We start from the raw sequence: 70,616 nt of genomic DNA, 5'->3' as shown, positions 1-70,616 counted from the left end.
TGACTGATTGTGTGCACATACTGTTCCGTGCACTCTGTCTGGAGTTATATTTGTTGGACTGTAATTGCACTTAACTGTTAGGTAGCACTATGGAGCAACATTTTTATGAGTGGATCCCATTTTTGTTTGTATCGCACAAGAGGATGCACATGCACAGGACTGTGAGACTGCAGACATTGCGGTTCACATCCTGCTGTTGATTGCAACGTGCCAAAAACGTAACAATGAGACGACGGAAGCAGCAAAGCTTGCTAGTTAGTTAGTTATCTTTCCAAATGTTCAGTGAGGAAGGAGAGGCATTTGTTATACTATGCACACTTGTGATAGCGGCTGAGAATCACTGAATGTAAAAGGGTTTTATATATATATATATATATATATATATATATATATATAAAAGGACATCAGAACATTCAAGGAAATCACTCTTTATGACTCATGCAATCTTAAATTGAGAGTGATCGGTGACAGAAATACCTGACCTGATGTTCCCGCCTGTTCACAGCACAGTGTTAGACCAGCGTTTTCAAATATGTTCACCAGTTCCAAAATGCTCAGCTTTTCTGGACGTAAAATGATGTGTGGATGTAAAATGGAAAACAGCAGAACATCTTCTTTTAAAGGAATCATTTCGCTAACTGGGAAGCAAACATATCTGCATTCTTTCATGGAGTTAGATGAGAAAGTCGATACCGCTTTCACGTCTGTGTGTTTACAACGAGAGCCAGGAGGCAATTAGCTTAGCTTAGCATGAAGATGGGACACTGGGGGAAACAGCTAACCTGGCTCTCTCTAGTGCTCAAAAATCTGCCATTATTGGACCACCTCCTGGCTGGAAAGACTCCAGGTTCCAGCTGTACACTTAGCATGGCATGGCAGTGGTATTGATCTATCTGTATTAGGAAAAGCAAACATGACATTTACTGTTCTGGTCATCACAGTGAATGGCCAAGATTAGCTTTATTGTCTTGATGTCATGGATCAAGGGAGCAATCATTTTGCTGATCAAATATGATTAACAAAGGGCGAGATAATAGGGCAGCTGGTGAACTTTATCATGTGTTATCAACCTGTTTGTTATTAATAAGAAGTCTGATAACTGTGTACTGCAGCTAAAGGTTGAGAGTAAAAGGTACAGTTGATGAATCTTATATAAAACTCATCAGAGCGAACGCAGTGACAGGTCGTTAGCTCAGACCAGCTTTCAGTCCTTTTATTTGCTTTGTGGTCCGGCTCCGACCGGGTGACATCATTCCTGGTCAACCGTTGGCGACTTTGGTATGCAAATAGCCAGCTGTCAGACCTGGAGTCACGGAGCGCACTGATGACGTCATGGAGAGGCAAATTTTGAAGGCGTGTGTATTTAAGACTTCTGAGCGTGTCAACATTCCCTATTGCATTTTCCTACATTCCCTTGTCACCCTTACGCATATACACGCACATGCACTTTTAACCGCCCATGCAACATGCACGTACTGTGCACGCGCATGAACCGACACACACTCTCTCTCTCTGTCTCTCTCTTTTATCCTTCACCTCTCCTCGATGTGATATTCCACATGAACTCTTAAAAAAACCTCCACAGCAGGATGATAAGACATGATATGACAGCATGGATCGTGCTGGTTAGTGAAGCGGAGAGGACAAACGCAAGGCATGGTTGAATAGAAGAAGAAAAAAACTCTGGTCAGCAACTTTATCACATTGAGCAGGAACCGGCTAAGACGTCTCTGTGTATTTAAAACCTATATATACATCTATGTATGCTGTGAAGTCAGCCAATCCCAGCCTGCCTGGCAGCTGGGAAGGATGCTTACCCAGCAGGCTTTGGGGGTTCAATGATAGGCCAGAGCACAAGTGCAGGTCAAAAGAAGCTTGAGGGAAAAAGATATCTATGTTGATCATATACTGTAAGCACAGTCCTACATACATACATGCATATGCATGATATAGGGATTTCTAGCCTGTTATGTCCAATGCATTTCTTTGAACATTATGCACCCGAGCATGAGTTAAGCCCTGTGATATAGTTCAGCATTTTTTAGTCGAGAGGATTTAAGATGCATATTTAGGTAGAGCTGTTTTCATTGAATATGGGAAAAAGGACAAAGCTTTTGATTCAATGATCTGACTATTTTGTGGCCTTCATCTGGTATGACACAGTTTGCACTATTCCTCAATGATGGGCAAAAATACATCAAAAATATCCTTGATATCAAGGTACATGTCATATGTTCATATATGATCATTTATTATTCATTTACTGATGGACACATTTTTTCAGTTTGGGGATATTGTGCAGGCTGGCTCACAGTCACGCTGTCATGGCTCCCTGGGAACTTTAAACACAGCCGTCACTGATGTCCTGGATCAGGAATTTGCTTGCTGAGTGTGTTAACGACAGCTGAAGTGTGACCTCTCTTTCCGTTACACCGTCCCTTTGGAATCTGTTGACATCTTTTCCTGTGGATTATCACGAGTAACGGGAGCAACAGGACAGAGATGCTGTGGTTTCATTTCTCAAATGAACACCGTAAATGAAATTACATTTACCTTTAGCACATTGGGGTGGAGGCTGAAGGTCACTAGGGGTGAACAAATGCTTCTTTTCTTCTCAAATTGGGTGAAGCAAGCCTTTATTTCTGTGCCATCAGTCACTGGTTGCTTTGCTGTAGCTATTTTTGGAACAAAGTGAGGACCCTCGTGACTCTGGCAGTGTCACTGGAATAAAACTCGAGATGTTCTTGAGAAACTCATCCAGGATGATTCATGACATTGGCTCATTGTTTTGGTCAGAGGCACAGAGCTGCTGTCATGTGATTGTATTTATGTTTTTGTGTGTGTGTGTGTGTGTGTGTGTGTGTGTGTGTGTGTGTGTGTGTGTGTGTGTGTGTGTGTGTGTGTGTGTGTGTGTGTGTGTGTATGATGCAGGAGAGAGAATGAGTGTGTTTACAGGCTGAAAGCAGGATTAAGTTGCCATGTGTGGACGTACACGCTTTAAAGCGAGCACGCTTGCTTGAGCTCCGCCTCTTACGTTTTAATGAGTCATGACCAGCGAGTGTTGTTCATGCTGACTAAAATTCAATTATCTGCTCAGTGAACTGCTCAGCACTGCTTAATTATTCAAGGCCTGGAAAAGGCTGAGGACTGCCCCCCCCCCCCCCCCCCACTTCGTTTCCAGGACATGAAGTGGAAGATGGATGAAAGCCCCCACGTCACCGCTGAGTGCGTGTCACTGTGTCATTCACCGGCCGCTGGATGATAATAATATCTTCCAGGCTTTTCCCGTGTGTGCGCTTCCGTGTTCATGCTGTGCGTGAATAACATCTGACGTCATAGGAGTAGGAGGCGTACAAGTCACATGCTCGCTCACAGAAACACACACACACACAGTCATTCCCTTATTTTCCTCTCTAATGCCTAAAAATTGACTGTATGCTATTAAACTCTTGCTCTTCCCCGAGAATTGATTTAACCATATTTTGGATTCTGGAACTGGAAGCTCCTGGTAATAAAACAAGCACGACAAGATTTTTTTATTTTTTATTTTTTATTTCTGGAGAGGATGGTGGTCTTGTTTCTAGGCACAGATTCATATCCCACTGTGCCTGATTTCCAAATAGAATATGAGGCTGGCAGTATCCTGGATTTTATTTATTACCAACAAATCCCATGAAAAGGCAAAAATTAACAATATATTTACCCTATTAGCAAGTTTCATGTGTAGCCAAAGCTCAGTTATTCTCCAAAACTCGTGAATTCGAGTCAATCCCAAACTTGTCTATTTGAGCATACAAATGTGGATTAATCCACATCTGACAATAGTCCACAACAAACTGTAGCTAATTATTAAGCCTTTTTAAGAAATTTAAGATTCAGGCTTCAGCTGAGTGTCACAGACAAATGAAGGAATCCATAAATTACTGAGAGACAGACTGATGCATTGTTAGCTTTGATCTTTTCATGGAATTGCTTGACAGTAAAAAAAAAGATCTATTATAAAATACAAACACCATTGTGTGCAAGCATCTCACAGTCGTATAAAGAAACTGTGTCACTCACTGCATGTAGTTTGACAAGGAGAATACTGAAGAGCCTTGAACGACGGCGCTTGATGTCAGCCGCCCTCCCTCTTCATCTCTGACAGGCGCTGAGGTGACAGGTCATTGTCTGGGGTGACGATTCTGTTTGTGTGTGTGTGTGTGTGTGTGTGTGTTTATGTTTGTGTGTGCAGCTGCGCGTCACGTCCACCCCCTCCGCAACACCTTCTGTTCCCTGGCTGTCACCTCTTGTAAGTCAAACACTTCTTCCGTCACTGCACGCTCTCGCTTTCTTGTCGTCCTTATTTCCCTCGCTGTTTCACCCAGCCCAATTTATGGCCGTATCGGACCAATTTAGCATTTTATAATGATGCAGTTTGTCTCCTCATCTTCATCCGAAATATTTCAGTGTTGTGAGGAGATTTCTGTCAGGACTGATAAACAAATCTTCATACTTTCACATTTCAATTCCCTCACTTTTGTGCCTAGAAACAAATGTTCCAACCATCGCATTTTGTTTTTGCGGTCAGCTCGTGGCGTGTTTATGACTGTCATCAGGTGTGTGTGACCGATGACACACAGTTAACTAAAGATGATACATGGTTAATAATGGTTATTTAAGGCTTCAAACAAACTGGTTTGTCTGACGTGTCGTCTGACCGCGTCTTAGGCAAAAGTGTTTATACCTGTTCTGAATGGCCGCAATCAAAGGCAACGTGAAAACCTGTCATCATAGCCTCCATCAGACGGCTTCCTTGATCTTTCTCCAAGAACTCTATCTGTCTTTCCTGTGTCTTTTTAGTCTCCACAAAAAAATCTGTACGAATGGGGACAACACTACATCCTGGTTGTGCACACGAAGAGACGCAAAAGTGAGAGAATTCAAGAAAGAAACTTGTCTGTTCCACCTCCTCACTCCCTGTCAATCACTGCGCATATTGCGTTGAGTAGTTGTCATATTATTAGAAAAGTTATGGACACAGCCCCCTCAACTGCACCATCAAAAAGAGGGTTTAAGACGCTGTTAGATAATCCGACAAGCACTTTGTTTGAAGTGTACGGAAGTCGTCTGACTGACTGGTTGAATCAGTGCCGTTATCAGACGTTTCCTGTTAGTTTAATATGGTTCAAAACTGTATTTTGTGAATGCAACGGTAGAAAAAGTGCATGCTGATTGGTGGAATATCTATTAGGAGGTTTGCACTGTAGATGGTTTTTGCTAGACAAACACAGATGGGTGACACATGAAAGGGAAAAAATGAATAAATTAGTTGAGAAACATCAGAAATGCAGATGCTTCCACACAGGGCATGTGGGGTCACTAAATTGGTTTGTTGAGAAGAAAGAAATGATGTGAATCACTTGCTACAGCCTTCACAATCACCAAATATCAACCCAGTTGAACACTCAAAGGAGATTTGAGAGAATATCTTTTAGAAACTGGTGTGTATCCCTCTGAGAGAGTTCCGGAAACTCGACTATTGAAGCTGTTCTGGAGGCTCAAACACCGTACAAAGACAGGCCTTTCCATGAACTGGTCAACCAGTTACAAAACAGCGGAAGATGCTTTCTTCGACCTGCACCGTGTTGCTTCAACTGCTGGATGTTGAAACCTGTAGGAGAAAAGACAAAGCAGTCCAAGCTGATCAATCACAGACCCATCACAGGACTCTCTGTGGAGCTGCCACACACACAGCGGGTAGTGCCACAACTTGTGTGAAAAGCAGAATTCAGTCATAGAGGTCACTCAGGCCATTCGCTGGTAGCGTCCATACAGCACGTTTGCCCTCAGTCACACACACACACATAAATGTATGAACCCCCCTGAACCCCCTGCCATATAAACAGGCAGGCATGTGAGGAATGCCCACGTGCATTTACAGACATGTTTTGTGCCACCGGTGGCATTTGTTTGGTTAATCAGTCTGAGCAGGCAGCGGGGTCTTTTGTTATTGGCTGGGGCGCAGGGCGGGGCCTGCTGGCTGAAAGAACCTATGAGCATCAGCAACATCCTGCTTCTTTCAACAGGCAATACGGGATGCATTCCTGTAACATGGCAGCATTGTCATCCCATATAATACCAGAGAGAACAGGGAGAAGACGGAGGAGAGAGCCCTCATCCGTCACTGTCACAGCCTCTGTCCTCTCAGCAGACTTCCATATTCCATCTGAAATGGGAAATAAGATCAGAGTAAAGGGAAATGCAGTTTTCCGAGGACAGGAGAAAAGATGATAACAGCGAATAATATACAACACGTTCCCAAGTTTGCAGTGTTCACAATTAAAATACTGGTGGGTTGATGAACAAATGCCCAATCAGAAAATACACTATTAATATTTTCTCATAAACTAACCTAATTTGCACTCCAAATCATGTTTTGTGCATTTTCTCTCTCCCAACTCACCACATACGGATGCTATTGGCTAAATATTGTGAATTCCTTCACGTGTCTCTGGCTGAATGGCATTTCTATGTGATGTTTCTGACAAAACATAATACGACCCAGAATAAAAGCTCAATGTTCACTGTAATAACTTGCCTATTTCAAGCAAGTTTCAAGAGCGCAAGTTCATTTTCATTACTAAACTAAATAGAAACCAATGGCTGCCTGGAAAATAGAATGTAAAAGGTAATGGTATGCTTTGAAAATTCGGGGTTAAGGAGCTTAAATGTGTAAAAGCAGTGAAAATTGTCAGTATTTTACCAAGGTGAACTAACCTTTCATAGCCACTTTTCCACAAATCACATGACCGATCTCATTTTACAAATCCTCCTGTGACTAATCTGCCTCTCTTCATTTGCATCTCATCATTTGGGATTAACATAAATTTAATGGAAATCGATAAGGGATAATGACAGGTCAACGACAACTGGACTTACAGTTTAGCCAGTTTAGGCTTTCCTCTGCTGTCAGGGCATTTTACTGTCTGCGCACCATCAACGCTTTGATGTCACATGAGAGTCGAGATCAGATGTGAGTTGTTAAGGTCAAATGGCAGTCATGTGAGGGCCATCAGAGTGACTAAGTCCAGCTGTCTTTAGCGACTTATCTTTGAGGTAACAGGAGAAGGGATAATGACTTGTACCTCATGTCTCGTAATAGGGCCTCTTATGAGCAAAGTAACTCACTAAACAGAGGGGGAAGAAGTATTCAGAGTATTCAGAATAGTGAGACCATCGCTGTGCTTGTTTTGTCCAGACAATAGTCCAAACCTCAAAACTGTTAACAATAAATTAATACAATTAGAGTAATTAAAAGGAAAGGCTGAAAAATGTAATATTTCAGACCTGGAACCTTGAAAGGTTTGCAAAAAAAAAAAAATTAAATCATCAAAATAGTTGCCAATTGATTTTCAGTCAACTAATAAATTAATGGACTGATTATGTCAGTGGCATTTGTACATACATTATACGTAAGTAGAAATTGAATGGAAAGCATGAATGCAAATACTCTAGTAAGTAGTACTTGAGAAAATGTAGTTCCAACTGTAGTTATATAAGCAATAGCTTTCATTTGAAACGCAGCATATGCAAGGCACAGTGCTACTCACCCTGCAGTTTCTCACAAGCAGGATACATTTAATTTAATCCAGGGAGGCCAAATGTATCCCCCATGCTCAGCATTCAGGGGTCTGACTCTTACCATCCAACTCCGAGCTGCAGGGAATTACAGGTTTTATAAAGGAACGATTGTTCAGATCACAGTTTGCATCAGAGCTGATCGTAAAAAACACTCGGGGGATGGAGGGGGCAGAGACAAGAGGGAGGGGGGGAGGGTATGACAGCATGAACCTTGTATTTCCCTCCTGAGCAATAGTGCCAACACAACAAGGCTATTGTGTTGTTCGTCATGTGATGTGGCCAGGTGGGGAGGCCTGGAGAGAGAAACAGAGATGGGGAGGGAATATCCACTTAAAACGACACCTAAGAGTGTGACAACACACACATTGTTAAACCCACAGACAGGTGTAAGTGAGGACAGAGGAAGAGAAGACAGACTGTGCGGAGACAGACACAGCGTTCAGGACTCTCTCCTTCCTTCCTCCTCGCTCTCTCTGCCTGTGTCTCCCAGGTCGTGGTGGCGATGGGTGAGTGGAGAGTCACGTCCCTGCACCCTCCACCCATGTCAGCCCTCCTGCGCCCAGACAGAGTGGCCTGTGTGCGGTGAGGGAGCAAGGTGACGCCAGTGGGCTACACTGAGCCTGTTGTTAAAACCTGCATGGTAAGAGTAGGGGGTAGCGGGTAAGAAGAGAGGTCGGGGGGCAAGACATGTTCTGGGAGAAACGCACGGCAGCTGGGGGTTAAAAGAAAAAATAGGAAAAGGGGGGAGGAAATATTGAAAACATGGTCTGAGGGGAGGACACAAGTGAGAGAGAGATAGGGAAAGTAGGATTGAGCAGCGTGTGTGTGTGTACGTGGCAGAAATTACATCTGTTCCCAGTTACCCCACCACCACCACCACCACCACCTCCAACCCCCTTTTCCTCCCCAGCTTGTAAATGGTAGCATTCTGCCAGCCATGTGGGGCTGTGAGGGGCAGGGGTTTCGCTGCTTGGCGGGAGATGAGGCGAGATGCACTCGATTAACAGTCAAATCTTGTTCTCTCGCAACCTCTAGTTGTGTAACCACCTCCTTGACAGGGTGAAAGTTCGGAATCATTACAAACACTGCTCGCTGCATTCAAAGTGGAGACCAGCGGTGATTTGCAAAGGAAGTTTTAATGAATGTTCTGGGTTTCAGTGGAGTCAACTGAGGAGGAGACTGTATTAATGGCTGTGGGGTGGAGTGGGTACAGCTGTATTAGCATTATGACTGCCGCTATTATGAGCAGTTGTAGTGACGATTAGTTAAATGAAAATGATTACAACTTATTTTTATAGGTTTGGCTATTATTGTTACCAACCATATACACCCAATTACTGAAGTCGCTAGAACAACCTAGCAATAAACATGATTATCCGTTGGTTAGCTAACTGTTTTCCTGGAAAAGACAACACACTCAAGGTTTAATAATAACCTAAACGTTATGTTGTAAATGTCCATTGCAGTTTGGGAAACCGGGAAGCCACTGTGACCGACAAAGCCACGGTCACTGCATAAGGTGTTAGTTAACTTCATTAGTTAATATGCTAACAATTTGCTCACGAGAGTTAGAGGTAGCTCGGCTAGCTCATGCAACTGAGCTAACTCGCTAGCTCTAGTGAGAGTCTCCCATCACGGTTTACAAACCAATGTCCCAGTCCCAACTTGCTGCTACTGTTTTCCTATGCAACAAGGGATTGTTGCAAAGATTTTGGCAGTCCTCACACCTCCATAAAAGTGGTTTCGATAATCAAGTAAAACAGACTTCATTTTAGTCACATTATTGTTCAGCAGCAGTTACCTTAGTGAGGAGAACAATATCATATCCATCGTCATTGTACGGTGGCCAAAGCCCAAGTTGTAATAAATTGCAATTATCCAATAACAGCAGCCTCACTGTTAGAGTCATTATAATGCTTATAATTTTTCAGCCTTGGGAAGTACTATGAAAAGCTGGCAAACATGCATCCACATGGAACAAAATCTCTGTGTGCCTCTCTGTTTAAGTTTAAAGTTTGTAGTTTGAAACAGTCCTTTGTTACGTAATTCCTGCTCTGGTAGTAGTCCATCTGGGAGTACTCTATTGGCATGTACAAACGTGTGAGAGTGTGTCAGTGAGTGGGCGAGAGCAAGATGGAAAGAGTCAAGTGAGTGAGTGTGTATACGTGTGAGTGAGCGTTGTAGGCGTATCGGCCTCATCTGCTTTTAATGCAATCGATTAAATCAAATTCATTTCGGAATTTAATTTTGTCGTGTCTATTTTTTACACCTGACGATTGCAATGGAATGACAGTGCACCGAAGCCATCCTTGTTGCCGGCGTGCCAGCGTTCCTGTATATGCCAGTGTATTTGTGTGCATGTGTGTGTGTGTCTGTGTGCGGGGGCAGCAGCAGGCTGGTGAGTGGGCTGCTCACTGCCTTCCATTCTCTCTACAATCAGAGACACTTCCACGCCGTTTGCTACCAGAGCCATTCACAGCCATCACTAAAGACTCTCAGAAACAGGATGTAGGCCAAGCCGGAGCTGCTATTCCTTGGCCATGGGTAACCGACTCGGTTCCAGCATTATGTAAGCCTGCCAGATCAAGCTGTGTAGTCATTTGGTCACACACTTAATTTACATTTTCAGTGATGGAATGAAACACCGGAAGCCCTTTTTCTCCCCTTCTTCTCTTCTGTTCTTTAGTGTGTTATGTCACCACAATTTAACCTCTTACTCGTGGAAAGGAAGGAGGCCATAGAGCATTGGTTGGAAGGAAGAATATAATGGTGAGGAGCGTAATGATTAATGAGTACATGTGGAACAACGACGCCACATGTGGGAATTCGTATGCAAGCATTTGCACCAGGCACCTACGTGGTAAGGCCTGCTTGACTGGCCTGCAGTAAGAGTACACCGACAACCTTTAAAAAGGAGATTGTGGATCAGTTTCCTACAGCATGTGTGTTATTTGACACAAACGAGACTGATCTGACTCATGATCATCACCTGAGGGTATGTTCTACCAGAGGAGAACATAATGGGGAGGCACGCTGTTGTTTACATAACTACAGTGAGGAACAGTGTCTTTTACCGGGATGTCGTAAAGTAAAAGATTCAGGTCCTGAGGCGAAGAGGCTCATACAGGCACCAACTCAGAACAGTAAAACAAAGACCAGGGTGCCTGGAGGCAAACGCTCTGCTGGATGGTTTCTGTCTACAGCTGTGTCCAGCCTTTGAATTGCCCGTGTGTCCAGATGTTTCTGGCTATTAACTCAGTACATGTGTGGGCCACAGGGGGACCACTAGCTGGTCACCTCTTACACCAAGGTCGCCACCTAATGGCCAGAGGTGTGAAAACAAGAGGAGGGACGCCAGTCAGATAACCTCTGCCAGTGCTGCCAGTGGTACAAAGTGACTAGGTACATGTAACACAGTAATAAATAATAGCACTGACACTACCAAATTTCTGCATTCTTAGTACTTTTACTTGATATTTTAAGTACATTTTGCAGTTAATACTTTGCTGATAACACCTTTAATCTATCAGTCAACACACATTTGATTCGCAGTTTTCAAACTCCAAAGGCCCAGATTGCAAGTGCACTATAGAAACTACACAAAATGTTGAGGATGACAAAAATAATGCTAAACAGAGAACACATGTATGCATATATATATGTAAAACTAACAAGCAAAGTTATGTTAGATAATAGTATAATATATACCAACTAATTCGACTGACCGTTGTGGATGTGTTTGGAAGTACATATATGACAACCCAGGAGCATGAGTATTGTATTTCTAGAGTTTGTTCATGTGTTTTAGCTTAAAAAAAATACAGAGCTTGTTTAATTGGACACATTTTATGAGCATGTAGTATTGTGTGACTGTGAAACGCTATAGTGGGGATGTAGGAAGTGAGAGGCTTTAGCAGAGCAGGCTTCAGTGGGGAATGAGTGGCATGTCACAGACCCAGCAGCTCTACATGGCAGATATATGTCCAAAAGTGCTGAGCTGACAGAGAGGTGACAGGCAAGGCTTAGCTGACCCAGCAGTGCTGCTCTCTCTCCCCCTCACTCTGTCCGACTGCAGACTCATCAGCATAGCCTCCAATACAAAATGCGCTCTCTTTCCCAGAAACCTCACTGTCTGATCCACACTTTTCACAAAAAAAAAAAAGGCCTGATTGCCGTTAAATTTCCACCAAACCTGCTTATGAAAGGATTTCAAAATCTGCTGTCACGAGAGCTGCCATCACGAAGCAAGGGTTTTGTTTTTACCCTGAGGTTGTTGAACTGAACGTGAATCACCCCTTGCTCTGACCGAAAGTAGCCTTGTCAGTTGCGTAACTGTCATCAGTGGGGTGGTCAGCATGGCTAAGCTGCTGAGCCCTCCTGTGATCGTGGCTCTCTCTTTTCTAGGGTTCCCGTCCAGAAAAAACAAAGCCATATGAACTGATAACAGCCAGGAAATGAGTTCCATAGAGAATGACACAGAAGCCCAGGCCTGTTTCATATCCAGTCCATTATAATAAGGGGAAAATGGAATTGATGCCTGTTGTTGTCGTTGCTTTCATGTGGCCATGTGGCTTTGAAGGTTCATAAGAGACTCATGTCCTCTCTTATTACGTTGCAATGAAACACATCCACTAAACTACCCAATAAAACGCGGATCAGACCGAGTCACGTTTAGGAAGCTGAACCAAGTTGTGAGAATGTTTTGATGACCCAGCAGTAGTAGGCTGTATTTTGTCTGTGCATCCGACAGAACCGAGATGGAAAAAATACCACGGCTGCCATGCATGCATTTAAGACCAGACTGTGTTGCAAATTGAGGACATTTGAAACAACGGAAACAGATACCACAAGATAGACTCGGAGAGTGAAGCTATATGTAGTTCCTCGCAACCTACTCATCAGCCAAGAGCCAGTCTTCCACTTCAGCCTCCAGTCTGTCACAGTCTCCAGCAAGGACACAGGGTTGCAGTCTCACACACATCCGGCCTCCTCAAATGTTTTAACACTTTATATAATCAACTAGTATTTGTCTACAGTTGCTTCCATTTCTCATTATCACTGTGGTTATGTTGCATCTGCTCTCTGCTCAAACGCCACCTGTTACTCAGATTTTCGGCACACCGTGCAGATGTGCGGTTAATGTTTCGTTCGGTTTTGTTGATTTAGGCACTGACACTGAGTGCTGTATCCACTTCACATTTAGAGAATATTTATCCTCACATGTTAAAAATACATTACAAACTAACTTTTGTTGGTGGAGAACAAAAACAGAGCAAAAAGGAGTGTGAATATTGGAAACATGGCTCCAAATGAATGATATTGTTTGTGTGTCTTCTAAATGTGTAAAAGGGTTTGTTAGTATGTTGGCCATAAGAATTTTAGAAGGGGAATATCTTGATATTTTTTCTAAAGTGCCAAAAATTACATCTTTAAATATGAATCTAAAGCTTTTATCAAATGACTTTGCTATTAAGCCTTTTTTCTTTGTTTCTTTGTTCAAAATGATAATGGGCAGATGCTGAGATAATAGTGTCTATGGTCAATGGAGACGATGGCAAATTTCCTTCTTCTCCCACCCTTGAGTTCCCACTGTGTGATTATTGAACATCACTGCAAACCTGAGCTCCAGCTCCAGCTGAGCTTTGTCAGCTCATCAGTCAAATACTGAATGTGCGTCAGGCGAATTAAAGTCTGCTTCAGAGCAGTGCTTGACTGTGGATTTAGCTGAATTACTGCACCAAAGGAACACACAGAATCAAACCTGTGACCTTCCAGTCTCACTAAACACTAATCCTCCCTGCCGCCCAGACTGTGTTGTCTGTCTGAGCCTGTGTGTGACCTCCTCTATCACCTACACACCACCACCTTGTTCCCTCTCCTCCACGTCTGTTTACACCCTCCAGTGTCAACACCGCCTGAGAGCCATGGCAACACACACCGCTATGCGGCAAAGCGAACAGGGGCCTCTGCCTCCACCAGGGTTTTACAACTGCTTTTAGAGAAAAGGCTCGGAAAATAGTTTGAAGTTTTGTCCAACGGTGAGAGAGGAATATGCCTTTGATGTGGGGAGTCAGCGAGGGTTTTATGTTACTGCAGGTGCTAAAGCAGGTTAACAATACAAAATACTGCCTATTCATCCCAGTGTAAAGTAGGTCATACTATCACCTACACAATGACTGATATGGCTTTTTTAGGTGAAAACTCCCGATTTGGACCATAAAATAGATATAGAACCATGAAAAAATTGTTGTTGTTTACATGGTTTTGGGGTCTTGACACCAGGGTTTATCTAACCAGGTGATGAACACTTACATGGACCTGTCAGGGTTACTCTGCAAGGCCCCTAAGGTGAGCTTTCTTGCGAGGATCTGGAGATATCCAAAGATAAATGATCTGGGCCTTGGCATCCAACTTTCAAATTTTATTGCCTGCAATCACAGAATATGTTGGCCATCAACATCTGGTTGGTTAGTTATGATGTGCAAGGGTGGAGATGGTCTTGCAGCTGAAAGACCACAGGTTTCATCCACACAGCAAATGTGAGTCCTTACAGCTGGAAGTATAGTCCATATTAATTCATATTTGGCGTGTTCACACAGGAAATATGGTGAATTTATAGCAAACCAAAAAGAGTCGAAGCTGGTCAGTCATGACTGCAGCTGCTGCTACTCCCCATCAGTGGCATGTGACTGGTTGCACGCTCTGCATTTGTTTTTGAATTTCATATAAATGTGTTTTTATGTACCTCATGCACAAAGCTTTTATTCATTTCCTTGTGACTCACAAGATCCATTCCATCACCTTGTAGGGACACTATTTAACAAAAAGACTCGCAAAAACATTAGAAACCCATATTAAGGTCCATGTGAATATGACTTAATTTAAGCTACAGAAAGTGAGAAACAGCCATGGATACATCCTCTGGGAACCATGAAACGTTTTGTGTCAATCCATGAAGCAGATGTTGAAACATCATTCAGAGGAAGTGAAAATGTCGACCTGCTGGTGGCATTTGATGAGAAGGGGATCGCGAAAGTCAGTAGGTTTCTTCCGCTGGGCACCACGAATGTCCAGTAGTGGTGGACTGACCGACCAACCAGCAGACGCCGGTGTCCCGCCTCGGGCGTCATCTTTGACTGCATCATCGTTTTCAGAACGAAACAACAAAATGAAAATCTATCCAAATCAGGTCATGATCAACCTCAACAAGAACTCACTTGCTGCTTGAAAGGCCGAACAGAAAAAACGTATAAAGGTTATCCGCTGCCTACCAGCGGGTGTCACACCCAAATCTTTCAAAAACAGATGTTTAAGTGGGTCACTGTCTCTTTCGCTATTGTATTTTTCTTTTGTTTTGCGGCACAGACTTTTTCTCACAGCACCTAATCTGGGTGACAAAGAAATTGGCTTTCTCCAGGAGACAATCAGGTTTCTTAAATCCACCACAAATACACAATCCGTGTTTCTCATTTACGCAACGTTCAAGCAACTGGGTTACTTAAGAAAGCCAACTGTGACCTGGTTACTTACTGTAAGTGCATGTAAATTCACAGAGTCAGTCTAACAGACAATAAACCCTCTACCTGTGAGTTGAACTGGTTTAGAGCATCACTTAAGAGCCTGTAATGTAAGTGTGTCGTGTAAATGGTAGGGAAGAGATTTTCTCAAGTGCTCTTACTCCCTTGACTTCCCATCTTTGCATGTAAAAAAAACTTGAGAAAGGAAGGCTGCTGCATCTCTTTAGAGGGAGATCAAAGTCGCCCTCTCTGTCTCCTCTCATTCCTGATGGGAGAAAGAGACCAGAGGCCAGACGATGCAGCCGCACTGTCAAGCTACACACACACACACACACACACACAAGCCAAATCTCATCACACTGTCATGCAGGCATGCACATACGCACAGATGCCTTCATGGGCAGACACACACACGCATAGACATGGGCGCTGGCTTTAAGATCAAACAAAGGTGGTTAACATCAACCCATCCTACCTGTCTGCAAAATCTCTGTCGAGCTGAGAGTGTGCCAGCGAGCGCCACGCCACTCCCTGTCTCCTACAACCCCCCCCCACCCCCCACCCTCCTCCTCCTCTTCCTCCTCCTGCTGCTGCTTTAATCTGTACATTGTTCCACGGGAGGCTGTGCAAAAGTGGATCTGAAGATGGAAGACCCTCGTATATGCAGCAATTTTATGCGTGTGCAGTACTTATATTTCCAGTAGAAGTACACATAATACGAGCCTTTCATGGTGACATCTACTCATGAGGAAAAAAAAGACAGTGCTGCGATAAAACCTGAAGCAGAAAGAACTATTTTCTCTCTGGCTTTTCATTTCCAGCACAACAGGGCCCACATGAGATGCTGAATAATTAAAAATGTTTGGATTGGTTGCACACTCTTATCGAACAGCATAGTCCCAGGTAGATAGCATTTTTACGCTCAAGAGGAAACCACTGGTGTTATTGAATGTTTTGCTAATATATTATTAATAATAGCAGAGATTAATAATAATCTCTGCTGCTTCAGGCCCAGGCACACCTTGACCACCCTGCTTGTGAAAGTACTGTGGCCCGATGGTGTAAATAATTCAGATTCGCGTTATGTTGCCCTGTTTGATCCAATCAAAAGTAAACTGAAAATGCTACAGACAGACATGTTCATCAATCCAAAAACATGCTCAGGAAATGCAGACTCTGCAGTGCTTCATCATTTAGTGAAGAGAAACAGCTGTAATGCTTCATACGTTCACTCGACAGAAAGGGGATCTATAGTCAGAGCACACAGCATAAATAATACACCCGCTTTTGGAAATTACAGCCATAAATTGTAATTTTTTTTATATATATTTCTCAGCCTATAGGACTTTTCATGCCATGGTGTAATAATAACAATAATAGTAATACTTTGTAATTCACCCAAATTCAGCTGAGAGCTGTGCTAATCAATACTTTTATAATAACAGTGGATGAAATGACTGTAATGTGAAAGTCCGCACAGAATTATCATCCGAGCATTTTAGCATCTTCAAGCTCATTGCTTTGGTTTCTCGCAATTTCACAGTTTAGCAGCTAAGGAGCCCCATATGATGGTGGAGATGGAAGCAGGGCTGAATGCTGCACTTACATTTTTTTGGTTACCAGAAACACAACCCAGATTGAATGCAAATGTGTCTGCTGAATGTGTGTGTGTTGCAAACGTGTTGTGTTTACATGGTGATAACATGTTCATGGGGGGAATCAATGAATTCTGCATTCATTTCACTTTGCTGGCATTTTATACTGTGGATGCTCTCAGAATCCCTCACAATGCAGTTGCAGCTGAGTGTCAGTGCATTGCTCAAACACACTGACTGGATACATATTCTGGCCTTAAATAAACCACTGTGTCACTACATGATATAACTTGGTGAAAACTAGAAAATGGCTCGCATTGAGATGAAGAATCTCTTGTTTGTACCCTCAGATGCACACTAGAGAAGAGAAGAAGGTGCCTCTCTGGTGAAATTCAGCTTTTGGGTTCATGTGTTTCAGGGGTCACACAGACTGCAAGTGACTGTGTTATATCTCTTTCGCACACAACACAAACTTTCAATTTCCCTTCCTTAACCTCAGGCAGGCAACTGCTGCTACACATGCTGCTCCTCTGTCCTCCTTCTAATGCTTTTATTTCCAAAGTCTGCGTTTTATAAAGCATCTTGGAGCAGGAGTCAGGCCATTCACTGAGGCTCCCTGGACCTCTGTTGTACAGCCCTGAAAGAGAACATTTCCCAAACAGCACCTTGAAAATCTATATTTGAGCTCCACTCCGGTCTGCTCTGCAGAGTTTTCAATTTGTCTGGCTTAATCGCTGGCGGTTGAGAGTCCAGCTGGGCGAAAGGAAGGCAGACACAACCGCATCAGAGAGGGCAGCAAGTTTAAGGACAGCCTGACATCAGAGGCAGTGCAGGCCACTGTCAGCTGAACAAAGGCACATGGTGCCACATCTGGCTTCCAGTTTAGCATGCAGTTTCCCTCAGCGTACCTCAGCACTGTGATTATCTCTGTCCCACTGCCTTACAATGGAACAAAGAAGATTGTTGTCTAAGGATAGCTTTGGGAAACAGCAGCTCTGAGATTTAACCACTGATGAATGAGGGTGAGGAGGAGAATCAGAGTCCCACTTTGATTCCAGGGAGTCGAGGGCAGGGTGCCCTGGCCTTTCTGAATGAAGGAGATTACAGAGCTATCAGCTCAGTGTCAATGCATCTTCTTGCTCTGCAGGTTTCCTCGGTAACCTTGTCAGTGTCCTCGCAGTCACCCCGCTACAGCTGGACCATGTGCTCCACAGCTGAGGTTTACTGGCAGAAGAAAACCACCACAAAGTCAAGAGAAAAGAGCAGGGTGCCCCTCCGACCGCAGAGTACTGGTGCACATGCTGCTCCAGTGTGTAAACACATGCATGGGCAATGGCGTGCATGTGCAGACACAAAAGCAGCATCCACTCCTTGGTGCACGTTTTGTGGAATCCGACCAGGGATTCACGATACCGCACGAAAGGGGAGGCCAGCATGTGAAATAAACAATGCTCTAATTTCAACTGCAGGCAAGCCCAGCGGTTAGAGGAGCTGTCTCAGGAAGGTCAGAAGTTCAGAATACTGAGGGATTTAAGCAACATCCTGAGGATCTACCTGCCTGCTCAATGAGTACCGCTAACCTGAATTTTCTCTTTTCATTTCCTACGTGCTTAGAATACTTGATTAGCTCAGAATCAAATAACTTTGGACTCGCCACCTCCGCCTGCAGAGATGCAAAAACTCGGGCAAAACATGTATATTGGGACCAGTAACGTGAGCGTCCTAAAGCTATATACAGCAAATAATACATTTTAAGTAAACACAGGTAGTAGCCATTTTGATTAGCTATCGAAGCTAACTGCTAAGGGATCAACTGTACTTCCAGGTCTGGAGTTTGCGTTTCTCTACAGCAGAAGTGTAGAGTGTAAAGTTTGAATGGTAAACTGAACATCTCCAGACAAAACAGACCGCTCTACAGCAGCCCCGCTTTGTGGTTCAGGCTGATAAGACAGGGGGAGTGTATTATCTTACTCTGGCTTGAATCACCACATCTCTGCTGCTGCACTGCTTGTGTGTGTGTGTGTGTGTGTGTGTGTGTGTGTGTGTGTGTGTGTGTGTGTGTGTGTGTGTGTGTGTGTGAGGCAAAAGAGAGAAGCCCTCGAGTGAAGGAAAAGCCAGGTGACTCTGCAGTGATTACTCATGGTACCCAGTCGCTCAGCATTGGCCTGCTGCGACATGATCGCAAACCTTTCCCGGCCCTGTCTATCGCTGAGGTGGTGAAAGTGGAGAGGCTGGTTTCCAAGCGATGAGGCATCATACTGAATATTTCTCCTCGCTGCCACTGCGCTAACAAAGGATCAAATTCACCTAGATGGGTGTCGGAGCATCAGTTGTAGGTAGATTGACTCATATGTTAGAATGCTGACTCATGCTAATGCTCTCTCTTGCTGTCTCTTGGTTCTCATCGATCCTAACCCCTCTCATAAAGACAAACGCTTTCTCCCTTCGGCTATTGATGATACATGACTTTTACAGTTGACCTAGGAGCTTTTTTTGTTTATGGTGCTGCTTCGGCGCAACCGTTTCTGTCTCTTTCCCTTCTTACTTTGTTGCTTTAATTGTGGTAGTAAAAACCTTTTAAAGGATTATTTGGGAAATACTTGCTATTTCGGTGAGACTCTCATGTCTGTCTGTTAATGCTGGCAGACAGTTAGCTTAGCATGATGACTGGAAACAGCTAATTTGGCTCCTTCCAAAGAACACATTAACATGTATCTCTTGGGTTCATTTAATTTGTACAAAAAAACCCAAAACAGAGCTGTTAATTAATTAGTGAGTTTTCAAGGTGGTGGTTGGCAGATATGTTGGCCTTGAACAGAGCCTGGCTAGCTGTGTCCAGTTTTTTGTGCTAAGCGAGGCTAAGCTACGCTAAGCAGCTGCTGCCTTCATATTTACTGTACAGATCATATTCTTTTAAGTGAAAGAAATTTTAATTTATTCTGCTTTTGTGCTTTTATTTAACTCTTCTGGATAGGTTTTAACTTTTCAGTTTATATACTGAAAAAGTGACACTTTTGTACTAAACATTGCGTACAAAACATGGAGGTTGTGGGGGGGGGGGGGGGGCGGGGAGAGCAAATGTACACTGATAACACTGAACATCTGGGAAAGAACCCTTTCCAATCCTTCCTCATAAAACCTTTCCATTCGGTGGAGGTACAGGTAGTGAGTGAAAAGTGGAGGGGTGGCCGGTGGCTGGGGGGGGCGCTGTGGTGTGATTGCATCTCTGCTGCCTCACCACCAGCTCAGACAGGTCTCAACTGGCTGCTCCTCCACCTTGGCAAGCCTGTCGAGTCAAAACAGCTGACATCATCCCGCAGGAAGCCGGGAAGCCTTACTGCGAGGTGAGACTTGGGTTAGAAAAATATGCTTTGATCCAAACGAGGCCACAGGAAGGTCTCTCCAAAATGTATCCTAACACCTGAGTGATGACGGTGCTGCTGACTTTCAAAGGACCAACAGAAGATGCTGGTGACAGAATGGCATTTGTGAAGTCTGGGCCACATAGGAAAACTGTGGATTAATGTGTGTGGAAAGAGTGTGGATACAGAACATGTATGTATGAAGATACAGATTTCCTATATATTGATTTCCTGTAGTGAAACACACTCATATCTGGTCATGCATCAAAATGTCTGAGACATGAGGACAAGAGATGGGTTACAAACAGTGAGACACACTCTGTTTTCCAGATCAATTTAGGTAAGGCAGCTTTACGAGAGTGTCCATATTTCATATGACTAGACTGCCACCGTGTGGCCATCAGTGGTCACTGCAACAAGACACAACCTGTGATTTAATTTACTAATTCCAGTTTAATCCACATTTGCTCCTCTCTAAGAGAAAATATACACATGTTGTTAATGTGGGCTTATTTTAAATTCAACATAATTCATCTTTATTGAAACACCAGATTTTTTTAAAACCATACAACAAATAAAGACATCAAGTGGTTGTTTGAGCACACCGGAGAAAAGCAACAATGTCCAGCATGCTGAGAGCAGAAAACGTCTCTCTTCTTTGTCCTTTCATCCACAATCCACTGCTTGACAAGCTTTTGTTGTTCTAAGTGCAGCTGGTACATCAAGTGCATGTTGTCAACAGTTTTAAAACAAGCGGCTTCAGATGTGCAGAAATTCCAACCATTCTTCCTGGTTCGCTCCCATCAGCCACAGTTTTTATATCAAAGCTCTTTGTGTGGACTTGTGGTTGTCTCGGATGCTTCTGAGTCTTCCTCTTTTTCTGATGAGGATGGAAGCACAAATTATTATTATTTACATATTCATTTTTAATATTTAGAACGGCATTGTGAAACAACAGCATAATTTTTCAAGGACTCATATTAAGATTACTAACTAACATCATTCCAGCTCCAGAATATTTCACACCATTTCCATGACTTTATTCAAGTAGTTTAAGTTTTCCAGCAATTTCATGACTGTGGGAACCCTGTATTTAGAATACGTAGAGCTCAAATCGTACAAAACCAGCCATTAAAGCAGCACTAATCCTCACCTGGCTGCGGCGTTTGGACACACTTGCCGTCCTGCTCCTCATAGCCGCTCGAGCAGATGCACACGTAGCTTCCTTTAGTGTTGACGCACTCCTCGTTCTCCTCAGTGCACACAGAGTCTGGCTGGGAACACTCATCGATATCTGGAAAGCACAGTGCAACGCTGATTTAAGCTACTCTTTTGGACTGTGCACTCTCTAAAACATACAGTAAGTTCAATTACTATTGAATTTTTCTTATTTTGTCCACCAATGCATGAAAGAATCTTCTGTTCTACACACACAAAATACTAACTTTTAGCTCACAATTCTTCCAGAATTGACAAACAGCATAAAGGAGTGAAACCCTTTACCCATACAGTAAATTGTTTCCATCATACCTGTGCAGGTGCCCTCTGTGTCCTGGTACCCGCTGGCACAAGCCTGGCACTTGTCGGCACCGGCTCCAGTGCAGCCGGAGCACACCTTGTCGCAGGCTGTGAAGGACAAATATAACAAACAACTTACTCTTAGTTGCATATCACTAAAAAATGAGGTCTGACAGCTGTAAATTTCAAAGGAAGTTCATAGCCCCTGTTTTCAGGAAGCAACAGTGGATTTAGGAATGGTATATATGATAGCAGAAATACACTGCTTTGTCCAGTTCTTACAGATCAAAATGTGCAAACCAGGGGGAGTAATTACCCTTGCAGGAGTAGGAGCCGTCCGTGTTAAGGCAGTATTGATCTTCTTTGCATGGAGAAGACTCTTTGGAGCACTCATTTACATCTGTAACACATGAGATGGACCGCAGTGAGGCAGACGGTGGTGAAAACAGACTCAAATCTGCTGAGTGTCCGTTATACATTTGACCACATCAGCCTGTGTCAAATGTGTCAGTCATGTATCAGTTTTATTCACACTGAACTCTAAGAAAACAGCACTGATTTCAAATGACAAGACTTTCTTTTAATTTCCAGTGATACATTTTCACATTTGTTCAATAAATTATTTTACCAATTTTATACAGTATGGCAAATTAATTTCTTGCTGTGATGTAATTTATATGTGGCTTCCTGCAAAATGTATTATCTATTATCACTTCCACAAATGTTATTTCAGCTTAAACATCATTTATCACGAGTTTGCTTTGTGTATTTGTTGCACGCTTTTCAAAAAACATGAATTCAGTTTTACTTAAATTCATTGATAGTTTGCGAAAATCAAATGAACTCCACCAACACAAAATAAATGAGTGTCGTCTGCAATTCTAAAGCTTTGGAAACTCCACATAATCTACATGCAGACTTTTACTGGTCATCTTACCAACACAAGCCTCCTGGTCATCCTCCTCCCATCCTTCTTTGCACTCATCACAGTCCTGATTGGTCGCTCCAGTACAGGTTTTGCAGGACGGGTGGCATTCTGTAGGGGGAGGTGAATCCCCAATTCAATACTGTGCATTAGATGGGAAGTGAAGCTGTGGTGGTGGTGCTTGTTCACTTTGTGTGTTGAAGCATACCTGTGCACAGGGAGAAGGTGTCATTCCTCACTTCGTTGAAGTGGCCGTCAATGCAGTCCAGGCAGAATTCCCCTGTATAACCGTGGTTGCAGCTGCACTTTCCGTTCCCTCCGCGAGTCCCGTCGCCATCACACTTTCCGTTTCCATGACAAGGTCTGTCAGAGCCCCCCACGCAGGCTTCAAGGAAGACAATCAGAAAGACGGCACAAGTACAAAAATATTATTATTAATTACACTTAACATCAGTGCCAATGCCACAGGTTCTTGGGGGTTTTAGCTACAGTATGCCAGAAACAGAACCAATGTGCTGCCCTGTGGTTTATGAAAGGACACTCCTCACCATTGCAGTCCGGTCCAAATGTTCCCTTTGGACAGCACACTTTGATGGTTTCAATGCAGAACCATTTATGCAGATCAGGATGTTTTGTTTTCCTGTATTGCAACAGGAAACAAAACAGGAAAAGATGAGGTTTACCGCATTTTAACTGACAAAAATCTTCTAATATGCAAATATCTCTGCAGGTCAGTGTACACCATCATGCAGTCTGTCTGTCTTTTACACCAGTTGTGTACCTGGTGTTATTAAATATACAGGTGAAATCCAACCAGCTTGCCACTGTGGCTGACTCTGACAATATTTGCATTAGTCAACACCCACCTCTTGAACCACCATGTTTCAAAATGCTCTTCGTGCTCTTCTACCATGTGGTTGCACTCGAAGCTGCTGCTGTCACACAGCCCCTCCACGATCTCCATCAGACGGATCTCGCTGTGAAGGAGATACATGGATAGAAGTTTAAAAGGGATGTGTGATAAAAAGGGAAGTGCTGCATGGAAGTTAGTTCAAGATTTCAAGTGTTTGCGGAAATGCCACAAAACAAATGGTTACTTCACGTAGGCCTTGCAAGAGTGGGAAATGCACATCCTATGTATGCAAAGTGCTGCAGTTTTGGGACACAGTCAGCTCTAGATTCAAATGCACTCTGCTTATCTAAATCAACTGCAATGTGCTTCTAACAGCCTGTAGCTCTGGTGCAAAGCACACACAGCTCTGATGATCAGCTCCTGTGTCAGGGTGACCTGGAGCTCAGTCAGGACAGGCTCACCTTGTCTCATATTTAGACAGTTTTCTCTCCTCCCAGGCTGTGTTGCCTCCGCCAAAGTTCTGCTTCACTGTTCTGTCCAAGCCCTGAAACACAAAAACACAATTCAGTCACTATTTATAGGGAAAGAAGCAGGCAAGGGTCTGATGGAAGGCATTTGGTGTCAATTAAGATAGCAGGAAACATTCGAAATATACATAATAACAAGATATCAATGAAATAACACAAAGGAGAGGTTTAGCAATGTCCTCCTACCTTGTTGAAGTTATCAGTAATTTGCTGACAGGTAGAACAGGCGCTTTTTAAGTCCCTCTTGGCATCGGTGACTTGAAAAAGTAAAACTAGAGTTACACAAGACAATAGCAGCAGTGGCCGCAGGTCTGGACCGGTGGACAGCATCTCAGCCGATCAATTCAGACACAGTTTCATACCAGGACACACACTTCAGCCACTCGCAAGCAAGCTTTGAGCTAATATTACAGTGCTGCACGGTTCGGGCACATCTAAGTAAGCTATTCTAACCATTAAATCTAAGTTTGCGTTATCTATGCAAAGCGCAACAAAGTAGTATTTACATGCCGGGTAGAGAAGAAAAAAAACGGTGCAGTTTCACATTTCCGCGTCAGCCTCTCGGTCGAATTGTGGCTTGCGCTCATTTGCTCGGATTGCCTGTCAATCAAGTGTAAGACCAGTCACAAGCCGCCACGCGCGGGACAAAAAGGTCCTTCCCCACGTGGAAAATTCAGGAGTTATAGCAGTAGTATTTAAAATAATTTGGTTTTCCTTTTTGGGTGACACATTTGACACAATTTCGATCCCTACTATAAAAAAGATTGTTAATATTTTTAGCGAAATGAAAACACGCTGTGTTGTTCGCTTCCTGTCTTGACCGGAAGTGATAACAATCTTTCAGCTGTCATGGCTGAAAAGAGGAATGTTTTGGGGCTGCCACTGCTGTTTTTATTAATAGCAGTGGCTCTCTTGCATTTATTCATTTGTCCGTTCACTAAAGTTGAGGAGAGCTTTAATTTACAAGCGACGCACGACATTCTGTATCACAGACTCCACTTTGACAAGGTAAGCAGATGTCATAGATGTGCTTGATGTGCTAACAAGCTAACTATCATTTTTAAATTAAACATTTATAGAAGCATGAGAAATTAATGCAGAATTAATCCTGCTTAACTGTAGAAAGTTGCGTTCAAAAAGCATGTCATTATCATATTAGCTAAAAGGGGTACATTTACTATAAGAAACAAAAAATAGTATTAATTGTATTTGTATAGCCTTGAATCATACACCAGTTGTTTTACAGAACCATTAATATTAAGTCATATAATCATTAATGCATTATGCACTGATACATCATACTGTATACATATCTTATTCATTTCGCAGCCATTTTGGAGCTTTCGATCATGATCATGTTCATCAGAAGATTGATTTTCCCCCAAACAAGCATTTTCTTTACGCAGGTGTGGTTCTATTGCTGCTGCAGATAACACAACCTGTCCTGTCTTGCAGTACGACCATCATGAGTTCCCTGGCGTGGTGCCACGGACTTTCCTTGGCCCCCTGTTTCTCTCCCTGCTCTGCTCCCCTGTTGTGTTGCTGTCCTCTCTGCTGGATGCACCGAAATTCTACACACAGCTGACAGGTAAACCACTAATATCTCGCTAATTGGTACTTTTCAATGCACTGTTGTGTTAAAACAGTATTGCCTCTTTGGTTTTAAACATTTTAAACCAAGTTTGATGTGTTCTGTGCAGTCCGAGCTTCCCTGGGAGTGTGTGTTATCGGTGCGCTGTGGCACATGCAGAAGGAGGTGAGGAGGCAGTTTGGCTCCACAGTTGCAGGACTCTTCTGCCTGACATGCGCCTCTCAGTTTCATCTAATGTTCTACAGCACCAGGACGCTCCCTAATGTATTTGCACTTCCAATAGGTAAAATACGTTGGTAGCAATCATCACAGTCCAGAAGGTCTGAATTATGCTTTCATTTTTCTAAGTAATTGTACCTCTGACATGATGGCAGCATGTTTTTCTCCCCAGTTCTGGTAGCATTCACATCTTGGATGGCTCAGAAACATGGCCGGTTCATCAGCCTCTCTGCTGTAGTCATCATTGTGTTCCGGTCCGAGCTCTGCATCTTTCTGGGTCTCATGTTACTGATGTCGCTGTTGAGCAGGAGGCTGGGACTGCTGCAGCTGCTTTACTACGCTGTTCCTGCTGGGATCTTGTCACTAGGTGAGTAGTTAATGTGCAGTATGTGAATAGTGCATAGTCCATAAACAATGAGTTGTTTGTCCACACAAAGTTTAATTTCCTGTCTTTTGTGCAGCTCTGACAGTGGCCATTGACACAGTCTTTTGGAGGAAGTTGTTGTGGCCTGAAGGTCAGGTTTTGTGGTACAACACTATTCTCAACAAAAGTTCCAACTGGGGAATATCCTTTCATTTACTTCAGTACACTGCCACTTATGTTGAGCTAGCACTTCAATTCTCATCCCCCCAACCCTCCCAAATTCTCCTTGACTCTCTTCTCCCTAGTAAACCTCTCCCTTTCTGTGGTACTTTTACTCGGCTGTGCCCCGTGCCCTTGGCTGCACGCTGCTCTTCATCCCCCTTGGCCTCCTTGACAAGCGGATGAGGCTGCTGATGCTGCCCACCGTGGGCTTCATCCTCATCTACTCGCTCCTGCCCCACAAGGAGATGCGCTTCATCATATACACCTTTCCTGTGCTCAGCTTGGTGGCTGCACGAGGCTGTTCTTTCATGTAAGCTGAAACACATTGCCCCAGTGCCAGTATTTTTGAATAATAATGATTATTTCTTGCTCTTAAATAGATGCAAAGCAGCTATTTTACAGTTATTGACATCAGTGCCATCATAAGTGTGTGAGATTATCTGCTCTTGTGTGTGAGACACTACAGAAGCTATTGCTCCCTTTGTTCTTCGTTTGTGCTTTAGTTTGTGCAACTACCAAAAATCCTGGATGTATAAACTGGGCTCTGTGGTCGTGGTTGGCCAGCTGTTGACCAATGCAGCATACTCTAGTATCTGCCTCTACGTTTCCCACCACAACTACCCTGGGGGCAAAGGACTGCAGGAACTGCACAGGCTGTTGCCAGTCACAGCAGGTTGGAATCAATTTCAACACATTTTTACCTGTTTCTTACACAAGAATCCCAAAACATAGATTAATTCCTGCCTAAAATGTGGAAAAACCTGGAGATACTAATCTAAATATTGTTTGCAGGTGTACACAAACCATATTAGTATGATTAACTGTATTAATTGTGCAAAAGAATCTTTGCTTTTTCAGTAATCATACAAGATACTGTGAATATAGTATAGTCATTGAAAACATGCATAAAAGGTTTGTTCAGGGGACAGTGATCTCACATTGTTACACAATGCCTTTGTCTCCTCAGATGTCTCTGTTCATATTGACACCTACGCTGCTGAAACCGGAGTTTCTCGATTCTTGGAGGAGAACAGAAACTGGAGGTTTGTGTATTTTTCTTTGTTTGGAACTAAATCTTCAAAAACAATGTACCCAATACTGTTACTTCTGTAATGCCATCACTTACATTTTTTTAACAGATATGACAAGCGTGAGGACCTGAGCCTCACAAATCCTGAGATCAAAATGTACTCCCACCTACTGATGGAGGCAAATCTCACCAACATACAGCTACTCCAGGACACTCACCAGCCTTTGGCCTTCATTGAAGGTTACAGCAACATTGCCTTCAACTTGTCTCACTTCCCTCCTGTCAGTGTGCGACTAGAGAGAAAAACTGTGCTGATGGAGAGAAAGACTGCAACCGGACAACAAAAACAGTGACTGTGAAAGGAATGACGTGTTGGATTAAGGGGTCATTTTAGTGTTCTCAAAGGTACTGCTTACAAAAAAAAAGTTGCATTGAACTGTCATACATCTTTTATGTTTGAAGCATTGTATCAGTTAAAATGGTTCTGCTTTCTCATGCTGATGTGTAATGCATTGTGTTTGCCATGAAGAGCGAGGAAAAAAGGAACTGTCTTCTTGCAGACCGCTTTGTATTCTTCACCTGTGATTTTTACATTTTGTAGATAGATTTTCTACATGAATAAAGCTGAAATATTCCAAGCCTGCACATGACTGATAACTCTGTCCATGATCTGAACATTAAACGGTGACTAACTGATAAAACCCAACCCCCCCAAAAAAACAACCCTCTTCAATATTGCATAAGGAAAACCTTTATTTACAAATGACCACAAAATTTGCATGATTCCAGTCTCAATGCTAAAACATTTATCAAATTAGGTTCAGAAGTTATTTAATATAAAAATGTACAGTACATTGTTTTATTCAATAATAAAACCATAATTTAATCCCCTGGACATAAACTTAAATTGTGCTTAAGAGACAAATTGTATATTCCAAACAAACTGCTTATTCTGAAAATACAGCAATATTATACATGATCTTATTAAAAACATTTCAGCAAGTTAAAAAAAAAAAAAGGTCTATTTCTAAACGACAGTACCATGAGCCACAAATTCACAATGAAAATTAAATAACATTAACTTAAAACATCTTTCAGTCACAGCATTTATTTTTGGGCCATGTTTTCATTCAGAAAACAATTCTGCATCTATCTTTAATACATAATTGAAAAGCATCCTGATGTGATCTGCGCAATTTAACAAAATATTTACAGCATTTTGACCTGAAGTAGTTTTGGATAAGGCACAAGGAGAGAGTAGACACGGAAAACAAACACATCGATTGACAAGCAAACACATTATCACCAACCCCTACAGCTAGAAAAACCCTCCCTCCCTGATACACTTCTGACTGAGACTTTTCATCACAACAGCTCCAAAGTGTTTAACAGTAGTACATAGAATACAACAAAACCTCCAAATCTGGCCTTTGCATTTAGAATTATCAGTATATAAATCAATATTTTACATTTTGCCCAACAGAAAATCCCCATTTCACAGCTATGCAACTTGGTCCATAATAAAGGGTTTTCAAGTTAATGATCAGCAATAATCAGTACTGAAAATAAATCAAAGGGAGGTTGACCTTGAGGAACAGCAGACCCTCCAAGTTTTCCAGTAAAGGTCTGGGCTGATTAAGGGTACAGTTGACACTAGCTGTGCTGAACAGTGTCTCTGCTGGGACAATGCTGGGAGGGCAGCCCACGTAACGGGCAGCTACTTTGGCAAGATTGGGCCACAGGAATTTTTTCAGGTTCCAATAATCGAGGGGATCGCAGCTCTGATCAAGTATGTCCTCCTCAAGGTACTCCAGCACTGCCAGCTCTGAGGACTTTGGCTTCTCCTCGTGTTTTATTTTTTGTCTGATGTCAGCCATTAGGGACCAGAGGTTGTCCTTGTTGGAGTTGGAGGTGTTGGATGAAACGGGGGTCTCATTGCAGCCATTGGGGAGCGGAGGCTTACCTGCCACTGAGGTAGAAGAGGACAAGTCAAGCTCCCGGATTAGATCTTGTTTACATTGCTCAGCTTCTTCCTCTGTGAACAATGAAGTCTTGTATCGTGGGTCCAGCATGGTCGCCCAGGTGTATCTTGGGTCGTGCAGAGTTGCGGACATTCTGCTCACCATGGCTTCCTTTAGAGACTTGAGCATGTTGTCTATGCCCACAGTTTCATCAAACAGCAGATCTATCTTTCTATTGAGAATGTGAATGAGTGGTATGACTTGTCCCAGAGTGGCAGTGCGGTTGCTCATCTCCCTGTAGGCGACTTCAAAAGGTTTCAGTGCATTGCAGACCGACAGCATCACCTCCCACTGGTCACAGCTGATCATTTCCCTGAAATTGCACTCGATCGACATCTCATCGATGGCTTTCTTCTGTTCCACCAGCCGCTCCAGCATGAAAAAGGAGGTCCTCCATTTGGAAGGAACATCTTGAATCAGTTGGTTCTCTGGCAGCTGATGGGCCCTCTGGAGCTCAGCCAGCTTCTCCTTGGCCTTTGCTGAGCGGTGCACACGTTCACAGATCTTCCGTGCAATACTCAGAAGGTTCTGAACCATTCTCTGGCTCTTTATGGCTTCGCTAACAATGAGGTCTATAGTGTGTCCAAAACACTGCATGGTGACATGGCCATGGTCCTCCAAGGTGTTTCTGATGTTATTGTTATCAGTTACAGTGAACCCCTTTTTCAGCCCTGATGAGGTGATCCAAGAATCCCACAGATATTCAAGCTGCTTTGGGATGTCATGCATATCGTGATCACAGTCTATTTGTGAGACACTTAGGAGAGCGGAGCAGTGAAAGTCCTGACCCTGTGGTCTGACACTTGACTCGTACGTCGCCCAGTGGGCACTTAGGGTCAGGTACTCTCTTGTCTGGCTACTGACCCAAATACTTGTTGTGAAGTGGACAACACCACCTTCAGCCTCTTTCAGGTGGGTCAGCACAACATCCTTCACCCTTTCGTACATATCTGGTATGGCAGTGCTGGTAAAGTAAGAAGAAGGTGGTAGAGAATACTGAGGCTGGAGGTACTCTAGTAGTCTGTTCAGTCCAGCATTCTCCACCATAGCTGATGGCTGAAGATCCAGTGCGAGCATTTCTGCGATGAGTTTGGTGATTTTTTTGGCAACCGGGTGGTGTTCATCAAACTTCTCACGGTTCTGTTCTGTTTCATAAACAGAAGTGTCCATGAGCTCTTGTTTAACGTGAATTTCAGCAGACGGCACATCACCTGAGATAGTATTGTTACTTTCAAGAACATGTCCATGAAACCTCTGCATGTGCCTGAATAGGCAGCTTGTGCCGAGGTTTGTAGTCTTTTTGCCTCTGCTAATTGTGCGGCTACAGTGCAAACAAACCACCTTTGTCGGGTCAGCAGGTGAAATGGAGAAATGGTTCCACAGTTTTGACGTCTTTTTGCTGAAAACAGGCAGGGTTTGTGGCTTTTTCTCACTGGCAGGGCTCTCAGTTTCTTTGGTTGAAACTGCGTCCGTTGCAGTGAGATTGGTGTAGGGATGAGGGGAGGATTCCTTCTCATCTGTGCTTTTTTGGTTTTTGAGGACGTCTGGGTGGCGTCTCATAAGATGCCTCATCAGACAGCTTGTACCAAAGTCGCCCCGTTTCCCCCGACTGATGACACACGGACAGTAACGGCACAGTGCTTTTAACTGGTCAACTGGTGACACTATGAAGTGGTGCCACACTTCGGATTTCACCCGTTTCATGATCTTCTTGTTTTGCTGGAAAACTGAATGTTCCTGATTGAGGCTGGGGCCCTCAGAGAGGTCACATGGTGAGGAAGTTAAGGGGGTATCCTCCCCCTGAGTTTTGAAGGAGAGATTGAGAGAAGACTCCTGCATGGAGAGCTGCATCACCTCATCAGATTCCTCTTTTATATCCATGCTTTCCTCCATGCTCTGGGGTAATTCATCTGATATGGTTTCTGGTGAGGATGGGGGAAGGGGCGATTCTTTTTTTAATTCCAGTGGATCGTGCAGTTGTGTGCGGGACAATAGTGAGGGCGGGTTTGTATAGGGTGGGGGAATGTGATTGCCCTGTCCATTTTCCTCAATGACAACCTCTTTGTGGGCCCTCCACATATGACGAATAAGACAGCTCGTCCCTAAATCTTTCCCATTTTTACCCCGACTGAATTCATTCATGCAATGGATACATACTGCTTTGGAATTGTCAGCAGGCGACAGGTAAAAGTGTTTCCATACAGCTGATCTCCGACGGGAACTCGAACTTTTAGGGGTCCCAGGAAGGCGCTCGGCCCCTCCCTCTAACATGTCTTCAAGGTTGTTTTCATTGGAATGTGAGGATGAGAGTGTGCTGCAAACAGTGTCAATGTTGGCAAGCTGTTCTTGTTTTGGTTCAACTTTGGGCAACACTTCTTTGGATGACAGATCTGAATTTTCAGCTGAGGAGGTGGACGGTGAAGTGTTCTTTGAGGCAGAAGAAATAATGCTATTTGTCAAGTCTCCATTTTTTGGTGAGTTTGGGGAGGGAGGTATCAAAGGTGAGGCAAGAGAGCTAGTCAGATTATGCGAGGATGTGTCTGCTCCGTCTTGTAAAAGCACAGTGGGGTGAGCCCTTCGTACATGCCTCATTAAACAACTTGTACTGAGGTCTTTCTCATTCTTACCCCGACTGAACTCTTTCATGCAGTATAAACAGATTGCTTTGGTACTGTCGCGTGGCGATATGCAGAAATGGTTCCATGCAGGAGATTTTTTCCTCGGGTTGGTATTACTCCTCATAGATGACAAAAGGCTCTGAGTGACAGCATCCATGGCAACATCATAAAGGGTGCTAGTGTATCCACTTAGTAAATTACTATACTCATCACCATCTCTAGTTACAAAAGGGCCAAATGAGCTACCAAATGCTAGCCTTTCATCATCCTGGGTTTCCTCCTCCATTCCATTTGCATCTCCAGTCTCCTCTTTGATATGTTGACTTTCTTCATTACCATTTTCATACTTTCCACTCTCCATATTCTCATCAGTATTAGTGTTCAGGCATTTGTTTGAAAGGGTGGGAGAAGCTGGGTCAGTCTCGCTTGCTTGGTCTGACTCCAACTGTTTGTCATCCTGAGATAAATGAAAAGAAGGGGGAGAGTCTTTATCCAGTGTTATTGAGGAGCAAGCAGGTGACTTTGCATCCGCAGTCTCATGAGGGTTAATGCTGTAGGATTTGAACACATAGCCATCTTGGCCCTCAATTTTCAAGCAGGTCCCTTTTGCCTCTCTTTTTTTGCTTTCTGTGGAGCCATTAGGTTCACTGACCATATCCTCACTCCTGTGAGAGACCTCTTCCTCCCCATCCATGGCAGCAGCCCAAGGGTTTCTGTAGAATAGTCAGGTCTGTGTTGTCAAATGTGATCAGTTTTTTCAGGTGTAGTCATCGATACTGCAGTTCTCAGGCAGGAGTTGTAATGTGTGTGTGGCTGTCTGGGACAAAGGGTGCCTGCTTGTCCCTCTCCATTTATGACCAAAGTATTTCCACCTCTCTGCACACAACCTGGAGGGAGGGAGAGAGAAAACAGATCAAAGTGTATCCTTAAAAAATAACAAGACTCCAAAACAACAGGTAATATAGATATTGTGCAATAACACACAAGTCTTGTACATGACTTTTCAATTTCATTTTGATTTTCTAAAACTGATTAACCAACAGCAACAGTGTGTTGACTTTAAAAATCACAACTCCTGCTGTAAAATCAAGTTATACAAAAGTTTTCTCCGTATTCACTACTGTGAAAATACTACTATTTTCATTTGAAAGCAACTTCATGGTAGTAAACATCGAAAAGTTTGAATTTCCAAGTTGACAGGCACTGCCTGAGCACTATTAATTTTGCTCTCTGTGAGGCTACACTGTCTCATTTACATGTGCAGGTTCAGCTGGGTCTTCAGGTCCTTCATTCATGACCCACAGCTTACATATGCATGCAGCCACCTGGGAAATGGTAATCATCCACCAAGGGCAGGAACACCTCTCCCAGCCTCCCCTGTTCTCATCCCAACAAATTCTTTTTTTTTTGTCATCCTTTAAATCTGTAAGCAAACTTTTTTCTATTTACTGGAAAAATAATGCTTACCAAAGAAATATTCAAGATATTTACACTTTCCAGTTTTGAGTTTTGGGACTTAAAGGCATGCTCTGTAACGCCAGTAACTATTTTTCTTATCACGTGATGCTGAATAACTGCCTCATGATACAGTCTATGCACAACTGAAAATGAGTGACAGCTCTACATGGTGCTTAAAACTTAAACATACTGGGTGTGGATCCTTGTGTAAAGATGTTTTCATTACAGAAAAACACTTCAGGAGCTGATACCATGGATTAGAACATTTCAGGAATAATGACTGAAATCAGTTTGGGGGTAGTTTCTGGTTGAAGAAGAACCAACCCAGTGACTCAGGTTTGTACAGACACCCAGTCGACCATTTTTGCCTTAACATTACTAGACTATGAATGCATTGTCAGCACCACAGAGACAAAATAATCCAGTCATAATGCAGGTAGCATAAACAGCATAAAATAAGTAAGGTAAGATACTGAAACAACACTCCTTAACTCTGAAAATATTGTTTTATCTTTACAATACATGAGCAAACAATACAGACGAGACCTAGACAAGGGTCAATATCGCAAAAGATACAGCACGTGTACATGCAAGACACATAGTGTTAAGCTCTGACAATATTTGCCTAAGAATACAAGTGGCTCCCAAATGCAGTCTAACTTGTAACAGTCAAACCTCTCACAACCCCCAGCTGAGGGATCAGATCAAATGTGATTTGTTAAAAAAAAAAAAAAAAGAGCCAGTGCCTCACTTTGGATGCTATGTATCATTACTTTCCTTATGACTAAATATTAATACAAAACAATACAAAAAAAAGCACGTTGCACATACAGCATAAACAAAACAAGATAAAATACTACAACACCCCTTGACTATAAAGTTTAGGTATATCTTTACAATACATGAGCAAAGTAGGTGTACATATAAGACACATCATACCAAGCTCTGAGAATATTCGCTTGAATGCACATGTCACCTAAATACAGTCTCGCTTGAAGTCGTCTCCAATAAACGTTCATAAAACTAATCGATCATTCATTTCAATCTAACCGCATAAATGTTGCCAGTATAACCGATTGCATCGCTGATGATTAATGCATGATCTGATTTAAGCAGGCATCCAAGAAAAAACAAGCAACATTGAGCCATTTCCTCAGAGAGCAGTGGCAGATAGTTTTTCCGGGTTTGGCTTAAGTCAGGAAGATGTGAGAGGACAGTAGAAAATTACCAACTAGCTTTCATCTTCACATAACACACCAATTTGTAAATGGTTATTTACACACCGGCTTCCGGGTTAACCGAGCTGAACAACAGCTAACACAAATCCCGAAACTTGTGCGACCCACACACCAATAAATATTCAACGTTATAAAGAAATTTTTTTTGGCAGTTACGCTACATCATCAGTAAACAGCACGGTGGCTATCCTGGTGCTAACTGGGTTAGCCGCAAGGCTAATGAACACACAAAAACAACACAGGTACAACACTTCCGTCACATGGATTTGTAGCACAAATATTACAGATATTGTAACTTCTACAACTATTCCATTAAGGGCGCAATGGCCTGGGAAAGGCGTTTAGTAAATTTCGGACCACACCACGACTGCTAGCTGGTTAGCTGCCAGCTAGGCCACACACAGGACTTACTAGCTAACCTGGCGAGGCAGAACCCAGCCGTGGCAACACACGAACCACACGGGATCCGAATCAGACCAGCAGTCACCACGACGTCCTAACCACATTAAACCCTCCTTAGACGTGTACATGTGCTCAAGATACTTACTGTGAAGTACGGCGTTGCGATCACAAGGTTTCGGCTCCTAAACAGTTAAATATGACACATTTGATTGATCCGGAGGGGGGTTCACTTTGTTGCTTTTGTCTCCTGGTTTGCTAGCAGTTCGCGTTCGGCCGAAGCAGCTCCACACAGCGTCGGACGGAAGGAACATGTTTTAATGATGTCACCGGGCGCAGGGTCTTCAGTATGGCGAAGGGGGTAAAGCATTTAAGCAATATGTCACATAACACCCTGCTTTACCTTGATTTTTCACCCGTTCAGATCAGTTATCCGCGACCATTAAGACGACAGTTGAGTGGCCTATTTAGATACGCTGCTTGATGTATTACAAGGACAACATGTAACATTAACAGTTAACGGTTAACTTGGGTTAGTTAACACCACAACCAACAACAGCAGTACTGTCTAATAATAATAATAATAGTAATTGTCTAATAACAATGGTCTAATAATAATTGTCAATTAATAATAATAATGACAATGACAATAATGCTTTTATTCTTCGACAAACCATATACAGCGTTCTTGAACGGTTGCTACATTATAGTTTGTGGTGTATTATCAACATATTGGCCGAACTAAATGTAAGTTGGAAAGAACCAAATAGCGACTGTTTGTTTAATTAAACGAACAAAAATCGCCTACACTTAAGGCAGCGTTATACTACAAAGTAATTACTGCTCCATGAACACATGACCTCTGCTGTGTGTTGCATTCACGGTCTCGGGCTGCACTGCGTGAGTTTCGTTTAAGAAAGATGTGTATGATTTTGTCACCATTACACGTTGCTGCTTTACACTGATGGGGTTTTTCTGAACTTAAGGAGTCTGTGGCGAAGTGGTCACCAGGGTGGGGCATTTAGCAGTGATTTGTTGTTCTGCCTGTGTCCTGACTGTCCTCTGTGACTAGAGGAGAAATGCTGAATCAATAGTCCAGACCATGACAGATAGACACACCAGTCTGAAAGTCATACACGCTGGTTATGACTTAAAACACCGGTCCGGAGAATCAGAAACATACTTGTCCCCAGCCTCACTCAGACAGCGCTACTGCCCCGATTCACGCTTTGTTCGGAGCTTTGTCTGTGTATGGCTAGTAAGGGTTGACAAAAGGCAATGCATTGATTGTGTGACAGATGGGCTTTTGTGTGAAATGCACGACTCACCACCAACATGACCTCCAGCGTCACACGTAGAGTAGTGCGTACGGGTGGGAGTTGTCTGGTGAAACGCATTGTTGTGTTGGGGGATGAGCCGTTCGCTGTGCTGCTGCTGTTACTGCTTTTTGCTCCTGGTCGACTGTGGCTAGCGAGTGACTCTAGCCTATGAATGGTCCACAAAGCAAATAGTTGTGTGTTCTCTGTGGAATTTTACATCGAAACTTCACAGGCACCAAGCAGCCATCTTTCTCTTTTTATCAGTTACTGAAAAGACCCCAGTATCGCCCGTTGGATGAGAACATTGTGTGCGGAATTAGAGCCACTTAGCAGGCCGTATCGCCATTGCTTTGTAAGGCTGCTGGCTAGCTACCGTCTCCCTCTACTAGCAAAACTGTTGGTGAATCCGAGGTATGTGCTTTGGTTTTATATGCTTTTCCGTGTTTTATGCGACGACAAAGAGGAGCTATGCAGTGCATCTGCAAAATGTGCGTTTAATATTACACACTGGGTATGAATGTACAAACGTTGTTTTAAAGAGCTCATGTTTTGTTTGACGCCATTTGCTCGGTTTAGGGGGTGGCTAGCTCTTCTTGCTAGTTAGCTGGCAGGCTAATGTTATTGTTAGCAACTTGGTCAGTTGGACTCTTAGTCGTTAGTGAAAAGTCAATTGCATCTTGCACCATATGGGCAAGCGCTAAGTCCGGTGAGGTCGTGTTGAAAGGGTAACGTGTGGCCGCCTCCCACCGCATTTAAATGCCTCAGCTCATTGACAAAGCTGAAATGTCCAGCTGGCTCCTAACGTTACAATACAGGTCACAACAGATATAAGTTAGTACCTGTAGTCTGAGGCAGTAACATCAATGGACATTGCACCATCCTCTTGCTCTCTTATGAGTTGGTTAACTTTAACATTATGTAAATATAATGTATTCAAATCACAGAATGTTATGTGTTCTCTTCCAGAGGATATTTGATTAAATTAGAATACCTTATTTTTCTGTGTAAAATAGGTAGCATAGCATAGCAGTCAGTTACAAGGCATGTTATTACTTAGCTATGCTAGGTACATGTGTATGTGTATGTGTATGTATTTATCTTACATGATCACATATTACATACACTTTACAGGGTATATATTATATTGATTATAGCTTTGTCTAATGCTGTTGAAGTAAACAAGTTTAGGCTTTATCACCTGGAAGGTTTTGTATTATGTCAGTCAGAAATAAGTGTGGATTGTATGACAGAATACTAAATTATCATGGTGTATTTTCTGACCCCTGAAATGCAGCTGCCTCAATAAAATCCACCTTCTCTCCTCCTGGTATAACTAGCCTGAAATGCATGTAGATCTCTAACATTTCCTTTCCACCCTGTGTCTCCACAGCAACACGGAGTGTCAAGATGAAGAAGAAAGCTCGGCAGCACCGGGTTGCGGTGCCGCAGAGGCCGCCATCTCCCATCAAGCCTTCCCCCAACAAACAGATCTTGACCTACGCGCAGGCGCAGCGCATGGTGGAGTTCGATATCGATGGCCGCGTCCATCGGATCAGCATATATGACAAGTTGGATGTGATCTCGGATGATGACCCAATGGTGCAGGAGATGATGGAGTGCACCAGCAATAAGGAGAATGCTGAGAAACCCCAGCAGCAGGTCCTCCTGAGGTCAGTGAGACTAAAAAACAACCAGGAGAAGAGAAACGCAGCACTGGGAATAACTGGACATGGAGAGGGAGGCGGACATCATGCCGGTGTTAACGCTGGACCAAAGCTTCCAGAGCCGAAATTTCGTACAGTGGAGTATAATCTTCCAGCAGTTCCTAAGCGGGCAGCTGCCTTTTATAAATACATGGAGAAGACGGAGGAAGAGCTGGATGAGGAAACGGAATATGACATGGATGAAGAAGATTATTCCTGGCTGGATTTGGTCAATGAAAAACGTCGAAGTGAAGGGGTCAGTCAGGTCTCTCACAACGTCTTTGAGTTCCTTGTCGACCGCTTTGAGAAAGAGTTGTATCTAGAAAGTTTGGATCAAAGAAGTGAAAAGCAAGCTCCCATTGACGAGGACGCTGTCTGCTGCATCTGCATGGATGGAGAGTGTCACAACAGCAACGCTATCCTGTTTTGTGACATGTGCAATGTGGCTGTGCACCAGGAATGTTACGGTGTGCCCTACATCCCTGAGGGCCAGTGGCTCTGCAGACACTGCATCCAGTCATCCTCTCAGCCTGCAGACTGCATACTTTGTCCTAACAAGGGTGGAGCAGTGAAAAAGACAGACGATGACCGCTGGGGCCATGTGGTGTGCGCCCTCTGGGTCCCTGAGGTCGGCTTCTCCAACACCACCTTCATTGAACCCATTGATGGTGTCAGCCACATTCCTCCAGCTCGGTGGAAGCTCACCTGCTACCTCTGCAAGGAGAAAGGTGTCGGGGCGTGCATCCAGTGCCACAAAGCCAACTGTTACACCGCCTTCCATGTCAGCTGTGCCCAAAAGGCTGGCCTCTTTATGAAGATGGAGCCCATCAAAGAGGTGACGGAAACAGGAGAGCCCACATTCTCTGTGAAAAAGACAGCCTACTGTGGCGCTCACACACCTAACGGTTGCGTAAGGAGGCCTCTTACTATCTACGATGATGCCAAACCCAAAAATGGACTATGTAAGAAAGTGGACAAAGGGAGAGGCAGTGGTAAAGGACAGTCCAAAGGGAAGCAGAAGAAGAAGAGTAAGAGTAAGAAGCCAGAGCCAGAACCTGAAAGTGAAGAAGCAGCTCCTGCAACTGTGCCTACTTTTCCTGCTCACAGGTAAACTTATGAGGTGTTTTAATGATGGGAGGTGTAGTATTTGGTTAGTCAGGGTGGTCATTCAATTACATACTTTTACAGCATTGATGCCTGATGTGGAATGGTAGTAAAACAGAGGACTTTTCTGTCTGACTCAAGGACACTGATAGAACATATGGTTGTTGATGTACAAGCATTGGCTGTTGCAGGATTTGAGCATGTGACACTGGCAAATGTTTGCCTTCGCAAATAGGAGCTTAGGTGATCTGCCTGAATGCATTTGTATGGAGTGCTCGTCAGTTGCTGGTTAAAGTTTGTCTGTGGCTGTTAATTTTAATATTACTCTTTAAGTCGCAATCACAGGTAACCAGCCACTGTTAACTTGTGTCATCTTGCAGGGAGCTGGTTAATTTTGACACGTGCTAGTTGTTGTCTCCCACCCTGGCTGTATCCTGCTAATACCTGTCTTCCTGACTCCTTTAGGTTACAAACCATTATGAACCAGGTGTCAGTCCAGAAGAAGAAAGCATTTGTGGAGCTGGTCCTAAATTACTGGACACTAAAGAGGCAATCGAGGAATGGGCTTCCGCTCATCAGACGCCTTCAGACAAGCCTGCAGTCTCAGAAGAATGCACAGCCGGTTTGTTCATCTGTCAGTCAACCACAGAAGGCTCACAGTCTTCATTTTGCCTTCTCTCAGAGTACCAGTAGCTTTTAGAGCCTGAAATGTCTTTTTCAATGATGATTTTTCAAACATTTGTTTTGTCTACTATGCTGTTCAACACTTTATTACTGCTGTTAACGAGGCATTTGATAATACTGTGTGTATAGGTGCCTGTTTACTGCTAAATGTGGGTCTGTGTGCCTTAAATAGTAGATGTTGTTGGAGAAGTATGAAAAATGGGAGTCTTTTCAGAAAACAATGCAAGCTGGATCAATTCTATTCTGTTCTTTAATGTAACCGTTTTATTTAAACTTCTTCACCAGAGGCAGAATGAAGAGGAGAGCAGGGCACTGAAGGACCAGCTAAAGGAATGGCACCGTCTCCGACACGACCTGGAGAGGGCCCGACTGCTGCTGGAGTTAATCCGCAAGAGAGAGAAGCTCAAGAGGGAAGAGGTAGGAGTGCAGGAATCAGCGGGTACATGGGTGAACTTCTGACTTAACCTGGGGTCAGAGACATTCTGATAATAAATTCAACAAAATGATCTTGTAATGGTTTCCATCTGTGCTGTGTTCTCAGATTAAACAGCAGGAGGCCCTCCTAGAGATGCAGTTGACTCCATTCAGTATTTTGCTCAGAGCCCTCTTGGACCAGCTCCAGACAAAAGACCAAGCCAGGATCTTCACCCAGCCGGTTGATGTCAATGAGGTGAACTTCAGCAGACACTTTGTAAAGTTCTGTTGTTGCCTTCGTCCACTCAGAATCTTGCATTGTCTTTCCCTTCGGATGCTTGTTTGATAAGTCTTCAAACTGGACTTGCTGGTCGGTATTTTGCCACGGCTCTTTGTATTTTGCTGTTGTGCTCTTGTCGGGGTGAAAGCCCACTAACAGCAACACAGCAGGTCTGTTTTACCTGCTTTTCTGCCTGATTTCCAGTTTCAGATAAGTAATGGCATGAACACGTGCAAAGGGAGAATAATCACAGCCACTGCTTTCCCCTTTAATCACATCTGTTAAAAAGCTGCACTCCAACTCACCACAGAGACTACAGCCAGCAGACAACTGCTCACTCCATGTCACACATTCTGATCATAGTGACTCAGGTTAGAACTCACCCCCATCCCCCTCCCTGTATAGACAGTGTTGAGTAATGTGACTTCCTGGTAAGACTTGAGTAAGATCCACTGGCAGACGTCCATGCAAGGCCAAGAGTACAACACAGTGTGTGCCCGGCTAGCTCAGTCGGTAGAACATGAGACTCTTAATCTCAGGGTCGTGGGTTCGAGCCCCACGTTGGGCGGTAGTTTTTCTCCAGTATTGCTAGTAGATGATTAATTTTCTTGGGTTCGCTGAGCATGTGTGTAAAGTGTTTGTGTTGGCATGCAGACTTTCAAGTTTTGAGACATTAGGATTCTGGAGAAATGTTGAATGATAATGGCGTGGTTTACAGTTTTGTTACATGTCCGTCATGTCAGGACAGTGTGCCGCAGAGACTAATAAAGTCTACTTTACAGACATGTTGCTCAGCCCCTGTTGACATTGATGGGTTTTAATGCTGTATCTAAAGTAATCAGTCCAAGAGTGTTGGGTTAACGTGCAACGTACAGTGACATTTGCTGCTAATTTTTCAGTGTTTTACGTAAAATAATTAATATGTTTTCTGTTTCCTTTAGGTGCCTGACTACCTCGACCACATCAAGCACCCAATGGACTTCTCCACCATGCGGCAGCGCATTGACGCGCAGAGCTACAACAACTTTGAGCAGTTTGAGAATGACTTTAACCTCATCATTGATAATTGCATGAAGTATAACTCAAAGGACACCTATTTCTACCGGGCCGCCGTTCGCCTCCGAGACCAGGGCGGGGTCCTGCTCAGAAAGGCCCGACGGGATGTGGAGAAAATCGGCTTTGACACGGAGAGCGGCATGCATCTGTCTGAAGCTCCTGAAATCAAAGCACCACCATCTTTTTCTTGGGAGGACGGTAAGGGTGGTAATAAAGACACATGTCTCTTTGATGAGAATGAGAACTGTTCATAAAATGTGCTGAACAAAACCGTGTGTTTCTCCCCTTAGTGGACCGCCTACTGGTGCCAACCAATCGGGAGCATCTTTCTCAGGACCAGCAGCTGCAGCAGCTCCTGGAGAAGTTTGACCTGACCTGTGCCATGAAGTCCAGCCCCTCCCGCAGCAAGCGTCTCAAGCTGCTCAAAAAGACCATCAACGATGTGCGCAATGAAATAAGCCTAAAGAGAGTCCTACCCTCCCACCACCACCACTACCATCACAGTTCTTCCTTCACAGCCCCCTCCACGTCAGCATCATCTTCATCCACTGCCTCCCACCCAGAGCTGGGTAAACCTAAAGAAGAGAGATTGAAGCCCAACGGACATTTTCCAGATGATGAGGGTATGTATGGATCTATCTCGGCTTTAGTAGAAGGTTTTCTGTTCGACGGCGCGCTCGTAAAACAGCCTCTGTCCTCCTAAAAAGAATCACATGTCCTTAATATCCTGAAACACGGGTCAGAGGTCAGAGATTAGCCCCCATCGCAAAACACAGCCTCACAGAGCAAAGTCACATGCTGTTCCTCATACCCAGGGTGTCTCTGCAGCTTTCAAGTCAGATGTTTGAAGCATTTCGAGGAGGACAAGGCTGCGATTAAGTCTGATTATCAGGCCACTTCAACACATAATCATTAGAAACCCTGTCCGGCTTGTGTTGAAGTGAGCAGGAGAAATATGCTCAAAACATGACCCATTGAATGTTAATAGGAGGATTGGTGGCGATATTATTTGTTAATGTCTAATAGGTGACTTTGTTGCATGCTGTTCGACAAAGCGCTGTAGACTTGTCTGATCCACTTGGTTTTAACTGTGAGAGTTTTTAAAAGATCTGCTTTCACTCACAGCAGCTCCTCTCCGATCACTCACACAGTGTCTTTCTGACAGACCGTTCAACTGAAGATTGTTAAAAGGCTCTCTGACACTCTCATGAACTCCGCATTCCACAATGACATAAGCAGACAGCAACAAGTTTAGGATCACATGGCTGCGATGGTTTTGCGCCAGCAGCAGAGGAAAATGTGTTACTGGTGACTCTGAACGGCGTTCTTATGTCTCTCTGTGGATCCAATCCTTGAATAGACAGCGTGATAATGAGCCGGTGGGTGGAAAAAGAGAGGAAAAGTCATCGTGCTCTCCTTTTTCATTTCTAAAAGTGCTTCAGAGTTATGCTAAACAGCATCCTGTTTTGCTTTTATGATAAACCCAAAAGCCATATGATAATGTGCTGTGTCAGCATTCCTGCAAACAAGCGTAGGTTTTGCAGCACATTACTGCTGGAATCGCTGTTATACTGCAGGTAATATTTCTTGTCTGTCATTTTGTTATAGTGTTTCTGTTTGTACTTTTGTATGAACGGCTTGTTTTTCGCTGTTCCTCCATAAGAGTATGCCGAAGATTTCATTGTGTTCTTTTGCATAGCAAATCCTTTACCACTGCCTGTTTCTCTAGCACCATGAAATATACTAATGATTAATACAAATAGTAAAACCTTCAAAACTTTCCATTAACTGAACAAACAGACCGAATAATGTGGTCACAGTTTGAGTGATTAATGTTGGCTTTGTTGTAAAAATGTCTCTTCTCCCCTGCAGGAGACAAGTCTCTTCCTCCTAAGCTGGAGCTTTCAGACTCCATCCCTCCCCTCATCCACTCAGACACAGACCCCGGGCCCCCCACCCTCAAACCAATCGACGCCGCCCCAGACTGTGAAGACAAGGCTCACAGCAAGTGCGTCAAGTTTGACGGAGAAATCCCAGACCTACTCTCCTCTACGCCGCGCCTCAACGGCTACTCCCACGACAGCCTCCAGAACTCTTTGCTGGACGGAGACGTGAGCGTGGTGGCCACGTCGACCCTCGCCGAGCCCACGGGCACCGTCAACCGCCGCACCGCTGTGCTTTTCCGCAAGTCGAAGGCCGCCAGTCCCCACAAGCCCCCGAGGGGCGGAGACGAGGGGGCTGAGAGAGTGGACGGACGTGAAAAGGGTGGGGAGGAGGAGGAGGAGGATGAAGACGGCGCGCAGCTGGGCTCCAAATCCTTCCTGTCGGTGGTCATACCCAGGCTGGAGACGTTACTTCACAGCAAGAAGAGGAAGCACAGCGGCAGCAGAGACAGTGAGGAGGAGGCAGGAGAGCATGAAGAGGAGGGAGAGTCTCCTGTTAAACGAAGGGACACCGGTAAGAAGTGCACGGAGAAAAATAGAACAGCTGTGTATCGCCGACTGTGATTTAATGTGCCATCAATGTTTCTTTGAGTTAGCATATGTTACAGTGTATACAACATTCCTTCAAAACTGATTAAATTAGCAAACTTAATATTTAGCTCTGCTGCCAGCTCCTAAACTGGCAGCGCAAACGTTGCAATGAGCCGCTACGCAGCTTACAAGACATCACAACTGACACCTGTTCACCAGGGACACCCAGATTGACGGGCTTGTAGGTGCTAGTTGCGTTCTCTGTTTTGCTGATACCTCCGGTGACTCCTGACTGCCCGCGCAGGGCGTAGAGGAGCTGGAGAGAAATTACACAGCGTAGTTCAGTTGTCCTTCTGGACTTGCTGTTGCATTGCTCCTTGGGAGTTTGTTGTCCTGCTCTGTTGACTAAAAACATGTTCAACATTGACTTTTTTTGGTTTTTTACTTCACGCTGCACAAATCACACAGCATCACGCATAGCTTAGGTCACACTGCCACCAGCTGGAGATCCCAATACATAACAGCGCAGTCAAGCTGACCTGTAGTACTGCTTTACCAGCAGCTGTAATGCAGATACATTCACACCTGACAGGAGTGGCCTGGGTTCAGATTCAGGCTTTTTGGATCAGTCTTTGAAATGCTGTATATAATTTTGTGATTGGTTGTAAATCTTTCTGCCTCCTTTGGTGCCGTGTCTCCTCTCAGGCCTGTCCAGTGGTTTTCTGGAGGTGGGGGAGGAGAAGGAGCTAGAAGACTCGAGTAGAACCAGTAGACCGGTGGAGCCACGGCGACGCTGTGCCTCCGAGTCCTCCATCTCCTCATGTAGCAGTCTGCCAGGAAGCACCAGGTAGTCCACCAGAGGGAAGACAGTCTTATGATTTTCTTTTGATTTGACTTAACTGAGAGAAGAGCTATCCGCACACTTTATGAGAAGTGAAATACTGCTTAGATCTAAGTGATATCTCCTCTATCAGTTTGGACTCACTGATGCTTCCAGTGCCTTAGCAAAAATTTAGCTGGGTGGTCATCCTGCATTTCCTATCTTGATGTGACCTGTCTGCTAATGTGCTGTGCCTTTTTGTTTGTTTTTAGCACTATTCTCAGTCTTCCAAAATGTGGGAAGGGAAAACCCGCCTTGGTCCGGAGAAACACTGTGGACGATAAGAGCGAATTAATCGCCTGTATCGAAACGGGGAATTTTGCAAAAGCTGCACGAATCGCTGCCGGTAAGTTGGTTACTTGTGACAAGAATCTGTGCGCATTTATGAATGTTATATACGCAGACTTCATCCAAAGTTTCATATTAATACACAGCATTTTCTCCAGTTACTTGATATTTAATTGATCAGCAATTACTGAAAGTCTGTACTCCAATTGAACTCATACAGTAAATATGTTTTGCAAGAACACTTATGACAAAGATTTGTATTCAGGGTTCAGTATCTTGCCCAAAGTCACTCGAACAGCCAGCCTTCTGATTATTGGACGAGCCGCTCTCCCTCCTGAGCCACAGCCGCCGCCTACAACAGCTCACTTTAATAAAGAACAGATTAAATATGAGAAAACGGTGTGCTTAGCAACAGTAAAACCTCACTTGACTATCAGTTAATAAAATCAAATACACATTAAAATACAACTTAGAAATCAATGATGTGCTCAAGTTTCTTCTTCTTCAGTGTAGGTTGTTGACAATCAATGAATATGAGACATTTTTTTAGCCTGTTGCATTCAGTCTCAGTCAGTAAGTAGTTTTTTATGTTTCCACATGTCTGCAGGTCTTAAATTATGTCATGAAAACGAAAGAGGGTGGCTTCAGCACAGTTCGGTGTTTAAATGGTGAACCTGATAGATGTTGCAAACACCTGGTATTCATACACACTTGAAAAGAGCAGCAGCTGCCAGCCAACTCCCTGTGCCTTTTGGCAGTGACTAGTGAGTCTTTATACTCTACCTGCCATCATGGCGTGTAACCAGTCAGCATCTGGAGACTCATCCCTCACCTAAAATTCATATTTGGCTAATAAAATGCAAAAAGCGGCCAGTGCATTTTTAATATCCGCCGCTCACCTGCGGCTCTCGAAGGGGGAAAGTTAATTTCCCCTCCTGATTTGCTGCGTTCTCCTGCACTTACAGCACGGCTTTGGAAATGTGTTTCTGTCTGTGTTTAAACCCCCACATAACTTGTTTGGTGTTGTTCCCGCTTCCATAGAGGTTGGCAACAGCAATATTTGGATGCCTGCTAGTGCTGCAACAGTTGCATTGGAACCCCTAAAGCTAGTTTGGGCCAAATGTAGTGGATACCCTTCCTACCCTGCCTTGGTGAGTGTTGTGGGACAGAAAGCTTGACAATCACTGACCAATGTCTTCTTATTCTGTTGTTTTCCCTGTCATCTCTTCACACTGGGACACAATGGAACCTAACTGCGACACTCTTGTCCCTCAGGATGAAGCAATAGTTTTACAACAGCTGTTCATTTTGGTGTCCAGTGGCTGGTTTAAAATGTCCTGTTTATCCTCTAGGTGGCAGCCTTTCACTGTTAACCAGTTTAATTTGACCTCTGCATGAAAGGACAAATGAGAAAAAGAATCATGTGCATGCATTTGTATGTGTGTGTGTATACAGTAGAGACATATTTGCTCTATGCTCGACTGAGTCTGTGATTGAATGCATGTTTGCCGTGCGTTTGCATTCATGAGCGTCTTAACATCCCTCTCCTGCTGTGTGTAGATCATCGACCCCCACATGCCGCGCGTGGGCTGCCAGCACAACGGGGTGTCCATCCCCATGCCCCCCATGGATGTGCTCCGCATTGGAGAACAGATGCAGTACAAAGCCGAAGAGAAACTCTACCTCGTCCTCTTCTTCGACAACAAGCGCAGCTGGTGAGTGCCGCAATCTGCGGGACTGTTTCAGCCTGCTGCAGGGTCCTACAAGAGCGAGCCTGCTGACACGTCTGTCAGCTGGTCATTATTCTCTCGTGGCTGCGTGACATCGATTGTCAGACAAAACAAATGGCTCTCTTTGATGGTAATGATGGTACAGCAGGTTTTGTGTCACACCGGTCTCAGGCTTTTATTTGCTACCTGGAAAGCCTGCTCCACATCTTGGGAGTGTCCACGAATGAGCTGAAACTAACAAAATGTGCTCAAAGGACATCAGACATCAAGTCAAAAATACAACTGAACACGCCAATAAATAATATTGTGAGGGGTGTTTTAGGACTGTTGCTGTCAGGGTTGAACACCGTTAATTGAGGTTGTGGCGTTTAATGAGAATTGTGCTGCAATTTTCTCCTATTTTCCTGCAAAAATAGCTTGAGAACACCCGTGATTTTTAGAATGGTGTTCATGCACAAAAACAAAGACGCCTTCTCCAAATAAGCACTGGAACAATTCATTGCGGAATTAAAAATTTGTCGGGGGAAAAACTCATTTGCTGCTTCCAACTTCTCTCATATGAGGATTTAGTGCTTTTCCCTGTTTTATATTATTGGAAATTGAATAGATTTGGACTTTGGACTGTTGTTCAAACAGAACAAGCAATTGGAAAACATCACCTTTGCCACTATTTTCTGTCATTTTGTACATAGATACATGTCCTTTATATATAAAAAGACATTCAACTCTCGCCACTGTTCAGGTGTGTGTAACGTGATGTCTTTTCCCCTCTCAGGCAGTGGCTTCCTAGGTCCAAGATGGTCCCTCTGGGAATGGACAAAACCATAGACAAAATCAAAATGATGGAAGGACGCACGTCCAGCATCCGCAAAGCTGTCCAGGTGGCCTTCAGCCGTGCCATGAACCACCTGAGCATAGTGCAGGACGAGCCAGTCAGCGACCTCAGTGACGTGGACTGATGGCGTTTGCCGCCTCTCTCTCCCCTCACACACACACACACACACACACACACACACACACACACACACACACACACACACACACACACACACACACACGCGCGTGTACCTCTCCTGTACCAAATACCCTCCTCCCCCCTCTCTGTCTCTGCAGGAGACTCAAATGTTTACTGTGCACCTGCTGTAACAGGTGGTGTCTCTTCCTCGTCCATTCCTACTCGCACACACTCCTACCATGTGCCGATGGGATACGGCTGCTGCTGAATTGAATGTGTCTATCGTCTCCTCTCCACCTCCAGGCTTGTAACTGTGCTTAGAGACTGCTCTTTTGTTTTGTACACCCGCCCTCCCCCTAACTCCACCAATCATTTTCATTCACCGTTTCAAGACAAAAACAGACAACGTCAGTACAGTTGGGCCGTCTGACTGAATGCGTCTGATTTTAGGATTTTGTTGTAAGACTTAAATTGAAATTTTGGCTGCAGCTGATACGTTTCTAAACTTGGTCCGTTATTTGGCTGGTAGCCAACCATCATTTCTCTCAAGTTATTAAAACAAGGAGCACCTAGTTGCTGGTCAGTTAGCTAAATCTACATTTCATGTCGCGTCAAATCTGTCATAGCCAAAGCCTACGTTTTATGTCAAGGTCACATTTACATACTGGTCATCTCCATCAATTACATTTCTTTGTATTTAAACTGTAAATAATCTGTACAGCTGCCTGACACTAACTTATTTTGTAGTTTTGACATAAATGGGTACTGTACAGGAGTTTTCTTAGTATTTATACTTGATGCATTCTTGGCGCTGAGGAGCGAGTGCTATTTTGCCAGTGCTGTATGATCAACAAGACTAAAAAAAGAAAAGCCTTAGTATTAAAGAGATTAGGGCTAAAATATCATGTTTCTGAAAAGTATGAAAGTATTCCCTCTTTCATTTTTTAAGTTATTGAAGTTTATAATCGTAAGCTTCCATTTGGCATTACTCCTTTTTGTATTAAAAATAGTTTTCCTATATTTTTGTCCATATATATTTATATGATTTGAACACACGGTAATACAGTATGTAAGTCTGTGAAGCTGATACTGGCAGTCTGATGTTGTGGACATGGGACATGTATTGTTCTCAAGAAACCAAAAATGTCGCTACCCAGAAGTTTTTTGCCGATTCCTTTTTTTCCCCCCTCCCCCCGTGTGACGTGTGAAATTGTTGCCAAAAAAAAGAGGAAAAAAAGCAAAGTGTATTTTTATGTGATAACATTTGACTGTTACTTGGTTTCGCTGTAGTCGTAGGGAGACGTGCCTGCGTTAACTTATTGTAAAGTATTTGCATTACTTTATATTCAAGGAAAGACATGCAAACTGATTGTGGTAAAGTGGCACATTTTGTGGTGGATACTTGCCTTCTTTTTAAGTAACCTTTTCTAACTTTTTTTGTAGTAGTAGACTTCAAGACATTTCATTTTATACTCTTGCGTATTTTTTCTGGGTAGCGTTGGGTAGTTTTGGTATATTTCATTTTGTACTTAACTGTAGTAGTTTTTTTAATCAGGTCATCTGAAATATTGCTGGGACTGTTTTTTTTGTAGCAAAGCAAAAAATAAAAGATACAAATATCAACACACATCCCTCTCCTTTCGTTTTTTATGTAGTTTCTCAGAAGTGGCGCTTTAAATTCCCATTTTTGAGCCATTTCTGGGCCATAAATCCTTTCAAAGGTCTCTTAAAAGGACTGTATGTCCTTCATGGTGGGCAGATTGCATACACTAATTCAACCTCCCACCTGCCATATGGCGCTGTACCCTGCTCATCTCCTCAGCTGATGTTTGTCCACTCGCGTCTCACACTGGGTCCTGTAGGTTGGCAGCTGCAGCACATGATAGAGGCTGCAGAGAAGGGTCAGCTCATGAACTGTGGCAGGACATGTTGCCTCTGTGTACTGCATGGACCAGACGTGCTCTTACCAGGCTGCTGTGCATCTGATTGATTGATGGTCAGGGCAGTAAATTTCTTAAAAGAGGATTTTCTTATGATTGTGTGAGAGCTGTTGGAAGGCTGTTACCCTTATCAGCCTGTTTTGTTATTATCTTTATTCCATCACTTGTTCTAATTAAAACCATTTGTGCAACAACAACAAATCAAATGAATATGCAGCTCATTGAGCAGACATGGTGTTTTGGTATGCCGCACATTTTTATATGAATCTTTGAACGTCATAATTTGATAATGGAAGTCGGCGATGGAGGAACAATTCGCCTCGATTCAGATCGGCTCGTCTCTGGAAATAAACCGCTCTGACGTGAGCGAAGCTGTTCAAACTTCAAAATGCTCACAAGACTTTGAACTCTCAAAGTGGTAATCTGTGTGTTGATTAACGCAACAACTTCGGAGTAATTTAAGTCTAAATGAGTGTGGAGCAGAGAAGTTTTTCCTCGCCACTGTCTTGCTCATGGGGGAATTGTTGGTTTCTCTGTAGATAAAAGAGCTTGGTCTGTACCAGCTCTATATGGAAAGTGTCCTGAGACAACAACTTGACGCTATACAAATAAATAAAATTGAATTGAATTGAATTGAATTGAATTGAATTTTCTAGACCAGGGACAAACATTTAAACTGCTCTCAGCCCCACCGTTTTAACTCTACAAGCACGTATGATACCATCAAATACAGCCACAAGACTCCTCTCTCTCAGAATGCAAACATGTGACCCACAGGAGTTCTTGAGATCTATGTCTTAATCAATAGACAGAGCACTGTCAAGCTCTCAATCACTATACTGTATAAACTACAGGCTGGCTGCCTCCCCGCCCTCCTTTTTCCCTAAACTTAAAGGTTCGCTCTTCATCTTAACAAAGCAGCATGCGATCTATTCTCAAAGCGACAGAGGCAGCTGCAGCCTGCTACCGCTCACATTTTCTTCAGGAAATGCCTTCCCTGGTTATTTTTGATGCTTCTTCTATGTATAATATTCGGAATTTCCAAATTAGGCCCCAGATGAGGAATTCATGCATACTAGTAAACAGACAAGGTAGGGTTTTAGAGTGAGGAGGTTTATACAGCCTTAGGAGCTGTATTAATGAAGGCATTACAGTTACCGCTCTGCAGCTACCAGGCTGGAGCTTCAGTGCTTTTCAGGAGATGCTTCAGTGCTGATTGTATAAACCTGGAGTTTGTGCAAATCAGGAACACCTGACATATGTGGTCTGAAGTAAAACTGCCAATGCGACTATCTAAAAATACCCCATTACAAATGAAAGTCCCATATTCAAACCCCTGACGTTAAAGTACAGAAGTATCATATTAGTATTATAATACATAAATGGACTAATAAATGATTATTATTATTATGGACTGTAACAGCAGCAGTATATAGAGTTGCAGTCTGTGCCAGCTGCAACATGAGTGAATGTAGGTTGTAACAGAGTATTTTTACACTATGGCAGTGCTACTTTTACTGAGTACTTCCACCACTGCCTTTAAGTATATACAATCTAAATTGAGTAACGAGTAGCATAAATGTAGTGAAGGAAAATAGTACTATATTTCCACCTAAAATGCAGTGGAAACGAAGCACAAAGTTAAATAAAAGCAGGCAGCCAAGCTTCCAGGTTTGTTATGAGGCTGTCGTTCTCAGTCTGTCCACAGAGAGGCGCTGTGGCTCCACACAAAACCTCCCTCCGCCGCAACAGGAAGCCGCTTCCAAACCCGGCGCACCTGAGCGTCCACCTGCTCAACTCGGCTCCGCTCACTGCCCCCTCCCGCTCAGGTAGGTATCAACATGCAGCATATAAACCCTTTTCATCACTGCGTTCAAGTGGTAAATGCACCTATTAGAGATGACGTCAATTAAAGCTAAATCACTTTGAAGACGAGGCTGCTGGTTTCGCGCCTTTCCCCCTCTCCTCCCCTTCACGAGCTCAAGCTAAAAGTGCTAATGCCAATCACCGGTCGTCCCCTCCTCCTCCATCTTTTTTTCTTCACAGAGAGTGGGCAGACACTTCTCCTAAGTGTTTGATTTGTTTGTATGCTAATATTCAGATGAAAATTGGCTAACGGAGATGGAAGGGCAGAAATGTGAACGGCTGCGTGGGCAGGAGTTGAACCTGCGCCGTCACACTTATGGCGTTTGCCCCGCTGGCTCATTCATAAGCGCATCTTCGAGGGCCGAAGCGAGGCACGTCTGAGATGCAAATGCGGATGGAAGCTGTTGAAATATGCATTTTACTTAAGCCAATCCAGCTTCTGTTATTTCAAGCCACCGACATTTAGAGAGGTAGAAGTAGCGTTATGGGGATTAAATGAGCCAGTAATGGCCCTGTGATATAGAAAGCCACCTTCAAGCCACGCTGAAAGACATCTCCCATCTTTACAAACAATTGGAGCTAATGTAGTCGCACGCAAACGCAACCCTGACGCCATTCCTCTCTCCTCTCATTGTCTGTCGGTCTTCTCCAGATACTAATTGTGTGGGGAGGTAAACACGGCAGTCAAGTGGAGAGGACGGCGAGTCAAGCGTGAATATCAATCTCCCCGCATCAGTGTCATCAGATGACTTTGACTGAGTTGAGGTGGGCTCATTAGAGTGGTGGAGCGGGGTGCCGCAGGCTGCAATGACATCCAGGTGGAGGCCTCTGAAGTTAGGGAAGCCCGCAGAGCTCACCAGTTAACAGGTGTGTGTGTGTGTGTGTGTGTGTGTGTGTGTGTGTGAGAGAGAGAGAGAGAGTCAGGGGATGTATAATCCTCCACCCCCTCCCCGCCCTGCATGGAGGTGTCACCAGGGTCCGGGGAGGAAATGCCACGTTCCCACACAGATCCACTCCCCTGTATGTATTCACCAGCAGGCTGGCAGGCACACGGAACGACACGGGTTCATGGCTTTCATGTGCACGCGTGCTCCATATTCATGCATGTGATTATTAGGAACTTGAGCCACCAGCAGTTCTTTGGCTCCAGCGTCAGGAGGTGACAGCGAGCGTTGCCTGGATCGCACACTGGTGTCAGGCCTGGCAGCTAATTTCACATAGCTTTACCTCCGCCTGCAAGATTTTGGCGATGAGAAGGGGGGAAAAAATGTTGCTTTTCTTATATTTTTCTTGGCATTTTTTTTACTTTTCTCACCAGAGTTGCATGGATGTTTTTATTTTGTGCCTGAGCCATTGTTGGTTTTCTGTCAAGAAACCATTGACTCTAAATAAAGATGGACTCCAAGCATCTCTTTCGCCCCCTGGTGGCTGGCGGCAGCATAGGTCATAAACCCTGCACCCTTCATGTTCAAGTGTTCTGATAAGTTTGGTTTTAATTTGATGCTATAAAGCGGATGTAACATGATTGACAGCTTATGTGTGATTGCAATTGAGTCGGGCGGGTGTACGGGCGGGACTTCGATACCACGGCTCCAAACACCGTTCACTACGGCGCAGACTCTGACGTCAAATGTCGTCACCAGAGCCAGATGGCAGCACAGGATATTTCGGCTTCACATTTGTACAGTGGGAGGAAGCGGAGACGCGTCATCCATCTTTATTTAAAGTCTATGCAGCAAACCCAGAGCAGAGATGGGCTCCTCTTCTGAAATGGGAGAATTTGCTGCTTTTCTGTAGGGTTTGCAGTACCATCGTGACAGAAAATCCTCGGCTTTGCGACTTGCGGTCAGATTTTAAGATATCGTCTTCGAATTTGGGAAGCTGCGCTGGGTATTTTTTATGATTTTTTGACATTTTATAAACTAAACAATCCAAATGAACTGAAAGATGAATCAATAATGAAAGTATTTGTCAGTTCAAATCCAGTTTTCCCCTCATATTTCCGCTCAAGCAGCTTTGAAGTTGGAAAAATCATTTTATTTCATCGGTCTGACATATATATTGAATATCAGCTTGTTCCAGCTCTTCATTGAAGCTGTATGTTGTTTAAATCTAATATATTCAAACCCAAGAGCTTTCTCTGCCTGGTGATATTCTATGTCTTGTGCATTACTTTACGCAGCTTTGCCTCCAAATGCAGCCTGACAGATTTGGGGTCTTTAGAGACTTTGGCATCTCGACTAGAATATAAACTAAACTTCTGTGAGTTTAAGCAAAGCTTGTTTGAGGGATCCACTTGTGAATCAGTGGGGTTGAAAAGGTTAAACATGTTTTCACCTCCAACTTATGGGAGAAAAAAAGTTGCCTACGAGCACAAAAAGTCTTAAAAATGCAGCAGAGACTCGGAGTATTTGTAGGAGAAAGTTTGGAGGTGTGTGAGGTGACTGGTGAAGGAAACACTCTGAACCCTGCCCTGATCCTCCTGCATTAAACATTACACAAGCCGTCCACTTCTCATTTTTGAACATGCACAAATATGTTATCCTTCCAGCCCCCCCACCCTCTTCCTCCTTATCTCTCTCTCTCTCTCTCTCTCTCTCTCTCTCTCTCTCTCCCTCCCTCCCTCCTTCTCTTGGTGGGTCCCTGATAGGCCCAATCTCCAGTGGCTATGTTCAAAACACTGGGCCAGAATAGCACGGGCCCTAGGTAGATACATATTTATGGGGTGCGTTTAGTTCTTACCACAGAGGAGAAGTAGAAATAGTGTGTTTCCAAGGTGAGCAAAACAAACAACTTCAAAGGAATTTAAATGCAGCACATGTAAATTTCCTCCCACAGTCACATGCTTCTGCAGAGATTATCGTTAGATTGTTAATGAAGGATTCGCGCCTGATGCCAGATGACCTGATTATTGTCTGTCTGCAGAAACAGGAGCCCAGAGGCGGCGGTGAATGAATTAGATAAAGCCAATTAAAGCATATACACGCAAGTACTGTATGTGCTGTGCGTTCGCAGTCATGAGGTCCGGCCATGACGTCGTGGCTTTTCGGCAGGGATCAGAATGAGCACCGCTGATGGATGAGATGAAAGAGCTGCTCAGTACAGATGAAGCCAGAGAATAATCATTCATCAATGGTCCCTTTGGGTGTCATTTTTTACTAATCTGTGACAAACTATACAGGCTTTCTGCAGTTTATCACCTGATATCTAATAGCTACAGTTAAATCTGCCTGTGATATCTCTCTTGATTCTCCTCAAGTAACTTGACTCATAGACGGCTGCTCATCACATGTGACCCCCCCCCCCCCCCAAATGCACCCACGCGTTTGTCTAATTATCTCTTAATGTCATGATTCAGCTGGCTCCGGAAAACATGGTGGTGGTGGGATGGGGTGTGTGTGTGTGTGTGTTGGGGGCTGGTTGGTTGGGGGGACCAGCAGGGCTCAGAGCGAGGCCCTTTGATGTGAAAGATAATTACTTGTGTAGTTAAGATAATTAGCAAAAGTCCAGAATAAAAGTAAATAGGCTAACTGTCGCTTCCACTGTAGCCTGAATGAACTCAAGCTGCGAGCCAAACAGCATGTGATTTTCCTCTTTGCTGAGACTTCAATTAGATTTGGGATGTGCGTTTTGGCGCAGGTTTGTATATGTATGGATGTGTTTGGATGCGTGTTTTTCACAGAGACGCACTGTAGTCCCCTCCATGTTTTGGAACACTTTAAGGGGATCTCCACCAGTTTTCCACATCAAAGTTTGTTTCCAGTTCTTGGGGAGTGCTGCTGCAGAGGTGAAAAAGTTGCAGAAAGCCTTTTGTGCCTCCAGGAGCTGCAGGAGGACTGATTAATTGCCTCAAGTGATGTCACTTGAGTCAGCATCAGCTGGGGCTGAAGGCTACAAGTTTGAAAATGAATCAAATCTGGTGGTTTGGAGTTAGAAAGAAGTGAGCTCACCGAGCCTCTGTAGCCTGTATCCTCATTGCAGCTCGGTTGCTAGCAGCTGGTGGCTACATTAGCTGCTGTTAGCGAATACATCCAGTTGAGTTGCATTGTGGGCAATGTAGGAGCCAGGTTTTTGATGAAAATGAATGTGTAGAATCATAACAGTGTCTATGGGTCTGCTGCATTGGTGCAGTAGATGCAGTGCTAATTCCGTGGAGTGCTCTTTTATGATAATAATGACAAATGATATTTATGTAGCACTTATCACACAAAAAGCGGCTCATTGTGCTTCACCAAAGTTGAAAAATACAACCAAATTACAACCAAATGAACTTAACAGTAAATAAATGGCAATCGATAGTATGAACGAGGTTGAATATAGGGAAAGTTTCTAGGTAAAAGCAAGTTTGCATCCTGCTCTACTGGAATTTCTCATTTTAACAGCTGATTTTCTGTAAATGTCATTTCTCTTCACGAAAGTCTGAAACGCAGCTTCTCATCCTGCACTTCCTTTTGGTTTTGTCAGCCTAAAGGTAGTAAAACAAACACACAGCGCGTGTTCAGACACTTGAGTGGAGACTCACACTTGTGGATCATTTCCTACAGTTGCATGTGTGCCTGGGCGGGTTTAAATATGGGGCCCCCTCAGGGTGAGTTTGTGCCTACACAGATGTGTGTCTAAGTGGCTTCATCCCGGCCCTCGTGGAAAAGAGAGTCCCCCGCCGTTCTCATCACCATTCTGCCGCATTCCAAGGACACTGTTGTGATTGACGGGGCTTAATGTGTATCTTGCCAGAATTGGATTTGATCCTAGGGGCTCTGCCACAGGGCCCCTATGTTAGATTTACACCCCCCCCCCCCCCACCTTTACTCCATCTTCCCCTCCTGTTTCTCTGTTGAACAAACAGAAACAGAATCACCTCTTCTGGAGCAGCTCCTGCCTGCCTGCCTGCCTGCTTGCTGCATTGTGGTGAGATCATGTGCGGATCTGTGTCGCTGGGTGATTGTGCCGCCTGCGTTTTTTTTTTTTTTTTTTTTGGTTATCCAGCAACGGCAGGGATGTAGGGAAGGATTTGTGCATGCGAAACACAGGCGGAAAAGAGAGCAGGTGCGACTGTGCGAGCTTGTTCTGATGCATTTTATGTACAGGTGTGTGTTGTGGCATATGTGTCCACGTTTGCGTGCTTATTTATGCCTGAGGATGGGGGGTGTGGGAGTGAGGGGTGATTGTAGATGCACCTGCCGCCACAGAGCTGTAATTTCCCTTGCAGAATTTAGCTGAATAATCGCACTTCCCCCGCTGGCGCCTCGCGCTTCAAAGCACTGATGAGATGAAACAAAACAATGATTTGTGGCGGGCTTGTCAGAAACACCACACCCTGCTCTGTCTGGGGTGAGGTGGCGTGGCAACTCCTGGTTGCATAACAGGCAAAAACTTTTCCCACCCCGCATACATCAAGGCCTAATCACGTCCTTAAATGGCAGCCCAGCGCCTGAAATAAAACTGGGCTCCAGTCTGAAGCATTTGAACAGTCTCCTCATTGACATTCGCTGTCAGTGTCTGCACAGAAGAGCCCAAGCTAGCATCAATCCCTCAGTCAGAATAAAGATACCTCCAGCTTGTCGTTACAGCGATAGCATTCAGATCTTTGAAAACACTAGCTCACCTTGCTCCATGTTGTGACGCTGTGGGCATATGATCCCCTTTCTCTACCCGGCTTTTCGACAGCTGACTCTTGTCTCCCACAGATCTGTGGCACTAACATCCTTATCGCCGGTGAAAAGCCTGCCATCCAGGTTTATCCATTTGGCTGAAGACTCACATTACTGCTGTGGCGTCCCTCCTTATCTCTGTCGGCTTCTGAGGCCGAGGAGGAGAATGCAGACCAAGACAGATTCCTATTTCAGCTGAGAAGGAAACAATGGGTTTCCATCTTGATTTCATGTGGAGGCACTGCTGAAGTGGCGTCCTTTATCTATTCATACATGTGTGGATGTGCACAAACAAACGCAGCGTGATGGGCTGGTGTTAATCTGCTCCTGTCCTGTGGGCTCTTTGTTATCACCTTGTGGATTACAAGTACTTCATAAATAATTTACATTGCTTGACCATAAATTAATCCCTCCAGCCCAGGCTATATAAAGCTCCAACTAAGCTTCACAAATGTGAATATTGTCAGACTTCTGTTGTCTCATATGATGGTAAAATGATTATATTTATGTTGTAGACAGCAACAACTTGAAGAAATTGTGACATTTCTGCCACTTTATAGACTGGTTAATCAGTCAATGGAGAAAATAATTGGCAGAGAAATCCATAATGGAAATTAGTTGAAGCCCTAAAATGTACCATATGGTTCATTTGACCCTAAATCATTGCCGCAATTTGTTGTGAAAAGCAACTGCAAATCCAGTCATTTTGAGCCATGATAATAACCAAAATATGAAGCAAGGTTCCAGATGGACTGACAAACACTGCATGCATTGTTTTTATGGAGGGTTATACAGTGAGGCCCTTACTTTGGGAAGGGAAACCGTTTGTATAAGTTCCCTCGGCGGTTGCTGCCCTGGGTGCAGATGCAGGGGAATGCAGCACTCAGGTGGAAGACTGTTAAAAAAATAAAAGATGGCCTCTCTAACAGGTTAGAGGAGGAATGGTGAGGTACTTTCTTTCTTGCTCTGCTTTTTTTTTTTTTATCACTGGATCTGGCGCCATTCTCCTGTCACATAAACTCACTAAGTTATCTTGCTAGATGGCGACAATAAAGTCACTGCTGTTTCTTTCCCCACAGATCGCTGGATTAAGTAAAAGTGATTATTTCTCTCTCTCCAGCCTGCTTCAGCTCTTTTATCGGGCCTCCTCCTCCAACCAATCCATTTGCAGGGTATAGTCCCTGTTTTCCTGTAGGGACCTGTTAATGCCACCAGATATTTCCCTGTTGCACCTGACTACTTAAGTGTTTGTGTACTACTGTGTTTTTGCTCTCCCACCCAGCAGCACTCATGCTGTTAAATGATTAATGCTGAATATAAGGACCCACCAACTTTCTCGCTCTGTCTCTTCCCTTCGCCTCCTCTCTGTCTCTCTTCTCGCTTCCACCACCTCCTCCGAGGCTATTGATTGTAGAACAAAGGGGAGGGACTCGGGCTGACCCCCAGATTACAAGTGTATGGAGTATAATTACCTGCAGCGCTCTCTCCTCGCATCCCTTCACCGACTCCCTCTCTCTAAACAAAAACACAGTGGAGCCGATAAGGCAAAAAAAGCTCAGCTAAATTAAACATGTCAGTTTTTTAATGGAGTTTATTTACTTTGGTGTGTTTACCTATTAATGTCGGCTATGATTTCATCTGCATACTGGTCCTGAGTCTGTGTGTGTGTGTGTGTGCCGGCTTGCCTGGAGGCTTAACCCTGCTCTGTATAATGCAGTGGTGGCTGAAAGTGAGGCTCTTGTCACTTACGCCCACAAGAAACAGGAAGTATTAGCCAGCCAGGGAATCTGTGTTTGTGCGTGATATAAGCTTCACCGACAATATCCGTCATTGCATCCTTTTAAAAAGTAGAGCAAGGCCGTTGTGAAGGTTGGCTAATGAAAAGTCTTTAGTGGAATTATTGATTCCTTAAGAGGGGAAAAAAAGTGTAGTGGTTTTGCATGTTATAGCTCATTAAGTAGAAATACTTGAATAAAATTAATTACGGTTGATTAAACCACTGCAAGTACTTTGCACGAATAGGAATAAAAGCACTCTTGGCTTAGAGGCCTCTTTGGTGATGGATTTGTAGTGTTTTTTGTGTGGCTTTGTGTGGTGGTTTTAAGGTCTTGCTCCATCCTGTATAAACGTCCACCACCTCAGCGATGAAGGAAAGCTGTCTTACTGAGTTTCCTTTTGATTTACCAATGCCCACGAAGCTGAGAAGCTGAAATATAAAACACAACGTGTTTTGATTTAGAGTGTGTGAAAACTAGTTAACACCTGAGCAAAAAAGCCAGAAGTGTCAGCTGACCTGAACTGAACTGTCTTGTTGTCACAGGGACGATAGGATGCAGTAAGCTCACTGTTGATGGGGGATGCGTCATATTCTTTTCACGATAACACAACATTATGAACAGCAAATCTGAGATCAGTAGGAGAGCTAGTTAGCTGTTAGCCGTGGTGTATTTGGCTTAACAGAGCTAACGAAGATAAGATAAGATAGACTTTATTTATCCCACAATGGGGGAAATTCACGTGTTACAGCAGCATCCCCTGCACTGGGGATGTAAAAGTGTTGTGCTGAAGGAGCTGCTCAGGGTCCTCACAGTGTGGTGCAGGGGTAGGAGGAGTTGTTCATGATGGATGTCAGCTTGGCTAACATCCTTCTGTCCGCCACCTCCTCGATGGAGTCCAGTGGGCAGCCCAGGACAGAGCTGGCTCTCTTAACCAGTTTGTTCAGTCTCTTCCTGTCTCTGTCTGTGCTGCCCCCTCCCCAGTGCACTATGGCATAAAACACTGCAGAGGCCACCACAGTGTCATAGAAAGTCCGTAGCAGAGCCCTGCACACACCAAAGGACCTCAGTCTCCTCAGCAGGTGTAGGCAACTCTGGCCCTTCCTGTACAGGGCGTTAGTATTGTCTATCCAGTCCAGTTTATTGTTGAGGTGAACACCCAGGTACTTAAATGAAGCTGATAAAGCTAACAGCTGATGAACACAGTCAGACTGAGTTTCTGCACTGCAGTTTGATATCACAGCACATCAAGTTTACAGCAAATTTATGTGCTGCAGGACTTCAGCTGAGTACAGTTTACATTCACGTCAAGATGGCTAAAATTGTCTTTTTGTAACAGTTGTGGGACAGTGAGGACAAAAGTTAGACAGGAGCTCTGTAAATGTGATATATACATGATTGTAATAGCTGAAATTCACTGTGATTTCTCTTGAGGTGATGTCAAATGCAGCATGCTGTTTCCTTTCTCCTTTTGTCCTTTCATTCTTATTTGTACAAAGCTCTTATCCTCTTTTCTTCAGAGATGTCAGAACACAGGCTGACCTGCACCATATAGTTCAGTGCCTGGAGCCTTGCTTGAGGACACGTGTACATGTGGGGGGGGGGCGCTGTGCAGACAGTTCGAGATGTGCTGTAATCTAACAGCTATTTGATCAGTGACTAGAGAGTGTGGAAGAAAGGAAAGACAGCTTGTGCTCAATAAATACTGATCTTTTGTACTGAAGTTTACTTAAGAAGAAGCAAAGTGCAGCGAAATAACACGTATAATTAATGAGAAAGAGCTTAAAAAAAGGTGTTGTGAAACAATTTGCATTAAATGTTAAAAAAAAAATCATATTGAGTGTGCCAGCGTTGCTACTCTATTGCTTCGCTTAAGAAACATGTAAATAATCCAAGTAGTTCACACCCACCCACAAAACATTTCACAGCATTTTGTTTGCTTTAGAAATGCTCTCTGACAAGAAGTGTCCTCTGGCGGTTGAAGGCTGTTCTGTTGTGACGTCGGTCCACGCTGCGAGGTACAGCAGCCGAGCAGCTGCGGACAGATCAGCCGACTCAAGAGGCGAGACTTGAGGCCTCTCAGGCTGAAATCAATAACACAGAGACCTCCCGCTATTTCCGTCACATGATGTCGGCTTTTTCGGTGGCTTGATTATTAACAGAACTGTTGCGAAGCATTGGCAGTCCGACTGCTCCGTCGTGCGCTCTTTTAAAACCCACCGTATGTCACATGGTGAAATGTGAAAACCCTGTGAAGCTCACAGCCAGAGACAGTTTTATTGTTCAGTTTTGTAATTTTGTAACTGCCTTTTGTTAAAAAAAATCCATTTAGCTGGCTCTCAAAAGCAATCATAATAACAGAAATGTGTGTGTGTCCCCCCCCTTATCAGCGCCTCTCACAAACAACAGCATGGGATTTAGCACAGTAGTTAGCACAATATAACACCAAGCATGTCAGCAGTGATGAAATATGTTTGGAAATACTGTGAGGGCTACGTGATATTAAGACACAGTTATTGAGCTGCATCACTACATTCCTGTTATTGAGCTGCATCATCCAATTTCTGCAAATTATGTCTCAGTTGTGTTTGGGTTTAAAAAATGAGTCTCTGCTTCATACTTATGCATGAAGAGGTGAGAGGAGCAAAAAAACCTTTCATGTGGATCTTATTATTCTGTTTATTTCATGGAAAGATCAGGTGGCCTCAATATTTGCTTCTCTGTTTATATCACATTGATTTTTGTTTTGCATTCCTCAAGAAGCCAGAGATTTTAGGCTCTGTAAGTTCTGTAGATTGCATCCAGAAATGCTTATTCATGCATTCATTAAAGCCCCTGCACGGCTTATTAATGAATGCAACACAAACATAGGTGCACATTTTTGCTGTAGAATCAAGTAATTACGAGTGATTTTAATCTTGTGCTATTAGCATTTTGATTTAGTGCTGGCCTGGTTGCCCCACTTAGCCTTGCTGTGGCTCCCAAGTAGGCCGGGCCAGTCCAGAGTAGCCTGGACTGGGCCAAGGCGAGCAGCCTGCATGTGTGTATGTGTGTGTGCAGCCCATGGGTCCATCCATCTGCAGTCGGACAGGCCCTGGCTCACTCCCAGCCCTTTAGCACAGCCATTACAGCACCAGCCACCAAAGTGGTGCCACATGTATGCCTCCTCAAGATACCAGGGGGGAACAAACTGCGTGTGTGTGTGTGGAGGGCACAAGCCCAAGTGTAATAGGTTGATAAATCACCCACTAGCTGCAAATTAATGAACAGCATATGGGAGCGAGTGCAAATACGCCGGCAAACTGAAACAATTGCACCGAATTACTTTATCTTGCAAAGCAAAAATCAATTAAAGCCTGATATATATCTCATGTTGCAAAGGAAAACAGAACGCAGGGAAAGTGCAAAGCCTGTGGTTTTCAAGCGCTTATTTGGATTAGAAGGAGCGAGAGGAGAGTGAAAGGTCTGCTGAAGGTCAGTTTAAATGGAGGAAGGCAGAAATTTCTTTCTGACTTGTTTGCCTGAAAAACAAGTTAAATCAACAAGCCAGAGTTGATAGAAATTGGATAAAACCTTCAGGGCTGCCTCTCAACGGTATGAATTCCATATTCATTATGTTTAATGTCGTCGACCACTTTGGGCCAGCAGCCCTTTTAAAAATATATAGAAAGCAAAGAAAAAGGATGCACTGGTGTAATGGCGCTTCACATTTTTCAATGGAGCAGACCTTCGGCGTGACAGCGGTGCACTGTGGTGAGATAAGCAGAGACAGGCGGGGGGGAGGAGGAGGGATGGGAAAGAATAAAGTGAAAAGAGTTAGTTAGGTGGTCAAGGCGCCACCTGTGATCCGCAGTAAAACGAAACCCCCTCATTCCCCGTCCTCTCCTCCTTCCCTCATCCCTTTGTTTCTTAAAGTCCTCGGAGGATATTGCTGCCGTATTCTTTCAGCGGTAAAATGTCCCCAGGCACAAAGCTATTTCAGATGCTTTACCGGTGGGCCCAAAGTGATAGAAAAGGCGTAATTTGTTTTGACTTTGCCTCTCACACAAACCAATCTCCCAGTGTTATTTAAGTCGCCGCTCTTCTCTCGCTCTCAGCAGCATGTGACGACAAACAACAAATCTCAGGTTGCCATGGATCTCCGCTATTTATAGGCTGTTTGTGTGTCTTGGTGTGCGCTTGTTGCTCGCGCACCTGCGTGTGTTTAATTGTCAAAGCTTCCCCCTCCTTCTTGTTTGTTTCCATCATGCAGTTGAAATACTGTCAGAGCCAAACTATCGCAATGCGGGTTTAGTTGCAACCCATTGTTGCCAGACATGAAAAAAAAAAAAGAGAAGAGCTTTGTAACTTTGAATTAGACTTAAGAAATGTATTCATGCCGTATTCCCAGTGCGCTCATATCTGGGCTGGTGTGATCCGAGGATGCAGAGAAGAAGCCTAGGAATAGCGACAAGAAGCCTAAAAAACACCTGATGGTCCCGAAATAGCGAGCTTCATTATGCCAGAGGAGGGTAAGATCCAGCCCCCGCCTGTTGATAATCAATTCCCTCTGGTGACTTCTGAGCCGCACTCTTCAGCCATGATGCAGGAAAAGAGAGGATAGCTAAAAGAAGCTCCCTAAACTTCTGCAAGCAAGCCGCGTTCACTGTTCGCCGCGCACAAACAGATGTCAGATTGATAACACGTTGGAGTTTTGTTTTCCCCTCTTTTAACTGTACTCGACTGCTGTGCGTTTGTTCCACTCAGAGACGCTTTATTGTCAGGAAGTAATTTGGCATCCTCGCTAAAACAAATAGCGAAAGAGATAGGAAAGACATTTGATTTGATGCCACCTCCCACACAGAACTGTCTCCCTGTCACACTCAACCTCTTTTCCAGCCACCGCGAGCAGCTTTCATCCTTGTTTTTTTTCTCCCCTGCGTCATGTATAGCAGTGGTTCACAGCTTTTTTTTGTCTGACGTGCCGCATAACCCGATCAGATGGGCAAAGCAAGTAGAAAAAAAAAGTTTCAAATGTGTTGTTATGAATGGCTTTAAAGTGGATGCTGTGTAACGCTTCATAATGGAAAAGTGGAAATACTATTATGTTTCTATACAACTGAATTGTCAGTGTTTAGGTTGCATTTGACACAAGCTGGACTTTTAGCGAACTGTTTTAACCATTTCCAAGCTGGTGTTGCCAACCGTCCAATAAAATATGGAGTCATCTATGAGAGAGAAATATCAGCCTGTCTGACATGTTGTTTTCCACTGCACAAGCAGCGATTCTGCTTCTGATTGGTCACAGCTCGAGTGACAGCATTACTGCAATACACCTGCAACTGTGGCGCAAGATATAAAAAAATGGCAACCTACGAGTATGGTCCACCCAGCAAAAAAAGAAAAAAAGAAAAAAAAAAGATGACGACAGAAATACAGAGGGGAATAGGAAAAAGATTAGCCGTGGCTGGTATGCATGAACGAGAACGTGTTCCATGCCAACTGCGCCGTCTGCCACTGTGCTTTCTCCATTCGTCACGGAGGAATTTGCGACACCAAAACAACATGCTATGTTTTGATGGCTAACTACATCAATCCATGAAAGGCTGCAGAGGACACGGGGAGATGGAACACAAGTTTTAGCTGATTGTTGCAACAGTGTCCCCATTAGATTTGGTTATCTTTTTCAACTGTTTAGTCATAATTGTTAGCTAATATTTGGACGATTCTCTGTCACCCATTTTTCCAATACTTTTCGCTAACCATTTCAACCGTTCCGCTTTCTTTCTAGCTTTCATATGCTCTCAATCACAGTACATGGTGTTATGTTTTACAGCTGAGCACCAATTTGTAAAATCATAAGTGCATTAGTTGTCCTCTTCAACACAAATATGTGCATTCAGTTTTTCAATAAAATCATCATCAAAGTTTTTTTCTAATAGTTTAGCGACTCCACATTCTTTGCACGTACCCCCTGTCAGCTGCAAGCACCCCAAGGGGTACAAACACTCGTGGTTGGTAATCACAGATGTAAAACACATACGCATTTTCAGATTGTGGCCGCTGGTGCAGCTGCTGCTGCTGATGTCCCGTCTCAACATGCATTCTGGGAAATGAGGTGCTTCAGAGAAAGAGGGGAGGTGGTGCTGTGCATGAAACCTATCATATATCCAGGGCTCTAATTACTTCCACGCTCCTCCCTTGTGTCTTAGATGGATTCTCACGAGTCAGAAGTGGAGGATCAGCACTTTCCATCCCTCCTACCTACTCTATGTTCTTTTTCTCCTTTGTCACAGCAGGGCTTGTGTTATTAACCTTCTGTCTGCTCATGCAAATAGGACACTATAGTCCTTTCCCTCTCGCTGGAAGCTCATTTTAGACAGTTGAGCCCCCTTTTGAAAATGTCCATGTCTTGTTTCCTCTTATAGAAATCCTGCCGCATTTGGCAAGGATCCAGAGCCAGAGGAAAGGCAAACAGAAGAGGAAAGGGAGAAGAGAGACAGACAGAGTGGACTGTGCAGGTCAATTATTGTCACATTTCACTTGAGGATAGAAATAGAAAAGAAGGGAGAAATGCAGCGAGAGGAGAGAACTGAGGCATGACGCTGAGCAGATGTAGAGACAGAAAACAATGAAACGGACTTCATGAAGACATTAGCTTCAAGTGTTGCTGCGTTGGCTCTTGCATCCATGTGTGCATGTTTGACTGGAGATGTTCTAAAGCGCAACACAAAGGGGTCAGAGGTGTACTTAGTTTTAATGGAAAGAGGCCTTCACTCCCACGACTAGTTCCCCATCCTCTTTTTGTGCCGTTCTCTCAGCTTCACTATTAGAGCTGCTAAGCACCTCTTAAGGTGGTTATTGCACCGCTCATCAGTGCATCGCGCCAATCAGGCTGCGGCGGCGGATATGAAAGCCAGGCAGGGACGGCAATAATCATCAGATGCGCATCAAGCGTGAACTGACATCTTTACACAGGGCCCTCCCGTCTGATTAACGGGGCGCTCGTGGCTAAAGGACCCCCTCCTCCTCCACCAGCGCTGCCACCAGCTCAAACCCCATCCCTGCTATGACCAGCAATGAGGGCTTGCGGCGTTGCACATAAAAGCCGTATTCATGCCATGCTCTATAAGGGCACATAAAAATGACAGCTGCACTTTAAAGTGTTACTGTGTAGCTTGTAACGGCAGACACAATGAGATACACAGTTGTTAAAGGCCCCTAATTTGGCACTTATGGGAATGGAAATGCTGCATAAGTAGTGCATAAATGTGCCTGCTGATCCTCTGACCAAATGTCATTGCATCTCCTATCTATCTATCCATATCCGATTCCAAAAACATAACAACTTCATAAGAGTAAACTCCCTAGATCAGTTTATTTAAAAGCCAGCAGTATGTAGTGAAAGCTTCAGAGCCATCGTGCTCTCAAAGCAACAGTGATCAGAACCGCTTGGGTAAGAAAATACCTGAAGCAGGAAGTACATAAATTTATTTTCCCTTGTTGCAGAAGCTTAGTAACCTCATCCTCAGGACATTAGTGGCTGGTTTGATGAAGATGAAAACAAACAAAGTGCAGTGGTTATCTCAGTCACCAGACCTGCACCCATTTGAAAACATGTGGCTCTATTTGAGTGTATTTCTTTTTTTGTAATTCAGCAAAGCAAAAATAATGGAATTTCTGCCCAGTCTCACCCTCTCTGTCTCTTGTGCACACTCTGTGCCTCTCAGGACACACAGGAGAGTTTAGCAGTTTTCACAGGCAGCAGTCAGATGTGTCACATGTCCCGTCAAATTGCCCTTGACTAAGACACTGAGGCCTCACCTCCTCCTGCGCTCTTATCAGTCGGGGTAGGAGTGTTGCTGGAAACAAAACACAAACTAATAGATTTTTTTCAGGAGTGGTACGATATCGCAGCCTCTCAAATACAGGTAGACATTTTTGTATCTGCTCTGAGCTACACTGAAGTTGCTTCAGTGATCCAACACACTATCAAGGATTTTCACAAGTATGCCCTATTGATTTACATTTTAGGCATTTAGCCGCCCTCCTTATCAAGAGGGACTCACAAAAATGAGCAGACTGGGCCCAAATCCCCATTTTAGACATCTAAATGCTCATTTTAAACATCCTAAACTCTTATCACACAAGTGTATCTGTTCATCAAAACTTCAGTTGGTCATTTATTATTTGTGAATGATAGAAGTTCTTTTTCCATAAAGCAATCCTTTCACCCGGCTTTGTTTTTTTTTGTTTTTTTTTTACCGGCTGCTGGTGACAATACAGAAGAGGATTAAATGACAAATCAACAGAATAAACTTCTGAGGGCTTGTATTAAGACACTTGATATTGATGGTGCATTTAATTAAGTGGCCACTTACATCAGAAAATGGGCTGCTTGCTCTATTAAACATGGCGCCCCTGATGTGTTGTGAGAGGAGAATTCTGACTTAATTCACCCCTGATTAATCAAAAGTTTACTTAGCACTCTGAAACAGAAAAGAACAGACGTGAGAAACAGCTCTGCTGCTGGATACATGATAACCACACCTCGTTTATGAGGATGTCTATTGTAACATTTGTTATTCAACTTGCTATTTTTGTTGTAATTGCCATAGAAAATAATGAAAAATGATGCTTATGTATATTCCCATGCTTGTGTGTTAAATGTGGAGCTAGAGCCAGGAGTTAATTAGCTTAGCATAAGGACTGGAAATGCGGTAACAGCCAACCTGACGACTGTCCGAAGTTAAAAAATACACATATCTGAAGTTCACCAATTAACACATTGTATTTTGTTTGTTTAATATTTATGAAAAAAAAAACAATAGTTATGCTTTTGTCGGGAATTTTGCTTTTTGCTAACAACGTTGATTTGACTCATTGACTTTATTTAAAAACAATATGGTGATAAGACATGTTAGCGAACAGTTACCTGTTCCAGAAGACACGGAGCAACATTAGCATTTATTTGGAGTCCTTGTTTTTTAAACACCAAACAAGTGTTGTATCAATATTTACTGTTGTTTTTAGCTCTGTTTTGGTCTCCACCAATGCCTGAGGGAATAGTGAACAGTGGGTTTATCAGAGCAAAGCAAGCATTAGTTAGAATTCAAGCCAAAACATCCTTTTTTTTTGTTGGAAAATAACAATTTCATGACTTTGTGACATGACGTCTTTGAGTCTTTCCAGTTCATTGCAGACACACAAGATCTGTTTGTGTTTTGTACAAAAAAATAAAAAACAGCCCGAAGGTACCCAGATATGAAATGCAGAATGAAATCAAACTCCTTTAGTGTTTTTCAGCAGTGAATGAGTGGCTCTGTAATCACGCCTCTGTTTGTTTTTGTTTTTGTTTCCTGGACAGTACCGCTCGGAGGCATTTTTCTGGACGTGTGCAGGGAGACAGCCAAGTTGAGGTGGGCTTGAACATTTTCATGCACCATAACTGTGCTTTTGTTTCTCTCTACACTAAAGCATTGTTGCTATGGTTTCAGCCCTGACTTGTATTTTAAAATACATGCCAGTGACTGTCGCAGCAAAGCTCTTTTGCTCGCGATTAGCCGGCACGTCCTGCGTGTGAGCTGGATCCATCTCGCGCAGAGTGGATTTTCTTTTTCTCACTGTTACTGGTGCTTACTGTTTATGAGATGTGCTGGTTAAGATGATCAAATTCAGGACATTGCAAATGGGAGTATACATGTGCAGAGGCAAGAGGCACGTGTGCAGCACACACACACAACCTCACACACACAATGGATTACAGCTGGCCCCATGGGCTGAGTAAAGAGATGAATACACACAACTGGAGCAAAGGAGCTCTTCTTTTTGTCCTATCACAGAGCGCAGTGCGGTGTAGAACAGAGCACGTCCACTATAGAATCTGCTATTGTTCAGATCATTCCTTTCATTTAAACACCTTGAGGTGCTGTCAACCCCGCTCCCGATGGGCGATTTGATGGGTTGTCATAGGAACATATATTGAATGTCACAGCACTGTTGAATGTTGTTTGCGTGTAAGTGGGAGGGAGAGAGGGAGAGAGGCAGGGGCAGAGAAAGAGAGAGAATGTTAACCACTCGACAGACTAAGTGAGGCACTTCATGGTTAAATCTAACTTTTTTCCTTCTTCCCCCTCAAAGCGATCAATATCCCATTTGTGGGTTTTAGGGCCTGTGTGTTCCCCAGGCTTCGGGCTCCTCTGTCCCGCGCTGCATCAATAAATTACATTTGCTTTCTGTGTCCAATTGCTCTCCAAGCTTTGGCGACTTCTCTATTTCTTGTACTCAGACAGCTTTGATGCTTACTTCCTGTTTTTACAGTTTCATGTAAACATATTTTTTAATCAGTTATAATAGTTATCGCTGTCTTTAATCTTTTTTTTTCTAATGCACCAGTTCACTTAGTGCACCTACATGCACTTTTTTTGACCACATATGCATGACAAAACTACAATCTTCAGCATGACATTTGCTGCAGGACAGCTTCTGTATTCAGTTTAAATGACCAAATAAGATGACACGGGGTTACAACTTTGACATAATGGCAGTGAATAGCCCTGATCTTATGTTCTCCCGGCAGACGCCAATACGCGCCCATCAGTAAATAGTATGCCTCTCCATGGCGCATGAAAACACATCCAAGCAGGTGGCAATTGGCAGCGATGGTGGGTGAGCCAAAAGCAGCAGAATTGTCATATCATGCAGCAAAAGCGAGAGCAGATTGCACAGCAGTAGACTGAGTGGGCAACAAGTAAATAGTTCGCTCTGTTCGGGGAAAAATGCATGTGATTGGTGGTTTGTAGTGATGGTGCAGCAGAGTGGGCTAATGGACTGCAGCCAGCTAGAGTTTCCTGCCTGAACTTTCATGGCTCATTTTAGCTACGTGCTGTTACGTGTATGATTACCATGAGCAGCGCCATCGCCATGTGCTGTATTTCAGCCCGCAGGCAACTCCACCAGTGTCTTGTTGTACTCAAAGCAGCTTAATTCGTCACAAAGAAAGGTCTTCCGCTAGATTCTGAAACTGTCTTTGCAAGGGCCTTGAAGAGCACATGTTTTCATTTCTGACCTGACACAGACCCACATGGCGTAATTCCCCCTCTCGGCGGCTTCCCTGTCTCTCTCATTTTCAGCGCTGGCAGTCAAGATATATCAGATATCATTTGGATCAGACGGCGTGTCTATTTCCACCGCGGCCATCGAAAGCAACCAGCCTGCCTCCTCGACACCAAACAAACACCGGCCCTCCCTGCCAAACACACCCCTGCCCGTGATTACCAAAAAGATGCAGCGTTGAGCCCGGTCTATTATTTCCAATTTCTCCTGCAGAAAGTTAATCTAATGAGCATTATCGGCAGCTAATGGGAATTATAATTAGTCAGATGCAGCAGATTATCTGCGCATAATTAGCTGTGTCTGTCAGCTCCAATTAGCATGAC

The 70,616-nt window shown here is 43.8% G+C and overlaps 4 protein-coding genes and 1 non-coding gene across 7 annotated transcripts; 3 read left to right on the top strand and 2 right to left on the bottom strand.

Moving 5' to 3' along the window:
• Positions 1-20,533: 20,533 nt before the first annotated feature.
• creld2 (cysteine-rich with EGF-like domains 2) lies at positions 20,534-24,483 on the bottom strand. The gene is made up of 10 exons (XM_070992093.1): positions 24,107-24,483; positions 23,855-23,937; positions 23,407-23,517; positions 23,089-23,180; positions 22,749-22,925; positions 22,553-22,651; positions 21,932-22,015; positions 21,628-21,723; positions 21,251-21,391; positions 20,534-20,977 (listed from the first exon to the last, which is right to left on the bottom strand). Exons 1-10 carry the CDS (start codon positions 24,248-24,250, stop codon positions 20,919-20,921), a joined length of 1,086 nt encoding a protein of 361 aa, XP_070848194.1. The 5' UTR covers positions 24,251-24,483; the 3' UTR covers positions 20,534-20,918.
• A 277-nt stretch (positions 24,484-24,760) lies between these two features.
• alg12 (ALG12 alpha-1,6-mannosyltransferase) lies at positions 24,761-27,995 on the top strand. The gene is made up of 9 exons (XM_070992173.1): positions 24,761-24,928; positions 25,376-25,508; positions 25,621-25,794; positions 25,903-26,097; positions 26,192-26,297; positions 26,405-26,626; positions 26,820-26,989; positions 27,284-27,359; positions 27,456-27,995. The coding sequence occupies exons 1-9, from the start codon at positions 24,770-24,772 to the stop codon at positions 27,697-27,699; spliced, it is 1,479 nt and encodes a 492-aa protein (XP_070848274.1). The 5' UTR covers positions 24,761-24,769; the 3' UTR covers positions 27,700-27,995.
• An 87-nt stretch (positions 27,996-28,082) lies between these two features.
• zbed4 (zinc finger, BED-type containing 4) lies at positions 28,083-35,371 on the bottom strand. Its single transcript, XM_070991698.1, has 2 exons — positions 35,229-35,371; positions 28,083-32,872 (listed from the first exon to the last, which is right to left on the bottom strand). The coding sequence occupies exon 2, from the start codon at positions 32,677-32,679 to the stop codon at positions 28,900-28,902; it is 3,780 nt and encodes a 1,259-aa protein (XP_070847799.1). The 5' UTR covers positions 32,680-32,872; positions 35,229-35,371; the 3' UTR covers positions 28,083-28,899.
• A 9-nt stretch (positions 35,372-35,380) lies between these two features.
• On the top strand, positions 35,381-48,168 carry brd1a (bromodomain containing 1a). 3 transcript variants are annotated; one of them, XM_070991696.1, is made up of 14 exons: positions 35,381-35,441; positions 37,790-39,209; positions 39,672-39,840; positions 40,176-40,307; positions 40,432-40,560; positions 41,526-41,838; positions 41,931-42,263; positions 43,513-44,097; positions 44,820-44,961; positions 45,207-45,340; positions 46,324-46,433; positions 46,843-46,997; positions 47,788-47,990; positions 48,027-48,168. In XM_070991696.1, the coding sequence occupies exons 2-13, from the start codon at positions 37,807-37,809 to the stop codon at positions 47,969-47,971; spliced, it is 3,789 nt and encodes a 1,262-aa protein (XP_070847797.1). In that variant the 5' UTR covers positions 35,381-35,441; positions 37,790-37,806; the 3' UTR covers positions 47,972-47,990; positions 48,027-48,168. The 3 variants fall into 3 exon arrangements, with proteins under 3 accessions (XP_070847797.1, XP_070847796.1, XP_070847798.1); XM_070991695.1 differs by lacking the exon at positions 35,381-35,441 and adding an exon at positions 36,503-36,810; XM_070991697.1 differs by lacking the exon at positions 35,381-35,441 and adding an exon at positions 36,503-36,810 and having other exon boundaries at positions 39,672-39,828; positions 47,788-48,052.
• Positions 41,080-41,152, top strand: trnak-cuu (transfer RNA lysine (anticodon CUU)). The gene has a single exon. It is a non-coding gene; the product is annotated as a tRNA-Lys (tRNA).
• Positions 48,169-70,616: the final 22,448 nt, after the last annotated feature.

This window comes from Chaetodon trifascialis, chromosome 22 (genome assembly GCF_039877785.1).
Source record: "Chaetodon trifascialis isolate fChaTrf1 chromosome 22, fChaTrf1.hap1, whole genome shotgun sequence".
NCBI classification, from domain to species: Eukaryota; Metazoa; Chordata; class Actinopteri; order Chaetodontiformes; family Chaetodontidae; genus Chaetodon; species Chaetodon trifascialis.
The sequence above is the reverse complement of the archived record's forward strand: the minus strand, read 5'-3'. Positions and strand labels throughout refer to the sequence as shown.

Bases quoted from the DNA above. Each gene is read 5' to 3' on its own strand.
- creld2 (XM_070992093.1), bottom strand. From the start codon at position 24,250: ATGCTGTCCACCGGTCCAGACCTGCGGCCACTGCTGCTATTGTCTTGT. The intron at 21,724-21,931 runs GTAATTACTCCC...TGTCCTTCACAG, and splicing joins CGGCTCCTACTCCTGCAAGG to CCTGCGACAAGGTGTGCTCC. The intron at 20,978-21,250 runs GTGAGGATTAGT...CATCCTCATCAG, and splicing joins TGTCCAAACGCCGCAGCCAG to AAAAAGAGGAAGACTCAGAA.
- zbed4 (XM_070991698.1), bottom strand. From the start codon at position 32,679: ATGGATGGGGAGGAAGAGGTCTCTCACAGGAGTGAGGATATGGTCAGT.
- alg12 (XM_070992173.1), top strand. From the start codon at position 24,770: ATGGCTGAAAAGAGGAATGTTTTGGGGCTGCCACTGCTGTTTTTATTA. The intron at 24,929-25,375 runs GTAAGCAGATGT...CCTGTCTTGCAG, and splicing joins ACAGACTCCACTTTGACAAG to TACGACCATCATGAGTTCCC. The intron at 25,509-25,620 runs GTAAACCACTAA...TGTTCTGTGCAG, and splicing joins ATTCTACACACAGCTGACAG to TCCGAGCTTCCCTGGGAGTG.
- brd1a (XM_070991696.1), top strand. From the start codon at position 37,807: ATGAAGAAGAAAGCTCGGCAGCACCGGGTTGCGGTGCCGCAGAGGCCG. The intron at 40,308-40,431 runs GTAGGAGTGCAG...CTGTGTTCTCAG, and splicing joins AGAAGCTCAAGAGGGAAGAG to ATTAAACAGCAGGAGGCCCT. The intron at 41,839-41,930 runs GTAAGGGTGGTA...TTCTCCCCTTAG, and splicing joins ATCTTTTTCTTGGGAGGACG to TGGACCGCCTACTGGTGCCA.